At 39.1% G+C, this 72089-nt stretch overlaps 1 protein-coding gene and 3 long non-coding RNA genes across 5 annotated transcripts; 3 read left to right on the top strand and 1 right to left on the bottom strand.

Moving 5' to 3' along the window:
• Positions 1 to 22257: 22257 nt before the first annotated feature.
• Positions 22258 to 23336, top strand: LOC143211216 (uncharacterized). Its single transcript, XR_013009417.1, has 2 exons — positions 22258 to 22956; positions 23031 to 23336. It is a non-coding gene; the product is annotated as an uncharacterized LOC143211216 (long non-coding RNA).
• Positions 23337 to 38018: 14682 nt separating this feature from the next.
• On the top strand, positions 38019 to 41740 carry Ugalt (UDP-galactose transporter). Of its 2 annotated transcripts, none has more exons than XM_076428653.1 (5): positions 38019 to 38179; positions 38494 to 38568; positions 39312 to 39431; positions 39900 to 40099; positions 40167 to 41740. In XM_076428653.1, exons 2-5 carry the CDS (start codon positions 38544 to 38546, stop codon positions 40806 to 40808), a joined length of 987 nt encoding a protein of 328 aa, XP_076284768.1. In that variant the 5' UTR covers positions 38019 to 38179; positions 38494 to 38543; the 3' UTR covers positions 40809 to 41740. The 2 variants fall into 2 exon arrangements, with proteins under 2 accessions (XP_076284768.1, XP_076284767.1); XM_076428652.1 differs by having other exon boundaries at positions 39885 to 40099; positions 40167 to 41341.
• Positions 40655 to 47222, bottom strand: LOC143211187 (uncharacterized). Its single transcript, XR_013009408.1, has 2 exons — positions 45237 to 47222; positions 40655 to 43278 (listed from the first exon to the last, which is right to left on the bottom strand). It is a non-coding gene; the product is annotated as an uncharacterized LOC143211187 (long non-coding RNA).
• A 2730-nt stretch (positions 47223 to 49952) lies between these two features.
• On the top strand, positions 49953 to 54826 carry LOC143211241 (uncharacterized). Its single transcript, XR_013009419.1, has 3 exons — positions 49953 to 51327; positions 53119 to 53209; positions 53284 to 54826. It is a non-coding gene; the product is annotated as an uncharacterized LOC143211241 (long non-coding RNA).
• The last annotated feature ends 17263 nt before the right edge of the window (positions 54827 to 72089 follow it).

Here is a 72089-nt window from a genome sequence, read left to right as displayed (position 1 = left end):
TTATCCCAATGCAAGAGTGAGTTAATCATCTCTACTCGCGAGAATACATTTTCAAAGAATATCGATGAAAGTACAAAAAAAAATTTATATTACAATCTTTAAAAAAACAATCAGTTCAAAACGAATTATTAACTGAGATTAAATTGAAAATTAATATAAACTATATGATAATTATTAATAACATTGATGTTGAAAACGGATTGATTAATGGAGCACACATGCGGAATATTAAAATTTATTACTTTTCAAGAAAATACTAAAATTCCGTCTATATTGTGGTTAGATTTTCAATTGGCCAGAGTAGGAGTGAAAGTAAGAACTCGTTATCGTGATTATATGAAAAATGCACAAATATTGATCAAAATTTTACACCAATAATTAAAATATCGAATCAAGTAAATATGTCGAGTGAGGAAAAATATCAAATCACACGTAGTCAATTTCCAGTGGTTCCTGCTGAAGCGATTACGATTCATAAAAGTCAGGGACAAACATACGAGAAAGTATGTTTGGATTTTAAAAAATCAGAAAGGCGAACTTTACAAATATTGTATGTAGCACTGAGCAGAGTTTCAAAATTGAGCGCAGTTTATATATTTTGGGACAATTTAAATTAACAGTATCGAAGAAAACCAAGATCACTACTGCAAACCCGGATAATGAGGAGTTGTATCGTTTGCGAAAAACTAATTAAGACAATTTATTTTGCAACATTAGTATGCTATAACAAGGAACCAAGCGAGCAACGAGCATACAATGTTGGTTTAATGTGACGCCATATAGCAAACATTTTGATAAGTAGAAAACTATTGAATTTCCCTCAAAACGTATAATCTTCTTAAAACGTACACTTAATAATGATAATAATATACTGCAACTAACGAATCGGGAAGTTCTTTGTGTGGCTCGTGGAGAGTCACACACCAAATAAAAAAAAACATTAATAGCTATAGGTACTACTAGCCATGCGTACCACTAACCCTTTCGCAAGAGCAGTCCTATCCGCGAGCGAGCAAAGCGAGCGAGCAAAAACAACCCTACTCGCGAGCGAGCGAAGCGAGCGAGCAACAATAACCCTCTAGTTTTTTATTTTATATGATTTTATTTTAAGTTAATTTCTATTTTATTTTATATTGTATACTATATATTATCTTTTAAGAATTTGTGTAAGATTAATGATAGTTAAGTAGGTTACTTAACAGTTAATAAAAACATCACCCACTGAAAAGTTATCATAACTTATTACATACCACGTTGTAAATATTTTCTTATAATTTTTTCACGTGAAACGTGCATTATTTCAAATTTTAATACAAATAACGATCATGCACATGTCTGCCGAATATACCTAATGTACTTATATAAAAATCACATTATGGACAAGTTATGAAAGAAATACGTACCATTATTATTATTATCTATTTCATAAGAACGCACAGTTGATTCTCGGGTATCGCGATAACTCGTTCGCGCGATCTTGTTCTATTGTTTTAGAAGCCGCCCGACAAAGGTGAGTCATGAGTACACTGCGGATCTTTATGCAAAATAAAAAATGTTTGCATTGATTGCACGGCACATGAGCCAAATATAAATTGTATTCTTCTTTTAATTATCCTATTAAGCTGAAACTAATACGTTGATGTCCTTAAATATTTTTAACATGTCCACTGCTTTAAATTGAACGTGTACATTTTTGTCATACATGCATAAAATCCGCAGTCTAGTCATAAGCTTCCCGATGTGTCTGATGTATCGTGTACCCGACTCGAGCCCGATAGGCGAAAAACCAAAACAAGGTAATAAAAGTAGTGGTTTTTTCCCCCTCCCCAAGTTAGCACAGGGTCCTTGAGGTCGAAAACTGAGATTCGACACCCCAGAGTACCCCTAAATGACGTGTCAAAATTTCATTAAGTTCGGAATACTTTCCAGGTAGACGCCTTTTTTCGACCTGCCGACTGGACTATATGAAAAAACTTGACGACACTGAGGAAAATGAAAAATTGAATAACTCCAAGAAAAATGGAAAACTTAATGACTCCGAGAAAAATAAAGAACTTACTGACTCTGAGGAAAATGAAAACTTTAATAACTCTCAGTTAATAAGCTGTCTTCAATGCCTCTTAAAAATGCAATTAATCGCATGTAGGGATTGATCAGGTGTTTCTCTCTCTATATTAAAAAATATTTAAAAATCCTTTGACAAATCTGTTTTGTGGCGTCAGGATACTGCTGTCGATATTCCATCACAGTTTGTATAGTATATATTATTTCTCCACTTTGTTTCTATATAAAATTTTAATATGATCCTCCATTAGTTTAACGCCCCGTTCAGCGGTATCATTGACCACCTTCAGTCTATGTTTCAGTCAGTCTACTTATTATTCATAATAACTTCTTTTTCCGATATTTTAACTGTTTTTCTTTTGTAGATTGGAGCGTATTAATGAATTTAGTCAAGGTAGTAGAGAGACTTCCAGGATTGCAAGATATTCATTTACTCATTTCTCGATAATACAAACACGGGGTTTTTCACTAGTCAAAAACGCTAGATAAAACATCGATCTAGGGCGCTATCTGCCTCAAAAGTCCTATTTTTTCGATTACGAGGCGTAATTTTCATTATTCGGCAGCATGTAGCTATGAAAATAGCTACCGAATAGTGCAAATTACGCCCCTTAATATCTCTGTCAGTTATGTATATATAAAAAAACTCTTCAAACAAAAGTTGTAGTATATAAGGAGGTGGATATAGTGGATATAGTATCAGAGAAAAAATTTTTTTTCAAAGTAATTATTTCAAGTTTTCAAAGTCACGGATGTTTTTTCTATCAACAACTGTTTATGCTACATACGGATTCTTAAAGAGAAAAAAGACAAATTCAACGATATATCATAACGTCTATTTATGTAAAGATTTAAAAAATTCAAAATTTTCAAATTTGCTGCGCCTCATTTTCCCATGATCCAATCGGCCCCAAAATTTTTCCAGATCATTTTCTCAACATTTGTTACAATTCTGGTTTACGGGACAAAAAAATTTCATGGTCGAAAAATAAGGTCCACCCTAATGTCCATATACGTAAATTACGAGAAGCAGTAAAGGGTGCTTAACGTCGAAGAAGAAAATCCTGGTAATTAAAACTTAATATGTACTACATTCTACGTTATTAGAATAATTGTAGTTTAATTATGATACATTTTATATCAACATTTTTTATTTACACTTAGAAACGCACTGTCTCGGAAGGAAATGGACATTCGAGAGAAGCAATAAAATTAGAGCATCATCGCGAAAAAAGATGAGTTTGCAATAACCTCAATATTTTATGAAATTCTATTATAATTATAGTTATGACTGTGTTTTTTTATTTTAGGAAGACAGAACATCAAATAAACTTGTGTATGCTAGTATAAAATCAATTTATATATATTCTACAATTTATTTTATTATTTGTTTGACAACTAATAAATCTACAAATTGTTTCATAAACTAAAAAATACTTCCTGCATTTTCGTATTCTCCAATCAGTCCAAATAAATACCATCAAACTGTTCTCGATCATATACCAATTTTTATTAATGCAATTATGACAGTAACAAAACGTTTCTATTTAAAATGAATACATATTTTGAACATAGTTTTAACATTTTTAATTTTTTGGAAGGTTAAAAAATGTAATTAAAAAAGTAATGAAAAAAAAAATAAAAAAAAAATCCTCGCTGCACGGGGACCCGAAGTCTAGCTCCAGATTGCGATTCATACGCTCGACGGCTCGACAGTCGAATTTCAGTTTCGTTTCCGTAAGCCGTAAAGCATGGCAACATGGCAAGTTCTAAAAATAGATTGTGGCTGGCACAAGCGCACAAGCAGCGCACACGGATATAGTAAAGGTACGCTGGTGAGTGTAGCGCGCGGGCGCGTTGCTAACACGATACCAATACAGTGTCTTCTGCACCGACGAAATGCCGTCGTTGGCCTCCTGTTTCTCACTCCAGTCAGAATATATCCTAGAGGGCGTAAGAGAACACCGAAAAATTCGAGTCCCGCCAACTCCCGTAAGGCTGGCAGTCTTTAACAGTATCTCGTCGGTGGCCGCATTAATCAGTGCGACCGTGCTGTCATCTTGCGGGGAAGCGGAATCCAGGATAGAGTGGCGTTCCAGCTGGACTGCAGAAAGCTGCATTCCGCGTGGACTGGTTCCAGGTGGAGTCTACCTGTAATCGTTTTCGTCACTCCCCGTGGAGTCCGTTGTGCTATCAGGGTCCTTTGTCGGAGTGGATGACGTGGGGACTGGAACTGTCTTACTGAGTGTAATTGAGTGTTACTGAGCAAGAGAAGGTGAGAAGCAAAGAGGATTAGTCAGGATTAGTTGGGATTAGTCCTCTTCAGTCCTCTTTGGTGAGAAGCAGCAACAGCAACATGTATTTTTCGAGCCAGCGTCGCCCAGGTCTGTGCAGGTCTGTATAATAAGACAATCCTCTTTTCAACCATTTTCAACCAAGAAGAAATGCGGTGAGAGCAGCACTGTACTCGAGCGATTCACGGGAGGAGTTACGAAGAAAAGCTGATCATCCAGAACCTGTTTATCAGATTTGTCCTGCAAATCATCTTCTGTGTTCGCGCAAGTCAAGGTTTGTAAAAATTTGACTAATAGTTGACTAATAAAGAAAAATAATCAAACTAAATGAAAAAATATAATATTTATTATTTCCTACTTCATTCATTTATTATCCCTTCTGATATTGAGTAGTCTGAATTTAAAATTATTAATATTTAAACATTAAAATAAGTGTATAGTAGTCATAAAAAAAATATAAATTTTCTTTTCCGTCGAACGACACTTTTTTTGCATAAACACATTTCAATAAATTTCGAAATGTAATGAATTGAAATTGAACTGTAGAGAAAATGGTATGGCAATGCAATTTTTATAGTTTCCATCTCTTGCAATCTATGCAGACAATTTTTATTTCGCATAAAGATCCGCAGTCTAAGAAAAATAACATAAATATGAGAATAAGTAAAATTTGCATGTGCACAAAATGTGCATCTGTGCGTAGTGGGGAGCTGCCGCGCCTGCGCACGACCGTATGCGTTATTCCGAACGACACGCTGATCGTATCGATTGGTGTCGATCGATCTTCTTCCTCGTGCGCTCGATTACTTCGCTGCTGACATCTGCCACATCAGTGCGAACTACCCTCACCGACGATCGGCCCTGTAAAACGATATTAGCCAATCAGATCAGTAGACGCGACGGTACTGCCCTCTTAAACAAATTCAGCTTCGGCCGGCTGGCTGCCTTCAATTTGCCTTCTGCTATTGCCCTCCGCTATTAGACGGCAAAAATAGCTACTAATACGCGCGGAGAATCCCAGGCAAAAATCGAGAATTTGGTTATCAGGGTAAATAGTAACTAGTCGATAGTTGAATTTAGTCGATAGTGCCCATCACTACTTCCATCTGGAAGGAAGAAGCTGCCCTCTAGATGCTGTGACGGCGGACTTTGTACACCTGCCCTGATAGCACAGTTTGGAACTGCCAGGAATAGTCCAGAGCGTGGAGTGAATGTGGAGGGCAGTATCGTTCCAGACGCCGCTTATTGGCTGCTCGGAGCCATGGGTGGAGTACATCTGGAAAGAGTGTGGAGTTGCATGCCAGTGGGCTTCCAAAAACGATTACAGGTGTACCCTGATAGCACAGTTTGGAACTGCCAGGAATAGTCCAGAGCGTGGAGTGAATTTGGAGGGCAGTATGGTTCCAGACGCCGCTTATTGGCTGCTCGGAGCAACGGTTGGAGTACATCTAGAAAGAGTGTGGAGTTCATGCCACCTGGGCTTCCAGAAATGCGCATAGATGTAACAAAGTCCGCCGTCCACCGCCGTCACAGCATCTAGAGGGCAGCTTCTTCCGTCCAAATGGAAGGCAGCTCGTGGAGTCTGCGTGGAGCGGCGGATGCCGTTATACAGGGCAGCACCGTCGGTGAGGTTATGTCAGTAATGTTGGTAATGTCGGTGAAATGAATTTCTACATATTGTACAAATATGTAGCAGTCTTCCTTTTTACCGACAATTCCAAATACCGATTCTGAATGAAAACGAAATAATAAACCCGATATAAAAAAATATTAAATTTTATTTATTTCTATTATATCTATATTATTTTTCCTAGACTGCGGATCTTTGTGCAAAATAAAAATTGTCTGCATTGATCGCAAGAGAGATGGAAACTATATGTACAAATTGAATGTTACGTTCTTCCCCCCTCGCCGTAATTTTCTTTACAGTTACATTAAGAGTAAACCTACACATAAATCAATAAACTAATAATACATTAATTATCCCCTAATACGTACAGTTACACGAATTAATATTCGGACGATCTAAAGAAGATGATAACTTTTTAAATATTGTACTATACGATTTGAATTTTTTGGGGGAGCTGGAACAATTAGTTTACTGCAGGATGTGAAAAGAAATTTTTTCAAAAAATGCATTTGGTCGGAATTGCAGAGAAAATACTAAAAGTTACATTTTACAACTTTTTCGCGCGGGCCTATATTGAAAATTTAAAAAGTACGTTTTGTAGGCCTGCGTAAATAATGTGCACTGTGAAAGTTTCATCGAAATCGGTTGATGCGGGAAAAAACGACAGGCCTTGAAAGATGTAAGAATTCTTCGATGTAGGCTGAAAATCTGCGATTTTTACCATCTTCAAACGTTTGTAGCTCATTGCAACGTCAACCGATTTTGACGAAATTTTCAAAATATGTTTAGTCGACACAGATCTACAAAGCGTATTTTTCAATTTTTCAATATGGGCCCACATAAAAAAGTTGTAAAATGCAACTCTTAGTATTTTTTCATACAATTCCGATCAATTGCAATTTTTGAAAAAATTTCTTTTCACATCCTGTAGTAAACTAATTGCTCCAGCTCCCCAAAAAAGTTCAAATCGTTTAGTACAATATTAAAAAAGTTCTCGTCTTTTTTAGAACGTCCGAATATTAATTCGAGTAATTGCAGTTCCAGTATAGCCTTTTTCCAGGATTGCAAGGGTGCGGGATTCGTCTCTTCTCATCTCTCGATAATAATACAAACACGGGGTTTCTCACTAGTTAGAAACGCTAGATAAAAGATCGATCTAGGACACTATCTGCCTCAAAAGTCCTATTTTCCGTTTACGAGGCGAAATTTGCATTAGTCGTCACCGTAATTTGCATTATTCGGAAGCATACAAGCTATTTTCATAGCTACATGCTGCCGAATAATGCCAATTACGCCTCGTAAACGAAAAAATAGAACTTTTGAGGCAGATAGTGTCCTAGATCGATCTTTTATCTAGCGTTTTTGACTAGTGAAAAACCCCGTGTTTGTATTATTATCGAGAGATGAGAATAAGAGGCGAATCCCGCACCCTTGCAATCCTGAAAACGAGTCTACTTCCTTTTAATAAACTAAAGCAAGAATTTGAAACCAAGGAGTATGTTCGGTTGCAGGTAGCTACGGTATAAAGTTTAGTACTTTAACGGTATAAAAGGTCCAAATACATCTGGCTACATCGGCTGTGCTTCTTTCGGCTGGCTAAAAATCACTTTGTTGGGAGGTACATCTGGAAGGTCTTTAGCTGAATGTTTTATGACGGCCTCGCCTGTGAATTCGGACTCGCGCTTGTTCCTTCGCGCGGAGGGTTTTCCTTTTTCATTTGGAACAACCTAAGCATTGGAAAAACCGAAAGAATACCGGTATTATTTCGGTTTCGGTAGAAAATTGATTGTGCCGTTATTCGAAGACTTTGAATAAATCCACTATCCACAGTCCAAATTCTATCTTGAGATTAGTCTTTTTTTAATCGGAAGAACGCCACACGAAGCAGCTAGCGTCATTTACATGAAACAATTACGAAAAATAAACAAGGTCTGCAATTAACTTGTTAGTGGTTTCATGCCGATATGTCTGGCTGGCCGACGCGCGTCGGGTTACCTGGCCGTGTTTATTGCACCACTTGGCCACGGCGACCGAAGTCTTCGCCGCCCTGGCAGAAAATTATTCGAAGCTACACCGTTTCGATAGTTTCCAGATGGCTGGAAAACCCCAAGTTTGGTTGCCACATCTGCGGTCTTGCCGAATCCCAGGGTCCGCTTCAAGCACTAGCTTAAAAGTTCCGTTCACCCCCAAATGGGACTTTCACCAACATGTTCAGTCGCGTTTTTAACGCCTTTTTAATGGGTTGTTAACATTTTTTTTTCTTATTAGGAATTTATTTTAGTTAGTGATCATATTCATCGATAAAAAAAGATGAGTATACGGTACTATTTATATTGAGTCCTACAAAATATTGCAATTAGAATTACGATTTCAATTATGTCTACTTGTTCTTTGAATACAGTAAAGACTCCCGTATCCGTACCCCCATTATCCGAATACATACCCTAATATAAGGACGTCCTATTGTCCGTATGTTCTGTTATCGCCGCGTCGCTCGCTGTGCCGGGATTCATATGCGCGCCGTCTCCAGATTCCGACTTTCTGACTCATGCTTCCGAAACTTCGGCAACGTAAAAATCGAAGGAACGCGTCGGCGTCGATCAGTCGAGCAGGTAGTTCACACAGACAGAGTAGAGGTACGCTTGTGTGTAGCGCGCAAGCAATTGAACAGGCACTCAGACGGGCTGAGTTTTCACGTTACCGAAGTTTCGAAAGCATGAGGCGAAAAGTCAGAGTCTGGAGACGGCGCACAGTGTGACCTTTCGTCCAAATCGGAGACAAAATCGAAGAACTTTTGATAGAAATAAGGTAGAGCGATGAAATTTTTTAAAAATTAAAGCTGAAACATTACAGAATATGGGAAAATAGGGAGATTATGGTAAGAACGTTTTTTAACGTTGAGAAAATTCGTTAAACTTGCACAATTTCGAGGAAATTGTGGTTTTTCCAATACCACGCGCGGAAAATTTTTTTAAAATTTTTGCTATATATCATTTCCCGTAGATTTTTTCACGCCGATTTCAAATCTGGTCTCAAAATTTGTCTACGACCTCAGGATATTGCAAAATCGATTTCTTTAAATTCTACATGTTTAACGAATTTTCTCGGTTAAAAAACGTTCGTACCATAACTTCCCTATTTTTCCCATATTCTGCAAAGTTTCAGCTTTCATTTAAAAAAAATTTCATCGCTCTACCTCATTTCTATCGAAAGTTCTTTGATTTTGAATCGAGTCTGGGCCAAATTTTCCACTGTGCGCCGACGCGACGAAATCTCTCCGTATTTAATCATTGATTAAACATGTTTAATCAATCATAATGTATTAATATTGGATATCACTGTATTCGGGAAAGTCTACAGAATCTTTTGCCAGTGTAACGTCCTAACGTCCGTCACCGGACTCGCTCCTTATATTTGCGTCACAAACAAACGCATAATTAATTAATATTAAAGTCTGACAAGATTTCATCTGACGTCATCACTTTGGAATGCGATCTCGTCAAGCCTCAATGATTTTGGAAATAACAATTTCAAGGCCTGCTCACTCAGGCATAAGATCTTATTGTTTCCCCCACTGATCCACTGCCTGCTCTCTCAACCACGAAATTCTTCCTATTATCTCCCCACCACAAACCCACCTGGCAACAGTCCTATAAAAGCCAGGACCGGAGAGCAGAGGCCCCCCTTTTTTAGTCGCTCTTAGGCTCTTAGGCTCTTAGTCTCTTAGGCTCTTAGTCTCTTAGTCAGTCAGATACGAATTCATTAATTTATTTCGAGCACTTCAAAATCGTCAGTCAGTCGGTCGAGATTGTTTAATCTAGAGTCACGAACGTAGCACAGAATATCTATTCAATATTCGCGTAGCTTTTCTAATCTACGCTTACAACGTTCCGAATTCCATAAACCAGTTCTCATTGATGAACAAATCGGGACGCTATAAAGTATTTATAGTTAACACCCGTGATCTGAGAGAACGCCTCCGTTTACCAAATTCTCCTTACGATTCACGTACGGTTTTACAACAATCTACTCAAAAAGTGACGTGTGTGCGTGCGACAGGAACGAAGTGCGAGTGAAGTGAAAATCGCGTATCTACAAGAACCCGCTATCCTTTTCTCCCTCGAATTAGGCGGACTTGGTCCAGCCGTCCGAGCCAACGATCCAACCCGAATTAGGCGGACTTGGTCCAGCCGTTCGAGCCAACGATCCAACCCGAATTAGGCGGACTTGGTCCAGCCGTTCGGGCGCCCCCCTAAATCCCGAATCAAAACCTCTCTCGAGATCGAATATCAAAATACCGATAAAATTTCACTCGGACCGGGATCTGCGTGGTACTCTCCCACGTCACCGCGAGTCGCGAGCGAGAAATCGAAAGCGCGAATCCGAATCGTTCCCATTTTTCCTTCTAACGCCCGACCTCGGACGTTACATTGGTGACAGCAGCGGTGGGATTTCGAACTGCTCAACGGAGCACCCACAATTGCCACATCCTGCGTAATTTTCAACATACACGATGTCTCGAACGTCGAATCCAAGCAACCCTGCATCGGTACAGTCGGTTCTCAATGAGGCCACAGCGAGGGAGCTCGTTTTACTGGAACAACTCGAAACAATGGGGCGAAGACACCAAGAACTGCTCGACAAATACAACGCACATCAAGGACGTGAGCGAGTCCCTGTCGTAAAATCCGAACCCGCAGCAAACCTCACCGCGGTCGAAGGGTTGGCCGACAAATTAAAGAAACTGCAGGAAATGATCGAGAATCTGGGCAGCCCAGCAAACTCCCACACATCCGAGCGCAGTCCGACACCCGATCGTTCAAGGCCGCTGGACAGGATCGCGCACAGAATTGAGGCCCATTCATCCCGCGAATACGGACGAATTACGTTGAAGGACGCAGTGGAAACCGTCCCTCACTTCGATGGCGAGAATATCACCGTTTTTCAATTCGCACGAGCATGTAAGCGGGCTCGTGAAATGCTGCCTGCGAAAGCTGAGCCAAACCTGGCCAAACTGTTACGTAATCGGTTGAAAGGACACGCAGCTCTGGCCGTCGAAGACCAAATACATCAATCGGTATACGAATTGATCAACAGACTGAGATACGTCTTCTCACCTTCAAAAACTCCGAATCATTACCGAGGCGAATTGGCCAACATAATTAAAGAGCCCAAGGAACATATCCTCGACTACATTTCGAGAGTCAAGGATCTAAACTCCGCTATTATCGACGGCGAAAAGGAACGATACGGTACGCTGAGTAACAATCACGTCAACGACATCGACGACCTCACTCTGGAGTCCTTCCTGGACGGGCTACCCCCTACCATGAGGACTCGAATACGTCACGAGGGCTGTTACGGTTTAACCGAGACCTTCGACTCCGCCATCCAAATCACGAAAGAAATGGAGAGAGACAGCCGAAGATTTTCAACAGCCCCGCGATCGACGCCAACCACGTGCCAAATGTGCCTCCGACCGGGACATGAAGCCCGTGCCTGTCGCGACCACGGAATATCTCGCGGTCAAGGACCGTCCCGTGATTATGGATCGCCCCGCGACAGTGGACCGCCCCGCGGCCCCATGCACGACCTTCAAGGTCGACCAACTCGATGGCCAGATCCACCACGCCGCGTCGCCAACAACGACGCAACTAACACCCGACCATTCCAAGGCGCAGGAACGAAAATCTGTGCCTATTGCAAAGCGACGGGCCACTTAATTTCGGAGTGTAGGAAACGGGCCTACAATAATCAAAGGTTTCAGGGAAACGAGGATCGCCCACGAGAAACTACGAGCGCGTATCGTGGAGCACCAGCACAACAGACGCGCTCCGCCCTCCCGATAGTCACGAAACAAGAGAACCAGGACGAACACGAGCATGTGCAGTCCAATTGAAATCAGCTCTGGTCGTACCCGCAATAATGCTGCACTCCGCTGATCTCAAAGAAGCAACAGAAACCATGGTCGACACCGGATCAGAGATAAACATCATAAAGCGAGAAGCTTTGAGTAAACCCGAGCTGATTAACGCTCAAGAAAAAGTGAGCATCACGGGCATCACGAGCCATACCATCACCACTCTCGGCACGTTCGAAATTAATATATTCAATCACAAAGTGACGTTTCACGTCGTCGCCGACGACCTACCGATACCTCAAAAGGGCATCATTGGCTCCGAATTCTTCCGAAATCAATCCGTCGACATCGTCTACTCAGAAAATTGTCTCCGTTTCCATGGCACCACTATTCCATTTCTCAATCACAAACAAATTACGCTTCCGGCAAGATCCAAAACGGTCATTCCAGTACACATTCTAAATCCAAACCTTGACGAAGGCTACGTGCCGCGCCAAGATCTCGGCGAAGGGGTCCATTTGGGACACGCCATAATAAAATCGAAACAAGGGAAATCCTACCTCCCCGCAGTCAATACAACAAATCAAAATGTCATGCTGCGAGAACCTAACGTCGAACTCCAGGAGTTCGAGGAATTCAAGGAACCTCTACCGATTCCTTCTTCACAGATCTCTTCTATTCCTATTTCTTCTATTTCTATTTCGTCCACCACAGTACACCCACTCACTGAATCTTTACCAAATCCAGGTGTGCTGTGCGTGAAGTCTCAATCTTCTCCAGAGGCATGCGAACCAAATTCCAATTCTAATTCTACTAATTCTCGCATGTCGGAGCTCTATTCTAAAGAATCCAAGCCGATTCTATCTATCTGTGAAGAAAAATCCTCTGAGGATACGTCGAATCCCGTCTCATTATTCCCTGGCCATCTCACTCACCAAGATACTAAATCTCCAATATCATCCGATACAAACCCGTACGCCAATGACCGAACAACCGAGATCATGAAACATTTAAACACGGAACATTTAAATGCGGAGGAAGAAGCCAGCGTCAGAAACCTTGTGAAAGAATATAACGCCGTATTTCATCTACCCGAAAGTCAACTTGGATGCACCAACGCAATCACCCATCGGATAACAACGACGGACGACCGACCAATAAACGTAAAACAATATCGCTTTCCGCCGATTCACAAAGAAGAAGTGAATAAGCAAGTCAACGAACTCCTCGACAACAATATCATAAGGCCATCGATATCACCATACAATTCCCCCATCTGGATAGTCCCCAAGAAACCGGGGCCGGACGGTCAAAAGAAATGGCGAATGGTAATCGATTACCGACTATTGAACGCCAAAACCATACCCGACGCCTATCCGCTACCCAACATTACGGATATATTAGACCAATTAGGCGGCGCTAAATATTTCTCTGTCTTCGACTTGGCGTCAGGATTCCACCAGATCCCGATGGACGAATCCGACATGCAGAAGACAGCATTTTCCACTCCTCATGGGCACTATGAGTTTAAACGAATGCCATTCGGCCTGAGAAACGCACCCGCCACCTTCCAACGATTGATGGACCATATCCTCTCCGGACTCCAAGGAATAGAGATGTTCATATACTTGGATGACATAGTCATATACGCAAGCTCCATCAGAGAACACGAAATCAAATTCAGGAAATTAGCCGAAAAACTGCTCGAGGCCAATCTCAAACTCCAACCGGGAAAATGCGAGTTTCTACGAAAAGAAGTGGCATACTTGGGACACATCATCACTGAGAATGGAGTTCGACCCGACCCGAAGAAAATCGAGGCAGTAGCACAGTTTCCCGTACCAAACAATCCCAAGAAAATCAAAGGATTCCTTGGACTCGTCGGATACTACAGGAAGTTCATACCGAACTTTTCGAAAATCTCGAAACCTCTCACCAACCTCTTAAAGAAGAAGAACAAGTTCTCCTGGGGCCCTAAAGAACAAGAATCGTTCGAATACCTACGACAACAACTGACCACGGAACCGATCCTGCAATTCCCCGATTTCAGTAAACAATTCCACGTCACAACAGATGCATCCAGCAATGCCATCGGGGGAGTGCTCAGCCAGACCGTCGAAAAAAAGGAATTGCCAATTTCTTACGCCTCAAGAACGTTAAATAACGCGGAGGAAAATTACTCGACGATTGAGAAAGAGCTCTTGGCCATCGTATACTGCGTGGGACACTTCAGGCCCTACCTGTATGGTAAACTCTTCACACTGTTCACCGACCACAAACCACTGGTATGGCTACACAGTGTAAAAGATCCAACGTCTCGTTTAGTCAGATGGAGACTAAAACTAGCAGAATACGACTATGAAATCCGCTATCAACCGGGGAAAACCAACTACATCGCAGATGCGTTGTCACGTATCACCCACGCAAAAATATTACCCATAAGGGCCCGATCAACCAGCAACAGCGATTCCGACGAAGACGTGCCCAATCCAAAGAGGCATAAATACACGCCTCCACGAGAATCGACAACACCATCGAACGAATCAACCAGTACTACGCCAGACACACTGACACCTGAAAGAGTGGGAAATGACGACGATTATACACCAACCCAATCTCCATCTACCGAGGCATCGACGTCTGCAAACGATTCACTGCCAGAAGAAGAAATATCGGATGAACATATACGCAGTACTTATACCGACACGGATTCGGTAACCAGTATTTCATCAGAAGAAGACGAACCGCCGATCACCACAACACCCGATAACGAATCCGGCTTCCGAATTATCGAGTCCAACGATCCCCTAACCCTGATCCACGACAACCATGTATTCTTCGTCACAACGAGAGGAGAACCCTGCGACGCAGGAGCAAAAAACCTTGACCAGGGTAATATCTTGCCACAAATGACGCAATTGACCCTCGGAAGAGCCAGAGTATTCGACAACAGAAATAGATTGCTGATAGCCCTAGCGCTACAAGAGAGAGTTCTCATGCAACCCGATCCATCCATCCTGGAAGAGTGCATCGCCTCCCTACAAGACGTCGTACGCGAAATGAATCTCCAAACAATCTGCATCGCAAAACAACTCACGCTCGGAACAGAATCCTGGAACCTGATATTGGCACTGTTGAACACGTACCTCTCAGAATTCAACATCACATTAACAATAACCTCGCAAACAGTCAGAATCCCCGAAGAAACCGAACGAGAACGCATCATCAGAGAAAACCATTGCTCTGCCATCGCCGGACACAAAGGGGTCAATAAAACATACAGTCGAGTACGTCATCAATACTACTGGAAAACCATGAAGAAGGAGATACAAACATTCATACAAAACTGCCTCGAATGCCAGCGGAAGAAACTAGTACGCGTAAAAACTCGTCAACCACTGGTAATAACTGACACACCAGGGTCAGCATTCGATAAAGTGGGCATGGACATCGTAGGACCGTTACCACCTACCAGAAGAGGAAATTCGTACATCCTCACAATCCAAGACCTACTCACAAAATTCTCCTTGGCAATTCCATTACCAAACGTAAGGTCCGTTCAAGTCGCAGATGCGTTTATTAAAGAATTTATTTGTCGCTACGGAACCCCCCGAGCGATTCTCACCGACCAAGGCACCAACTTCGTAAGCACCTTCATAAAAACAATCACTAAAAGATTCAAAATCCGACACTTCAAATCCACGTCGTTCCACCCGCAAACCAATGGTTCCATAGAAAGGTCGCACCACGTGCTCGCAGAATATTTAAAAATGTACGTAACAGCCAACAAAGAATGGGACGAATGGACGAACCTCGCCTCCTTCTCTTACAATACAAGCGTACATGAAGGAACGCGATATACACCGCACCAACTAGTCTTCGGCAAAATTGCTAGAACTCCAACTACAGAAAGCAGAACCAACGACACAGGAGTAGTCACTTACAACAATTACCTTGAAAACCTCAACCGAATCATCTCCGAAACACAGAAGATAGCACGCTCCAATCTCCACAAAGCAAAAGAAAAATCGAAGAAACATTACGACAAACAAGTTCACCCACACGAATTTCAAGCTGGAGAGTCAATTTTTGTCCTCAACGAACCAAAAAGAGGAAAACTCGCAGATAATTACACAGGGCCACACACAATATTAGAAGTTCTACCGCAACAGAACCTGAAAATTTCCTGGAGAAGGGGTACCAAAATCATTCATTCCAACAAAGCAAAAAAATCGTACATTCAAGACACCAGTACGCTTTAGAAAGAAGAAGAGAGGGGATACCTCCCCCAACACCGAGGTACATATTCCACAGCATCCGACGAGGCAGTTCATTAACACAGCAACCATGTGCCTGAAAGCTCGAAGACGCGTTACTTCTGCAGAGAAGAAGAGCAACTACCTACTCCAATTTGACGGATTTAATTGCTACAATGGCATAATGTACACCGACGAAGGCGGCAACGAATTATGCAAGAAATGTGCAGACCAACAACCTGCAAACCAAATCGAGGAACGGGGCATGCCTCACCAAGCGCACATACACTTAAACAATAAGTGCTCAAACTGCGCCAATAACATATTAACGGTAACTCCATACATGGAGTGCATCATTTGCAGTATAAAATTGGCAATAGTTCGGACAAAATACATATTCCCCGATTCACCAGACCACGTAGCGAACCGGAACCAAGGGACACATACCCCCCACTCCTAATACCACTCATCGTACCTCAACAAGGCATACCCCCATTGATACGGAATTTACGTGAATGAGAACAGCCAGCCAAATCGATCAGTCATTCATCAACCACCGATCAACATGGATCACAACAACAACCGAGCATATAAGAAGACGCACCGAGCGGGCAGAAGAATCCAAATCAGGAAGATGCTACGAGCCTTCCACGCGAAGGATGAGACGGGGGATCCGAGGAACTTTAAATTTCCGGAGATCATCAAGCCGGAAACAAAAGAAGACACCATTGTGTACATTCCATTCCGGATACGAATTCCACCGGAACAACAGGGCCCTACCCGCCAACACCGACTGGAGGACCTGCGAATAGTGGACGTGCGACCGGACAACCCCGACAATTGGTTGCCAAAACCGCGAGGGAAACCCACCATAAGATCGGTGATCGATATTCCAGCAGGCCACTACTGGAATCCAAGGACAAGTACGGTGTGTCCAGGGTCGCCTCCACCACGGCCAGAAATAGAAGTGGTGACCATCGACTAGGCCGTCCCAACTCCAATCTTCTCATATAACTATTTTCTTTTCTTTTCACTTCACCCTCCATAGCTGCAGTTTGCGCTATGTGAGCCCACATTCTCTTTTCTTTTCATTTCATCCTCCATAGCTGCAGTTTGCGCTATGTGAGCCTACATTCTCTTTTCTTTTCATTTCATCCTCCATAGCTGCAGTTTGCGCTATGTGAGCCTACATTTTCATTTCCTTTCTTTCCCCACAACTGCAGTTAGCAGTGTGTGAGTGCCATTTTAGTTCTTACTCCTTGCAATTTCTTGGTATTTTCCACTCCCTTCGCGGGAGTCTATCGCGTTCAGCGAACAAAAAAAATCAAATTCGTTTGCTTTGCGAACGAATTCTCTTTTTTTCTCCGAGGGGTGACGTGTAACGTCCTAACGTCCGTCACCGGACTCGCTCCTTATATTTGCGTCACAAACAAACGCATAATTAATTAATATTAAAGTCTGACAAGATTTCATCTGACGTCATCACTTTGGAATGCGATCTCGTCAAGCCTCAATGATTTTGGAAATAACAATTTCAAGGCCTGCTCACTCAGGCATAAGATCTTATTGTTTCCCCCACTGATCCACTGCCTGCTCTCTCAACCACGAAATTCTTCCTATTATCTCCCCACCACAAACCCACCTGGCAACAGTCCTATAAAAGCCAGGACCGGAGAGCAGAGGCCCCCCTTTTTTAGTCGCTCTTAGGCTCTTAGGCTCTTAGTCTCTTAGGCTCTTAGTCTCTTAGTCAGTCAGATACGAATTCATTAATTTATTTCGAGCACTTCAAAATCGTCAGTCAGTCGGTCGAGATTGTTTAATCTAGAGTCACGAACGTAGCACAGAATATCTATTCAATATTCGCGTAGCTTTTCTAATCTACGCTTACAACGTTCCGAATTCCATAAACCAGTTCTCATTGATGAACAAATCGGGACGCTATAAAGTATTTATAGTTAACACCCGTGATCTGAGAGAACGCCTCCGTTTACCAAATTCTCCTTACGATTCACGTACGGTTTTACAACAATCTACTCAAAAAGTGACGTGTGTGCGTGCGACAGGAACGAAGTGCGAGTGAAGTGAAAATCGCGTATCTACAAGAACCCGCTATCCTTTTCTCCCTCGAATTAGGCGGACTTGGTCCAGCCGTCCGAGCCAACGATCCAACCCGAATTAGGCGGACTTGGTCCAGCCGTTCGAGCCAACGATCCAACCCGAATTAGGCGGACTTGGTCCAGCCGTTCGGGCGCCCCCCTAAATCCCGAATCAAAACCTCTCTCGAGATCGAATATCAAAATACCGATAAAATTTCACTCGGACCGGGATCTGCGTGGTACTCTCCCACGTCACCGCGAGTCGCGAGCGAGAAATCGAAAGCGCGAATCCGAATCGTTCCCATTTTTCCTTCTAACGCCCGACCTCGGACGTTACACCAGAAAGAACAATTCAATATCTTTTATAATAACATCACAATATTTGTTTGAAGTTGAAAAATATGTTTTTTTTTCAAAGCCTTGTTCCTGAAAAACTGTGCGTATAGGAAAAAAATTGAAAACAGATTCGGAATCAGCGCGAAAAACTCAGGCCAATAAGTCCTGGGTAGTTACCAAAACAACTCTGGATTTTCTGCACGAAATTACCTGAACCTTTTCCCAGAATGTTCATTTGACAAGCAAATTTTCACATAATCATCCATTTCATTTCCAAAGTACAGTACCAGGACCTCGACGAACCGGCTTGATCGAGAGACAAACAGCCCGGACAAATTAAGGCCCGATGGATAATTGAGACCCGAGGGAAACCACGTCTTACCCTGCCATAGTCCGGCCACTCTAAGCGACCGTGATTATCCTTACGGGCACCGTCGCGTCGGTTCTTCCACGCCATAATTAATCCTCCGGCAACCCTCCCTCTCTTCCCAGTTTTCCCCGAAATTCTATACTCTATACAATTGTACTTGCAGCTTGCAGCTATTCCTTCTGACGCGATAACGGTAACGTTAGCGTAGCTGCTTTATAATATTTGTCATTGTTGTAATATCCTGCAATTTCTACCATCTTTAACCCTTAGCACTCCAGTGGTGACTCGAAATCACCACTAAAAATTGCTGTCCCATTATGCAAAATATTGTTTACATTGTTAAACATGTTGGTAGCTAATCAATTACTAAACCTTTAATTATTGTATGAGGTATTACAATCAATTTCATATCCATCAAATGAAAAGAATCGTATAGAACGAAATTATTCTACCTAGAACGAGATGTTTCATTTTCGAGTTAAAACAGCTCCGAAATTAAAACAGCTGCAAATGGTTAATTATTATAACTATCTTTTAAATTTTCAATATAGGCCCCACATAAAAAAGTTGTGAAGTGCAACATTTAGTACCAATTTTCTCTACAATTCCGGCCAACTGCAATTTCTGGAAAAATATCTTTAGGGTGACGGGTAATTCAGTGTCTACGATGTTTCGCGTGGTTAACAGACAACGATATAGATATTTATTAAAACAATAACACGTAACAATAACAAAACAAAACAAGATGTAATAATAATAACAATAACGAGAAAACTAGATTATAAACGTCAATGACTATCGAGTACTAACAAAGTACAGAGATATAAATTAACGTAGCGCGGGCAACTCTAGAGCGATGCGTTCTCAACGAGTGCCACAAGCTTTTTTTCCACTGGTAAAAATCCTTTTTGGTGGGAGGATTAGCAACGTGAGAAAGACCGTTAAAATAAGGGGAGGAATTCTCCGTTTCTCAAGAGTAAGGAGAAAGTTTCCTTCCCCAAAACAATTCAAAGTCGTCGCTGCCAAGGACATTGCAACGGTTGAGTCAGGGTTCTGGTAATCGTCACTTTTACGACCGAACCCTCAACGCAACCGTCCACAGCGCGCACTTGAGAAGGATGAAATTTCCGCGTCCGGAAAGTCCCTCTTTCCAACGCGCCATGTCCACTACATATCTTTTCACATCGTGCAGTAAACTAATTTCTCCAACTTCTCACGAAAAGTCCAAATCCATATAGTCCAACATTAAAAAAGTTACAGTTACTCGAATTAATACAACCCCTGGCAGAAAGTTTCCGATCCGGAGGCATTGATACGGATTTTACAGAAAACTATTACTTTATGGAGTTGAAACTGATGGGAAATTAAAAGGGGCTTATTAAAGAATGAAGAACAACAAATTAACATAAGCTTCCATTTATTATAACAAAGAAACGAGAAAATAAACAAAATGTTACACGGAAATAAGTTAATAGACCCATTAATAGATCTGCTGGAAGAAAGTTTCCCATTTGATTTACAGTCTCCGCGACACCAAATTTCTTCAACAATTACTGTTGGATGATTCTTATAGAGTTTTTTGCGCTGATTCCGAATCTGCCCTTAATTTTTCTCCTAGATACAAATTTCGGATCACGAATAATAGATACAAAATTTGTAATTAGTTACTCGAAGATATAGATACACAGGGGACCACCTGTAGCGGTATTTTCGAATACCTCGAAACCATTCTGCACTTCGCAATCATAACTTAAATTGTGTTTCTTTTTTTTCAATTACAGAAAGTGGACAGCGAAAGTCGACAGCGCGAACTGCATCAATTCTTTAAGTTGAAAATAAATGTAGACAATTAAAAAATGTTTTTGGTTAAACTTTTCATTAAAACTCGAAGCAATAAGTATTTACCGAACAAAACGATTATAGATGCGGGATTCGATTCGGGGCCAGAAGATTCCCAGCCGTATATATGTACTTGTTTTGTTAACGGCTACCCAACCTCTAAAAAATTATAAAAAAATTAAGAACGGTTGCTTCAATAATATCCAAGTACTGAATTCTTATAAAACTGGAGTCTCTAACACTTCAATACAAAACATGCATTTTCTTGGAATTTTTGGAGATTTTCAATTTTTTAAAACATGTTTCCGTAATCCGAAAAATCTGAAAAAATACACATTAATAATCAGGATGAGACACAACTAACGTAATAATATAAATGTGGTCAACTGAAGACTTTGATGTATGTATATACATAAAATCGGCAATTTTATGTTTTCCGATTTGTTTAAAAATCGATTTTGCAACCAAAAATTTTGAAAAAAATCTCAGTAGTGTATGCTATTCGGTAGAATATTCATGAATTTTTTCATAATTTTCTGTTGAACATGACGTGACTAAAAACAAATTTGGTTGGATACTTCTGACCATCTTTTCCGGCTATACCTTAAGAATCAACGAAAACATTATTTAAAAAATACAAAATATATTTCTTTTTACATCGTTAAAACCGATTTTTCAAAAAAAATTAGGCCTAATTTCTCTTCGATATCTCTTTTAGATCAAAAGTTATAGCAAAATGTGCGTCGCGCCGCGTGCTGTGCCCGAGATTCAAATGCGCGCCGTCTCCAGATTCCGACTTTTCGCCTCATGCTTCCGAAACTTCGGCAACGTGAAAATCGAAGGAACGCGTCGGCGTCGATCAGTCGAGCAGGTAGTCACACGGACATGGTAGAGGTACGTTTGTGTGTAGCGCGCGTGCAATCGAACATGCACCAACACGGGCAAGCGCGGTCGACACCGCTCACGGATACGACGATACGTCAGGGAAGGGGAAACTGCCGTTCAGTTTTCAGCAGTTTTCAGTTATTCTCTCAACTCTCAACAGTTCGCAAGTTCTCGTTCGCTTAGCTCGGTCGTAATATCTGTGGTTGTCAGGAGGACGCCGCCGCATGTCACATTGTACTTTCACTTTCGAGATATTGTCGTTTAAAGTTTTGATCACTAATGCTTTGACAAGGACATTGGTTATAAATTGTATTATTTTTTCGAGCCTTTTGAATTGATTTTCGTGACGTTTTTTCTGGTAAATACCTAATTCTACACTATAAAGTTCAATAAATGCATGAACTGAAATTTTTTGAAATTGTGACATGCAGCGTTTTTCTTGACACAATCACAGATATATTTACATAACTTCGCTCTGTGGTTACACGTTACACTCGCGAGTGCGGTCTGCGTTGCGGCATTGGACTATTTGACTATTTATTAGATTGACTTGCTTGGATTATGTGATTACGTGGATTACTTGGATTACGTGCACTACGTGGAAGGCAGGAAGAACGGAAGGTATTTGTACATATTTATATTGGTTAATCGGTTTCATTTTGCTCAAATGTCTCCCAAAATCTTCGCGTGAAAAAGCGTGAGAACGCTTGTCGGCACACCACGCGACAGTGCCATTTGCCATCACGTATGAGGTGCTACGGGGCGAGTATGTTCACTTCAATGTAGAGTCCAAAATAGTAAATTTTTTGTTTCTTTATCACTTTATCACTCTCTTTTCATTATCATTATTATCATTTATCACTTTAAACAAATCCAACACAATTCAGCTTTGGCCCATTCAGATTAGAATTAGCTTAGCAATATTCTAAATCGGCAAAATGATGGCTTAAACCAATTCAGTAAGGCAAGTATTTAATCTTCTTCACTTGCTTCTCATCATCGAATTTTTTTATTTCTGGTAGTACATTCTTTTGTTTGTAGTTCAACTTTAATCGATTTTTTATAAATATCATTGCAATGTTTGAATCAGTTAGGTATATTAGTTGATGAAAAACGTCAGAAGACCTTTTGTAATTGTAGCACCAGAAATTAGAAAATTCGTTGAGATGAGCAATAAGCGAAGAAGATTAAATACTCACCTTTACTCACTGTGTAATTAAAAATCTAATTTACAGAACGGAGGATAAATATAATGTGCTATCCAGGGAAGGAGGAGAAGGAAGCTGCGGCAACCGGGGAAGAGGAAGACCTCTAATTTTTCACGTGGTACGTATATCTAATTATGCCATTCAACACACATGCATATATTGTACATTACTGATTTTCTTTGTATTTTTTAGGTATCCCACCTATGCCAGAACGTGCTACGGGCCACAAGTTTTGGGAAGCAGAGGCAACAACGTGTAATAATCACAATATACAGGGTGTTCCGTTTAAATACGAACACCTAAATATCTCTTCAGGTTATTGTGATGCAAAAAATATTTGTTACGTAATGTGCATGGTGTCAATGGACCAAATATCTGGCACACCGTGCACATTACGTAACAAATATTTTTTGCATCACAATAACCTGAAGAGATATTTAGGTGTTCGTCCAATAATAAAGCATAGTAATAATAAAAAATTATAATATTTATTATATATATATATATATTCCTTGTGTCATTGTCCATGTGTCTTTACCAACTCCCTGCGGTGTATTAAAAAATAAGAAAAAGTAAATTTTCTTTTCCCTTATATGACACTTTGTCTTTTTTTGCATGGGGACATTTTAATCTTAGCTTCCATCTCTTGCAATCGATGCAGAGAATTTTTATTTTGCACAGATTATTTTTTTTTCTCTCCTTGCATGTGGCTGAATATTCATTCAAAAATCAGTATTGTCGGTAAAAAGGAAAACTGCTACATATTTGTACAATAGAAATTTACTTTATCGACATCTGCCACATTAGTGCGATCTGCCCTTACCGACGGCGCTGCCCTGTATAACGGCATTCGCCGCATTAATCAGTGCGACCGTGCTGCCATCTTGCGGGGAAGCGGAATCCAGGATAGAGTGGCGTTCCAGCTGGACTGCAGAAAGCTGCATTCCGCGTGGACTGGTTCCAGGTGGAGTCTACCTGTAATCGTTTTCGTCACTCCCCGTGGAGTCCGTTGTGCTATCAGGGTGTAATCGTTTTCGGAAGCCCACTGGCATGCAACTCCACACTCTTTCTAGATGTACTCCAACCATTGCTCCGAGCAGCCAATAAGCGGCGTCTGGAACCATACTGCCCTCCAAATTCACTCCACGCTCTGGACTATTCCTGGCAGTTCCAAACTGTGCTATCAGGGTATTTTCCTTAGACCATATATACCTATAGACCCGGCATAGGTATAGTATGTGTATAGGAAAACCGAGAGTACAGCTCGGAAAAGATAAAGGACGGTGTGACGTCACAAGATAAGTTTTAAGCAGTCTTAAGATAATTTCAAAATGGCTGAAACGGCAGACCGACGCCGACACTACGCCATCATACACTTGCTCCGTGTAAATTTTGTGTAGCAATACATCGATGGCAAGAAATAGAAATTAAATTGAATGTTATTTCTTCCCTGAATGATTGTAATAGAGCAGAAATCATGTATTGACATTTTCAATTTTTCAACGAATTTGAATTTCATCTACTCAATTTTTTTGTAAATGCATAAAGATCCGTAGTCTAGCAATAACTAATCACAAGCGAGGTAAATGTAAATTATGTAAAACTAGCAGTACTACCTTAAAATGTTGTAAATGTGATCAATTTATATGTAAAAAACCATTTTGTAACCTGCATAATATGTCTTCAGAATCAAATATCGGGCGATTCCTAAAATAGTTAATATATATAATACTATTATTACTTTATATCTTAATAAAACATACAGAATAAACGTCTGTATCTCAAATACAGTTTATAATAGATAATTTCATGATACAATGTCAAATTCTTTGAAATTATCCTGTCCATTCTTCCCGTGTACTGGGTATGTACATGTACATGGCGCACCCGCTGATCCCCCTCACCCCCCATATAAGCCAAGCGTAGGCACTGTCGATGAGCATAGCTTATACATCTTTCGAGAACGTGACGTCACACCGTCTTCATCTTTTCCGAGGGCCAAATTATCTGCGCCGGGTCTATAGGTATATATGGTCTAAGGTATTTTCAGTCGACTGTTTACACGTCGCCATCTTGAAATTTCAAATGTCAGTGTCAGACGATGAAACGACTAGGTTAGAAATACATAATTATGACAGGACGTGCAAATATGCAAGTAATGAAATATGTAATAGATATTTCAATACTTTAATTCATATTGGATGTTAAAATCTTATTGCTATTTATGCAATATAAACTATATATGTGATATAAATAAATTGTGTACATTTATATTTATAACGTAGTGTATGAATTTATTATTAAATAAAGACAAAATCATTCAATCACGAAATTTAATATCTCTGTACTGTCCCATACTGTCCTACTATTCATTTAACTAGCGAACATCGAGAATAAGAGTAAATACGAGAATAACCTGTAAACGACTGAAAACTATCGACTAAATTCAGTTACTGAATCCAGTGATGCCAGAATCATGGGTCGTGGGTTTTTTCCCCTCCGCTCGCTCAGCCTACTCGACCCCCCACTCTAACGCACCGTCGTCGCCAGGTTGCTTCTACTGCGCACGCGCTACACGAACGTATCTCTACTCTGTCCGTGTGAGTGCCTGTTCGATTGCACGCGCGCTACACACACCAGCGTACCTCTACTCTGTCCGTGTGCGCTGCTTGTGCGCTTGCGCCAGCCACAATCTATTTTTAGCACTCTCCATCCACATCCACGCCTGCTTGACGGAAACGAAACTGAATCTGAAATTCGGCCGTCGAGCCGTCGAGCGTATCAATCGCAATCTGGAGCTAGCCTTCGAGTCCCCGCGTGCAGCGAGTTTTATTTTTATTTTTCATTACTTTTTTAATTACATTTTTTAACCTTCCAAAAAATTTAAATATATATTATATGTATATTCGTAAGTTTGAACCCTTTATCTCAACCAGGAGGGTAGTGAAAGGGTAAAAACTAATTATTGGTTTTTCCCACATTTTCCCTATTTAATGGTATACTTAAAAATTCTAGAAAAATTCTACAAAATTGTAGATATTATTCCCTATGATTGTGAATTTTTTCAGATTTTTTGCAAATAGTAAGTATGAAAAATCGTATAGCCGGATATAAGATGGTCAAAAGAGCTCATCCAAATTAATTTTTAATCACACGTTCAATAAAAATCACATGTTCAATAAAAAATTACGAAAAAATTCATGAACATTCTGCCTAATAGCATACACGCGATTGAGACCAATTTCAAACTTTTTGGTTGTAAATAGCCAATGGGTATAGCCGGATAAGATAGTCAAAAATGCCCTTGAACCGAATTTTATCGACGATGTGCCATTCGATAGAACACAAAGAAAAAACATACTGTGCAAAATTTCAACCCTGTATTTCGATCGGGAGGGTAGTTATGGGGTAAAATCGAAAAATCAGTTTTGGGCCTATTTTCCCTAGTTAATGACGTTTAGAAATTCTGAAAAAAATCTGACACATGTCAAGAGAACCCAAATACATACTTTGCAATTAGTTTCAGATTTTTAAAAGGGAAATCCTGCTTGTAAAAAATCAAAAACCTCATAAAAATCGAAAAAATGCAGATTTCACATGGAAGTTCTAGAGTGTCCACATTTATATTTTTACAGTAGCAGTATATTGTTATAAGTATTGTTCATGAATTTTTTCAGATTTTTCGGTTTGGTGCGCCGTTGTTAAAAAAAATAAAAACCGATTTTTTCGACGTTTTTTCCGCGAAGAACTAAGCTAACCTTAAAATTGTTACGTTCTATTTATTCTGTAAGTCTATCAGGCTCTGATAAACCTTGAGCATTCTACAGAAGTAATTAAAAAATGAAATCAACTTAATTAATATTTCTACAGTATAGACATTACATCTAGAAATATAAATCACGTTTCCAACAATTCAGTTGGCTCAGTGCGTTAGGCGTTCATACCTAGGAAAGATCATCAAGATTTTCATCGACTAGATAAAAAAAAAATGCTGGTGACTCTTACCAAATGACACTCACATGCGAGAGCTACTCGAGCGGAAAATTATAGTGCCCAACATCACACTAGGGCCACTTAAATGACTTGAGAGATCTACATGTAAAACTCAACATTATCATATTGTACCGTGGCACGATAGCTACCTAATATTATACATATGTATATACAATATGTATATATCGTTGTTAGTAATAAGTTAGTCCCTAAGTAGTACTTAAGCAAACATCCTATACCAAAGACTGTTAAGGGGTTTTTTTTAAATAAAACTTTTTCCCCATTCTCCCTTCCATTATCCGTTAAGGCGCCTCAGCTTACAAGTAATCCAACCGTTACACAGTTCCTATTTATTCTTCCACCGTCCAAAGATTTGTCAAGCACCGAGATTCGCACGCGAGCGAACAGTCAGCTTAACATAGCAATACTGTGTGGAGATTTTTATTATTTTTGTTGACTCCTGTTAACTCTGATTGTACTAATATATTCAAAAAACATGTTTAAAAAAAAAGCGCGTTAGGCGTTCGACTGTTGATCTGCTTATCCTAGGTTCGCTCCCGGCATAGGTATACATTTTTTTTACTTGATTAATTCTTTTTTTTTATGTCTGACTATATAATAACCAATGGTGTGTTTGTAGATTTCTTTTAGAAGCAATATCTACATATTCAACTAAAATATTTTAAGGTGGAATTCGCAAAAAAATTATAATACATACATAGCTTGTGCGGATCTTAAGTATCTCAGTTTCATTTTATCGTGTTTTCTGTAAAGCATATTTTATTTTATCGATGAATTGAAAGATTTATTTATGTTGAAAATTGGAGGAACGTCTGGCAGTACTCGACATTTTCAGCAGTAATTCCATTTATGTGTCTTCGAGTTTTAAATACTTTGTTATAGAGAAAAGAAAGAAATTCAAGTTGTAGAAATGGCTCTATTGTTGTTTACTTCTTTTGAGGCATTCAATTTGGTACCTCGTCTCTTATGCGGAACAGCAATTGTTGTGTATGTACCACTCAGGGTTGCTAATGAAATATTTCACAGTGAAAGCAGATGTTCCGATACTTGTCAATAAACTAACGGATCTATAAAAGCATATTTAGAATGACAAACTTTTGATGTTTCATTAACTTTTACCTTTGTTCATCTTTATACGTTTACCTTTTCTTTTCTTTACTCGCCTTACGACTCTGTTAGACACAACTACTATATTTGGTGTATTTTACCTTAAAATACTTTTTTAATATTTCAATATTGCTTGTAAAAGAATTCTACAAAAATATCCTTGACTAGTGTGAAGTCAGATATAAAAAAGAAGAGAATTGATGAAATAAAAAAAATAGACCTACGACGGGCGCGAACCTACCATAGGCCGGTCCACAATCGAACGCCTAACGCACTGAGCCAACTGAATTGTTGGAAACGTGATTTATATTTCTTGATGTAATGTCTATACTGTAGAAATATTAATTAAGTTGATTTCATTTTTTAATTACTTCTGTAGAATGCTCAAGGTTTATCAGAGCCTGATAGACTTACAGAATAAATAGAACGTAACAATTTTAAGGTTAACTTAGTTCTTCGCGGAAAAAACGTCGAAAAAATCGGTTTTTATTTTTTTTAACAACGGCGCACCAAACCGAAAAATCTGAAAAAATTCATGAACAATACTTATAACAATATACTGCTACTGTAAAAATATAAATGTGGACACTCTAGAACTTCCATGTGAAATCTGCATTTTTTCGATTTTTATGAGGTTTTTGATTTTTTACAAGCAGGATTTCCCTTTTAAAAATCTGAAACTAATTGCAAAGTATGTATTTGGGTTCTCTTGACATGTGTCAGATTTTTTTCAGAATTTCTAAACGTCATTAACTAGGGAAAATAGGCCCAAGACTGATTTTTCGATTTTACCCCATAACTACCCTCCCGATCGAAATACAGGGTTGAAATTTTGCACAGTATGTTTTTTCTTTGTGTTCTATCGAATGGCACATCGTCGATAAAATTCGGTTCAAGGGCATTTTTGACTATCTTATCCGGCTATACCAGGGGTCGGCAACCTTTTGAGTCGGAAGAGTCAAAAATTACAATTTACAAAATTTCAAAGTTTTTAAAGAGCCACAACATTTTTTCTTGCCAACAATAAATAGTACTCGCATAAATAAAGTTTTTTGAGAAAAAAAACTAATCTATTTATTCATAAGAAAAAATATCTGTTTATTCATATATAAGTAGTGTTTTTCACAACAAATTAGATAATATATATGTATGTATATTGTATTATATATATCTACATACATAACTCTTTTACTTGAAATAACAAACTATACGTCACAGCCAAAGCACTGGTGAAGACGGCAAAATGTCTTGCGTCGAAAGCGAATTAAAACCTACATAGAAATATCCGACGACGGCGTCATTCGAGAGCTTCCGACGGACTGACGACAGTGACGACTCGTGTCACGGGGGAGGGGTGCGGTGAAAAGCGAGTACAAGTGGCTGAGAGATAGAATCGGTGCCTAATCCTCGTTAATCAGTTCAGAACGATTTTTAAATGTTTTTTTTTATAAAATAAATAATATTTGCGTATGGAACTAAAGAGCCGCAGCTTCACATCCAAAGAGCCGCATGTGGCTCGCGAGCCGCAGGTTGCCGACCCCTGGGCTATACCCATTGGCTATTTACAACCAAAAAGTTTGAAATTGGTCTCAATCGCGTGTATGCTATTAGGCAGAATGTTCATGAATTTTTTCGTAATTTTTTATTGAACATGTGATTTTTATTGAACGTGTGATTAAAAATTAATTTGGATGAGCTCTTTTGACCATCTTATATCCGGCTATACGATTTTTCATACTTACTATTTGCAAAAAATCTGAAAAAATTCACAATCATAGGGAATAATATCTACAATTTTGTAGAATTTTTCTAGAATTTTTAAGTATACCATTAAATAGGGAAAATGTGGGAAAAACCAATAATTAGTTTTTACCCTTTCACTACCCTCCTGGTTGAGATAAAGGGTTCAAACTTACGAATATACATATAATATATATTTAAATTTTTTGGAAGGTTAAAAAATGTAATTAAAAAAGTAATGAAAAATAAAAATAAAACTCGCTGCACGCGGGGACTCGAAGGCTAGCTCCAGATTGCGATTGATACGCTCGACGGCTCGACGGCCGAATTTCAGATTCAGTTTCGTTTCCGTCAAGCAGGCGTGGATGTGGATGGAGAGTGCTAAAAATAGATTGTGGCTGGCGCAAGCGCACAAGCAGCGCACACGGACAGAGTAGAGGTACGCTGGTGTGTGTAGCGCGCGTGCAATCGAACAGGCACTCACACGGACAGAGTAGAGATATACGTTCGTGTAGCGCGTGCGCAGTAGAAGCAACCTGGCGACGACGGTGCGTTAGAGTGGGGGGTCGAGTCGGCTGAGCGAGCGGAGGGGAAAAAACCCACGACCCATGATTCTGGCATCACTGACTGAATCAGTCGCTTAAACTATCGAGCTATTGGTTGAATCAGAGAGTATATGAGAGTGCTCACGCCCGGGTTTTGGCCGTGCCGCTTTTGTCTCCACATCATGTTTAGCCTGGAACAGCTCCTACATCATCTTTAGCATGGAACAGAACCTACATCATCTTTAGCAAGAAACAGAACCCACTTTACTGTTAGCACATCTGACGACATCTGTGTCGCTCGAATATTTCTCTTACGCCCTCTAGGATATATTCTGACTGGAGTGAGGAACAGGAGGCCACCAGAGGCCACCACAGAAGACACTGTATCGTGTTAGCAACGCGCCCGCGCGCTACACTCACCAACGTACCTTTACTATATCCGTGTGCGCTGCTTGTGCGCTTATGCCAGCCACAATCTATTTTTAGCACTTGCCATGTTGCCATGTTCTATTGCTTTACGGCGGAAGCGAAACTGAAATTCGGCTGTCGAGCCGTCGAGCGTATGAATCGCAATCTGGAGCTAGCATTCGAGTCCCCGTGCAGCGGGGATTTTTTTTTAATTTTTATTTTTCATTACTTTTTTAATTACATTTTTTAACCTTCCAAAAAATTAAAAATGTAAAAACTATGTTCAAAATATGTATTCATTTTAAATAGAAACGTTTTGTTACTGTCATAATTGCATTAATAAAAATTGGTATATGATCGAGAACAGGTTGATGGTATTTATTTGGACTGATTGGAGAATACGAAAATGCAGGAAGTATTTTTTAGTTTATGAATCAATTTGTAGATTTATTAGTTGTCAAACAAATAATAAAATAAATTGTATAATATATATAAATTGATTTTATACTAGCATACACAAGTTTATTTATTAAAAAATACAATCATAACTATAATTATAATAGAATTTCATAAAATGTATATTGAGGTTATTGCAAACTCATCTTTTTTCGCAATGATGCTCTAATTTCATTGCTTCTCTCGAATGTCCATTTCCTTCCGAGACAGTGGCGTTTTTAGGTGTAAATAAAAAATGTTGATATAATTATATCAATTTTAAAATATATCATAATTAAACTACAATTATTCTAATAACGTGGAATGTAGTACATATTAAGTTTTAGTTACCCGGATTTTCTTCTTCGACGTTAAGCACTCTTTACTGCTTCTCGTAATTTACGTATATGCAACATTAAGGTGGACCTTATTTTTCGACCATGAAATTTTTTTGGTCCCGTAAACCAGAATTGTGACAAATGTTGAGAAAATGGTCTGGAAAAATTTTGGGGCCGTTTGGATCATGGGAAAATGAGTTTTTAATGGAAAATGAGAATTTTTTAAATCATGACATAAATAGACGTTATGATATATCGTTGAATTTGTCTTTTTTCTCTTTAAGAATCCATATATAGCATAAACAGTTGTTGATAGAAAAAACATCCGTGACCTTGAAAACTTTAAATAATGACTTTGAAAAAATTTTTTTTCTTTGATACTATATCCACCTCCTTATATACTACAACTTTTGTTTGAAGAGTTTTTTCATATATGTATACATAACTGACAGAGATATTATATATAAATAAATTCATTAATACGCTCCAATCTACAGAAGAACAAGAAAGCGAGCTAATAAAAACGTGGTAAAAATAGTTCTAATATCGGAAAAAGAAGTTGTTATGAGTAATAAGTAGTCTGACTGAAACATGGACTGAAGGTGGTCAATGATACCGCTGAACGGGGCGTTAAACTAATGGAGGATCATAATAAAATTTTATCTAGAAACAAAGAGGAGAAATAATATATGTATACTATACAAACTGTGATGGTATGTCGAAAGCAGTATCCTGACGCCACAAAGCAGAATTTGTCAAAGGATTTGTAAATATTTTTTAATATAGCGAGAAACACCTGATCAATCCCTACATGATTAATTGCATTTTTAAGAGGCATTGAAGACTGCTTGTTAACTGGGAGTTATTAAATTTTTCATTTTCTTCAGAGTCAGTAAGTTCTTTATTTTTTTCAAAGTCATTAAGTTTTCCATTTTTCTTGGAGTTATTAAATTTTTCATTTTCCTCAGTGCCGTCAAGTTTTTTCATAGAGTCATTGAAGTTTCCATTTTTCTTGGAGTTATTAAATTTTTCATTTTCCTCAGCGTCATTAAGTTCTTTATTTTTCTCGGAGTCATTAAGTTTATCATTTTTCTTGGAGTCATTGAAAAGTCCCTCTTTGTCGTTTACGCGCTGTCGTAAAAAAAGTTCTGATATGTTGCTAGTCTAAAAATATGATCAATGCTACTTTTCAGTTTCTCAAATAAATCTGCATTTGTCGAATTTTTGCGTGTTTTTCAGTTTGTGTAATTAACATTTTGAACCAAAAAATCGGGAAAAAATCTCAATTATCAATTTCAATTAAATGCAATTATATGATTAAGTTAATGCAAGTAAATGGGAAAAATTGACCGAAAATTGAATGGCGCAACGGCTGTTTAAATAACTCGGAGGACTACCTCGTCCGGCTAGACCCTTCATTCCAAATTGTAATATTCCAATATTTCAGTATCATTTTTAATATTGTTCAAGTACTATTTAAAACTATTGATGAGTTTTAACAACAAAATATTTTAAATGGAAAACTAAATTTTGACAAATAAGATACGATTATAGCAAGCTTGCTATAAATGTCGAAAACTCGAGTCTGGCTAGAGACATTCAATTTTCAGGAAACACTATTCTATGATGACGAACGGAGAAAAGGGAAGTGAAGCTCGAGGGTTTCGGTCGCCGTGGAGTGGAGTGAAACATTGTAACATGATACGGGTCGGGTCGGGTATATCGGTGTAAAATAACAGAATATTTTTTAAGAATTATTATTTTATATTAAAACGTTTGTAGCTCATTGCAACGTCGACCGATTTTGACGAAATTTTCAGAATATGTTTAATTGACACAGATTTACAAAACGTATTTTTTAAATTTTCAATGTCGGCCCATATAAAGATGTTGTAAAATGCAATTTTTTGTAAGTAAGTAAATACGTATTTATTTATTTATTTCAGCCTCGTGGCCCAGAAATTGGACATGGATTATAATTCTCGAAGCCATTCATCCCTCTATTTATCCATTCATCCGTTCCTCCACCCATCCATCCATATCCCATGCCACATCAAATACCTTATTGTCTATGTGATCTATCCCAATGTCTCCCCGCTAATCCTGCCTCTCTCTTGATTATCCCTTGTGATTAATTCTTTCCTTTTTTTCTCTATACTCCTAACCCATTCTACAATTTCTCCCACTCTTTTCTCCTGTACTATCTTTTCTATACCTATGTTAATTCTTTCTACCCCTTCACAGTCTTCTGCCAGGTGTTTTAGTTTCCCCAAGTGTCTCTCATTTTTTCTACAATTCCGATCAGTTACTATTTTTGAAAAAATTATTTTCACATCCTGTACTAAACTAATTGTTCTAGCTTCCCAAAAAGTTCAAATCGTATAGTATAATATTAAAAAAGTTATCATTTTTAGAGCGTCCGAAAATTTTTGCGAGTCACAGTATGTACATATATCGCGCACAGAACACAATTCTTCTTTCTATTAAATCGCATTTCTTAGGTCAAACAATTGCGTTTTGTAATGTATAATAACATGTAATAACGTTAAAAATTACTTAATATACACCCGCGGTAAAATCAATAAGTATAACTTTCCTCCTCACAGCAGAAACGTCGAAAAAATTTTTACAATGATGTCCCACAATAAAAAAATCTGAAAAAAATTGACGACACTGCCTGCTGTAGTACTTTATCGAGGAACCAAACAGTAAAAAGCATGTTTTCATATTTTCTAGAAATCTATATTTTTCCGATTTTTGGGGGGTTTTTCATTATTTACGACCACAGTTTGCAACCAAAAAATCTGAAAAAATTCTATAAAATGCGTCTTAGGATCCAAAATATGTAACATTTTTTTTAGAATTTTAGAACGTATTTGAGACCGGAAAATTGCGCTCGACTGTGCAACAGGCCTAACGGTTCTGGAGAACCGATTACACTGTCCAACACCAAATTTGTTTTCAATATACTGTTGGGTCCTTCTTATAGAGTTTTTTGCGCTGATTCCAAATCTGTCCTTAATTTTTCTCCTATACGCACAGTTTTTGAAAAACATGGCTTTGAAAAAAGAACATATTTTTCAACTTTAAACAAATATTGTGGTTATTATAAAAGATATTGAATTGTTCTTTACAGCAAAAGATTCTGTAGACTTTCCCGAATACAGTGATATCCAATATTAATACATTATGATTGTTTAAACATGTTTAAACAATGATTGAAGACGAAGAGACACTACTTTTGCACCAATTTTTGAGGATATTTTTCAATTTATCTCAAAAAATTAGGGTCCAGCGGAAAATCGAACTATACCACGCGATAGAGCAGACTTTTATCTTGAGAAACCAACCTTTCAAGTTTGTAACGTCGACGTTTTTTTCGAACCAGAAAACAAAATAACTTCGCCCGACATGAGCCACCAGTGGCGCGGCGAGGCGGCCTTCGTCGTCGATTTTCAATTGTTACTTTCAACAATTGCGTCCGTTGCCGGTTGCGGCCCGCGCGTATTCTTATGTTTTCACTTTTGGCCCACTGCAGTCCGCGGGGGTTGCTCATCTCACTGGTTTAAATAAATAAATTTATATATTTTTCTATTTGTGAATTATATTATTCTAATAATTTATTGTGAAAATAATTGTTTAAATAAATAAAAACAAATAACAAATTTGTATAGATTATAAAAATCTATTTATTTTAACAATAAATTATTGAAATAACAATTCAAATAATGAATATGGAAACAAATTATAAAAATTTATTTATTTAAATTATTTTAACAATAAATTATTATTGAGAAATAACAATTCAAATAATTAATATAGAAACAAATTATAAAAATTTATTTATTTAAACAATTATTTTAACAATAAATTATTATTGAAATAACAATTCAAATAATTACTATAGAAACAAATTATAAAAATTTATTTATTTAAACAATTGTTTTAAATTATTGAAATGGTATTTCAAACAATAAATATAGAAACAAATTATAAATATTTATTTATTTATAAATTGTTTAAATAATAAATATTAGGTCGAACACAATATAGAATACAGAATGACAGAGAACCGAAATCCGGAACCGAAATCCTGAACCGAAATACATAATATCGGTTCTCCAAAATCGTAACCGTAACCGATATAAGCCAGAACTGCCAGCCAGTACCGATATTCTCGTAACAGTTATAAGTGTTATAACATAACATCATTTCGGTTCTTAATAACTATTTCAATCAGAACCGAAAAATAACAGTTTAAACAGTTATTTTCATAACCGTTCCAATCCCTGTCTGTAGCGTAGATTTACCACTATTTTAATATACTATACGATTTGAACTTTTTTTGGAAACTAGAGCAATTAGTTTACTGCAGGATGTGAAAAGAAGTTTTTTAAAAAATTGCAATTGATCAGAATTGTAGAAAAAATACTAAAAGTTGCGTTTTACAACTTTTTAATGTGGGTCTATCTACAGGGTGATTCACGCAATTGTTACAAGTCATAACTCCGTTTTTATTGCATTTACAAAAAAATGCCAAAGGAGAAAGATAAATGGTTCGAAGAGAACTACATCTGTAGGCCTTTCGATTTTTTTAGATGCAGCAGTGCATGTGCAATTAACAATTGCATCATTTCTTTAAATAGAAATGCATATTGTTTTTTACACAGATCGATTCTTCTGTTCATCCTACGTAAAAAATGATTAGGGTACACACGGCAAAAAATTATTAGATCTCGAGATATTTTCAAAAAATGTCTTTATTGAAGAAGATGCTCAAACGCTTCTCCATTACATTCTAAACATTTCTTATAACGTATTTTTATTGTTTGCATAACTGCGTTTATACATCAATACGTTGGCCAGCCCGTGCACCTGATTTAAGTCCCCTTGACTTTTTCTGTGGGGTTATTTGAAAGATAGAATTTATTCAAACCCCATAGATTCTGTAGAGAATCTGAGAGAAAGAATCATAGTGGAATGTTCAGCAATAACTGCAGATAATTTAAACGCAGTTATGCAAACAATAAAAATACGTTATAAGAAATGTTTAGAATGTAATGGAGAAGCGTTTGAGCATCTTCTTCAATAAAGACATTTTTTGAAAATATCTCGATATCTAATAATTTTTTGCCATGTGTACCCTAATCATTTTTTACGTAGAATGAACAGAAGAATCGATCTGTGTAAAAAACAATATGCATTCCTATTTAAAGAAATGATGCAATTGTTAATTGCACATGCACTGCTGCATCTAAAAAAATTTAAAGACCTACAGATGTAGTTCTCTTCGAACCATTTATCTTTCTCCTTTGGCATTTTTTTGTAAATGCAATAATAACGGAGTTATGACTTGTAACAATTGCGTGAATCACCCTGTATAATTAAAATTTAAAAAATACGTTTTATAGATTTGTGTCAATTAAACATATTCTGAAAATTTCAGGGTAACCCTAAAGTTATTCTTCTAAATTTTCGTAGAAAGAATTGGTTTTCAATTTGGTTTAATTAATAATAACTGTGCCTAAAAATATGAAAAAAATTGGAGACAATATTGATGACAGTAAGTATTTCATCATTAAATTAATTTCCAAGATGGTGGCTTTTAAACATCGATATAAAATCTGTGTTTCTTCGAAATCTTCCGGCTTTTCTATTTTTTAAAACTAGAGTTTGCAACAAAGGCTCGGGAAAAATTAAAATACTTCTATGAATATAATTTATATTATTAGAGATTTGTATATTAGTTACATATTTGATATAAAACAATATAAACTGTATGTCCTAATCCTGGCCAATGATGATGTACGATCTGATCCAGTCTAAAGATGATGTAGGATCTGATCCAGGCTAAAGATGATGTAGGATCTGTTCTAGGCTAAAGATGATGTAGGATCTGATCCAGGCTAAAGATGATGTAGGATCTTGTCCATGCTAAAGATGATGTAGGATCTTGTCCATGCTAAAGATGATGTAGGATCTTGTCCATGCTAAAGATGATGTAGGATCTTGTCCATGCTAAAGATGATGTAGGATCTTGTCCATGCTAAAGATGATGTAGGAGCTGATCCAGGCTAAGTACTAGAGTAGGGGGCAGCACTATATGGGCACGGCCAAAACCCGGGCGTGAGCACTCTCATATACTCTCTGGTTGAATTTTAACGGCGGATGTTTTGAATAAATTTTATAAGATTACTATCAAATACATTCACTCATTAGCGATATCGAATTATTAAAAATTATAAAAAAATTATTTTTATTATTATTAATTATTTAATTATTGTCTGGTATATTTACCCCAATTTACTCTTACTGTGCCTATAATACTAAGTGAGCACTGCAGTACAATGCTGTAAGAGTGAGTGAGAAATGAGATCTATACGTAGGCATAGACTATAGCCCGCAATCTAGACGTATAACCACTAAAACGAAATTTCAGTCGACTAAAAACTATCGACTAAATATTCGATAGTATGTAGTAACTAAATAGTAATTATAGTCGATAGTTGAATTTAGTCGATAATGCCCATCACTACGCCAAAGAGCTGTGTCCAATTGAGCGTGCGCCATCTCGTTGTGCGCCATCTTCTTGTGCGCCATCGAAGGCCTCTCGCTCTTATGGGAGTGTCACCTCTATCTAATCCTCTTTGCTCTCTGGTATTTACCAGTGTTTACCAGGGACATGTCAACGTGTACACCTCAGTAAGTCTTCAGTGAATACATGGCATTTGTAAAAATGAAAATGCACAGAGAGGTAAAGTAAGAGTATCTTCTCAAATTTTACGGCATAATAAAGACTTTTCAGTTTATTTTTAAATGCAAAGATATACATTAAATACATAATCAAGATGTTGCGGATGTTTTAAATTAATTTGCATTTACAAGAATAAAATTAAATGAAATGCATAATTTATTTTTTCATAAAGTTAATGTACTTTGGAAGTATTATTAATATTTTTATCACATATTTTACACACTCTTAAATCGTTATTAATGCTGAAATATTCACAAATTTTTAAAATACCTTTTAAGATATGATTCCATTAATAACTATATATTATTTTACAGATGAGGTGATCTATTAAATTTGCTTTTAAACAAATATTTAAGAGATTATTATGACTATGATAAATCCATCGCAAAGTAAGTATGGAATTGTATACAGGGTGTCCCATGCAACTGGAACAGGCTGTACCTCCTAAACGGTCGGGAATAGAGGAAAATGTTATAAGAAAAAGTTGAATGGCATCTCAGATGGTGCATACTATGCAATTAATTTTATGCACTTTTGTGCATCGGTACATCAGAAAAATGCAACTGTACTTTTTTTAAAAATGGAAACCTACATTTTTGACTGCACCAACCGATGCAGTTTGTTGTGCTCTACATAAAAGTACTAACATACTTATGCCCTAAACTTATTCGTTAAGAAGTTATCGAAGCTAAAAGTTCACTGAATTATTTCAGTCTCTGCAAGTGTTCCAGAGTACCTACATTATGTTCCATTATAAATCAGAGAACTTTTAGCTTCGATAACTTCCTAACGAATAAGTTTAGGGCATAACTATGTTAGTACTTTTATGTAGAGCACAACAAACTGCATTGATTGGTGCAGTCAAAAATGTAGGTTTCCATTTTTAAAAAAAGTGCAGTTGCATTTTTCTGATGCACCGATGTACAAAAGTGCATAAAATTAGTTGCATAGTATGCACCATCTGAGATGCCATTCAACTTTTTCTTATAACATTTTCCTCTATTCCCAACCGTTTAGGAGGTACAGCCTGTTCCAGTTGCGTGGGACACCCTGTATATATTTTATTTTTATTATGCAGGTTGCAATATAAAACTAACATTTATTTACCTCTTATTTGAAATTTTATTTATAGGAAACAATCAGGTGCTAAAGTACGTTAGTTTAGTTACTCTTACATTACAAAATGCCCTTGTTGGGCTTAGTATGCGCTATGCGCGTACCAGATCAGGTGACATGTTCTTATCTTCTACAGGTGTGTATGTTACTTTTACTTTATTGTTACTTTATTGTTAAGTACAGCTTGTCAAATCTAGCTGTGCGGTTGACCAAAACTTAGGAATGTGCAGACAAAAACAAAAACTGCACTCGACGAGAGAAGGATGCAACATATGAACGGTAAGGTACACACCTCGTCAAAAGTGCGTACTGTCCATTATTTCTTACAGCAGCAAACATACAAAACAACTGTTTATATGTTTGTGTGAATACACTTGTGTCACTTTACTTTTTAACTAAATTGTTGCCACGTGCATCGTTTGACATGTGACGATCAGTTCTCTATCGTTCGAAGTTCCGCCTATTTACCATTGCGCAGCGGGTTCATTTGCCCTTGCGGGGGACATTCAGCCGCACAGCTAGATTTAACAAGCTGTATTTATGAAATTGCATGAAAGTATCTCTTCATGTACTTTGCATATTCTTTTAGCTGTTGTTATGGCAGAAATTGTTAAGCTTTTAACGTGTCTGATATTTGTCTTTTGGGAAGAAAAACATTTTTGGAAGTTCTGCGAATCTCTGAAAGTGACAATCATAAAACAACCTGCCGACACTTTAAAAGTGTGCGTTCCGTCTCTTTTGTATATCATACAAAATAATTTCCTATATGTATCAGCATCTAATTTAGATGCAGCGACTTATCAGGTATTTGAAAATTTTATCACAAACCTTTAACATTGCTTAAGATTACTCTATGCACATTATTTCGCAGGTGACTTACCAACTAAAAATTTTAACAACAGCATTTTTCGCAGTAGTGATACTGAGAAAGCCCTTAAGAAGTACTCAATGGGGAGCTGTAATATTATTAGTTATAGGAGTAATATTAGTACAGTTAGTTCAAACCTCTGAAGCTGCTCTACCATCAGGAATAGAGCAGAATCGTATGTTAGGGTTCTCTGCTGCGTTGAGCGCATGCTTTTTATCAGGTTTTGCTGGCATATATTTTGAAAAAATACTCAAAGACTCGGATGTATCGGTATGGATGAGAAACGTACAATTAAGCCTTCTATCGTTACCTTTTGGACTAATTACATGCTTTATAAGTGACGGCAATACAATACAAGAACAAGGTTTCTTTTTTGGCTATGATCTATTTGTTTGTTATTTAGTTGTTCTTCAAGCAGGTGGAGGTCTTATTGTTGCCATGGTAGTTAAATATGCTGACAATATACTCAAAGGTTTTGCTACATCTTTAGCTATTATTATTTCTTGTATAGCGTCTATATATCTGTTCAATTTCAATTTGACTTTCCAGTTTTCGTTAGGTGCCATTTTCGTTATTTGTTCCATTTTTATGTATGGACACCAACCAAAAGCAATTGACAGACATTCTACAACTCAGAAGGCTTAATGTAACACTATTGGAAATGTGTTCTTAACCACTGTCAGTATTCCAATGTATTCACATAAAATACATCTGAACGTATTATTTTAACACGAAATAGTATTTAAAGAGGCCTGCTTAACAATGGTTGTGACAAGTATTCAATGATGTAGAACATAATTGAATAATCAATTGCATAGTTTTCGTTTGAAAATGATTACAAATGATATGCAGTGTAAAAACTGCAATCTCTCCGAATAAAGGTTAAATTAGTTTGTAAATATTGTGAATGAAAGTAGCAGTCTTAAAGTACATAGCAATTAAACTATTCTGTCACGAACCAGAAATAAGCTGTAATTTCTCTGTAATTTCGTCTTCATTGAATCTTTTTCTTGTTATAATGATTCCTCTCCTACAACTATATATGAACGAGTTGCGATAGGTATGTATGTATGTGAAAATTATATCACTGACTCCACAGCCTTTTTTTATTTCTTTTATGTAATGGTTAACTTTGTCTCTTCAATGCTAATAATATAATCTACGATCCATAGGTTATTTCACAAGAAAGTTAGCATACGGCGGTAGATAATCTCAGATATTATGTAATCATTTTATAAATTGTTATACGTATTTCATGGAAAGGACGACAACAAAGTATGCAAGCACATTTTTATACTGAACTGCCGTGAGATGCTTATTTCATAAATGCCCACCTAAAATAGATTTATTACAAGCTTGTAACTTCCTTTGGATAATACTGGACAAAATACGTACATAGGTATAAGTAAACGGTTCTGTTTCCGTAGTCAATATATTTTTCTACATTGTCAATATTTTAAATTGTACACATACATATTGGAAAAAATTGAAGTCCTAAGTGGAATGTATCTTTACATTTGTACTGTACTTAATTAAATACAATGTTAATAAATATGTATCTCATTAATATACATAAAGCATACATTATATTGCTATTTTCCTAAACGTATACATGTACGATATTGTAAACACAAAATAGTACGCACATAGTCCAGTCAACGAGAAGTTGTAGAGGGAAATGGAAGGAACACAATTTTTAACTTTGGGACTTTGTTTGGACTAGTTAGGAGATAAACATACTAAAAGTCCCTACTCCTAGGAGATGAGCGGGGTGCAGGGGGGTACGTAGAAGGTCCCCTTTTTCGGTTTCCCGCTTATATCTCGGAAACTATGCGTCCTAGCGATAAGACCATTCGATACAAAATTGAAGCTGACAAAATGTGCCACAAGATTGATTGGATTCAGTTTTTCGCTATTTCGCATAGTTTCCGAGATACCGCGCTCAAAGTTCACTAATTATGAAAAAGAAAATATGTAGCCGGGTGAAATTCGCCCCCGGCGGGGGGCTAGTATACTTTCGATTTGTAACTAGAAAGGAACTAGAATCTTACTAGAAAAATGGGTCGAAAAGATGGGTTTGCGCCCAGACGTTGTTTGACGTTATTTAAACAAATTTTGGATAGGGTGAGGGCTCATTCTAAAGAGGAAGGTTAGATACAGCCCGCTCTTCTCATCATATAAGTCAAAAGTCTTTTAGAGACAGAAAAATGCATTGAAATCTGCGGGTTTTTTCCTAGATTTTTTCTCTACTTTAGGCCCTTATATTATTAGATATTAACATAATCTCGTTAAAATCATGAGAAGAGCGGGCTGCATCTAACCTTCCTCTTTAGAATGAGCCCTCACCCAGCCCACAATTTGCTCAAATAAGGTCAAACAACGTCTGGGCGCAAACCCATGTTTCGAGCCATTTTCTAGTAAGATTCTAGTTCCTTTCTAGTTACAAATCGAAGGTATACTAGCCCCTTAGCTTGAACCATTCAATAGCCTACCCAAAAAGACCGCTCTCTGACAAGTTTCAGCCCCATATCTCACCTGTAAGGGTAGTTATTAAGAAAAATCGAAATGCGAGTGTTTGGCCCATTTTCCCTATTTATTGACAATTAAAACTTCTGAAAAAAATCTAACACATTTCGGATACCAAGCCACATATTAGGTATCATTTCCAGATTTTTCCGTTGCAAACTATGGTTGTAAAAATTGAAAAACACGAAAAAAATGAAGATTTCATATAGAAATCTAAAAGGTGCTACTACGGATTTAATTTAGCAGTGAGATATTATCAAAAGTATTATGCTCAATTTTTTTCAGATTTTTATGAGTGGTGCGTCATAGTTAAAAAAAATAAAAAACACTTTTTTCGGCGTTTTTCCTAAGTTGCACTAATTTTTTCTGAATCGAAAAAATATATTATGTAATATTAAGCATTCTTATGTTCCAGACTTTAAAACTTGCGTAATACAAAAAATGAAATTAATACTATGTACATATATCCCAATATTACAAAGGTAATTTCAACGGTGCCGGTTGGTGCAGCGACTATGGTCTCTGACTAAGGAGTCCCCCTCGAACCTTCAAGGGAGACGGACATGCCGACCGCTGTCCTGCGAGCTACCTGTTAAGGTCAAAATCGCTCAACTAGAATCAGTGAAAAGTTTTTCTGTAATCTGGCATTTTTCTAAAAGAAAAAATTAGTGAAAATACAGATACTACACAGGGGGTTTACCCCCCGGACCCAGAAGTGATAGAAGAAGAAAATAAAAATAATAATAGAAACACGGAAAATGTGATAAACAATAAAGTGTTCCTCAACATAATAAAAACGATCAAGGATGAAGAGAGTCTCGTCAACAGTCCCTCCGTCCTTAAAACCAAGCTAAACAAAATACTTAAAACAAAGAAAACGATTGAAATATCACTACCAAAGCCTAACATAAATGGTAAAAAACGACTCCATTTAAATAGCAATCCTAAAGTATTCGACGAAAAAATGCCAAAGACACCTAGTACAAAGAAAAAACAGAAGGAGAAGTCTCCTACAGAAGGATAAGAAATAAACAAAGAACTATTACAAATGATCGATAGTCTAAAAAAAAAAATTGAAAATATAAGCAAGGAGCTGGAGGAGGAGAGAGCCAAGAACACATCGAGCTCTACGCAAAAGAACATAGCAGAAATCACCAAGTACCGTTAGCCGCACGACCCCCAACTACGAACAAGGGAAACAATGGCCAGAAGGTCATAGCACAAGCAAGAAAAGATGTAACGGAACGGGGGAAACTCAGGAGGACCTGAAAGAACAAAACAACACCGCACCGGCCGACGACAGTATGATGGACCTCGACGAGCCACAGGACCCCAACCCAAAGACAAAGACAACGAAACCAAACGTAGACAATAAAGAGGTACAAGAAATAGTAACGAAAGAACGACAGGTAAAACCGCCGATAATAAATATTTTCGAATCTTCTCAGCAAGTCACGTACAGAATTGTTAAAGAGTCCCTAAATATTAACAAATTTAGCATTAAATACATTAATAGTAATAATCATTATTTACAACTTGAGAACCTAGAAGACCATACAGCAGTTATTAACATACTAACAGCAAGAAAAATTAAATTCTTCACATATACACCGAAGTCGATCAAACCAAAATCCATACTTTTAAAGGGTATTAATAACAGCTTTGTCCCGGATGAAATATTAGAAGAAATTAATAACCTAAATCTACCTAAAGTTTCGATTATCAAAATAACCAAATTCAGCACGCAAAAATCTATCAAAAATAACAATCCATTACCATTCCTACTAATACAAATCACCCCCGACAGTGATATCGAAACCCTAACAAGCATAAAATACATTCTAAATCAATCGGTTAAATAGGAAAGACTATTAAAAAAAGAACCAATCATGTGCCTTAGATGTCAAAAAATAGGACACTCAGCGTCAAATTGTAAATTAGACTTTAGAAGCGTCAAATGTTCCGAAAACCACGATCCAGGTAACTGCGAGATCAAAAAAGATAGCTTGGTAGAAAAATCAAAACTCTTTTGTGTAAGATGCAAAGAATTTGGACACCCAGCATCGTACAAAGGTTGTCCAAAGTTCAAAGAAATAAAAGAAAGATACACACACAATTTAAAAAAAAGAACGAAAACAAAATTACTACTTTAGCAGAAATAAAAAATAGTATAATCCCGAAATACAAAGTTTCATATGCTGAAGCGGTTCAAACAAATAACCGATCTACCGACAATCAAATAAACAATAACACAAACTCAACAAACAGACACTACTCTTTTTCTCAAAGACCAATAGACAGCTCACAGCACACACAAACACAACAGGACAAAGTACATACACACGTAACAAACCTAACATACACAAACCAACAAAGCATACCCGACCCTATAATGGAGCTAAAAAATCTTTTTACGTCACAATTGTACAGAATCGAGTACTTAATATCACAAAACACTCAAAACATACAAAATCTATTTAAATTATATTGTGGTGGTACACCAGAACTAGTAGACACTATAGACTATGAAACAAACGAAGAACTAACCACCCAGACAACCAAGCGGGCCGAAGCCACATCTCGAGCACAGCGTGTCCACGCCACCAAACGGTCACGTACAGTGGTCGAACCCCACTCGAGCTGTCCAGGCCACACGATGACTAGATTGTGGCCACGCCACAAATGCGCGTGAGGGCTCGTAGTGTTCCCTGGACACGATCTTGGCACATGATGTCGTTGCCACAATCCGGGATATCGTGCCCAGTTTAACGATCGGGCCGTTGTAAGAGGGCAGCACATAGCCACACTAACTCTTTCTTTTTACTTATTTTGTACGCATTCAAGGCGGGAAAATTAAATGATAGATTTTATTTATTGTAGTATTTGTAGTAGTTTTCCTAGACTGCGGATCTTTATGCAAAATAAAAATCGTCTGCATCGATTGCAAGAGATAGAAACTAAATTCAATGTTACTTTTTATGCAAAAAAAATTCTCGTCATATAAAAGCTACATTTATTTTATAATGCTCATATAAATATTCATTAGAAACGAATCAAATTTTATTTCATTTAAAAAGGAAGGCGTGACAATCTTATTTGTTAGCACAGCACAGTCGCACTAATGTGCCGAATGCCGTGAGTTATACAGGGCACTCTCTTCCTTTTTGTTATCTCTTCCTTATGTTACTTCTTCCCCCCTTGCCGTTCCATTTTCTTTACAGTTACATTAAGAGTAAACCTACACATAAATCAATAAACTAGTAATACATTAATTATCCCCTAATACGTACAGTTACACGAATTAATATTCGGACGATCTAAAAAAGATGATAACTTTTTTAATATTGTACTATACGATTCGAACTTTTTTGGGGAGCTAGAGCAATTAGTTTACTACATCATGTGAAAAGAAATTTTTTCAAAAATTGCATTTGGTCGGAATTGCAGAGAAAATACTAAATCTTACATTTTACAACTTTTTCGTGCGGGCCTATATTGAAAATTTAAAAAGTACGTTTTCTAGGCCTGCGTAAATAATATGCACTGTGAAAGTTTCATCGAAATCGGTTGATGCGGGAAAAACACGACAGGCCTTGAAAGATGTAAGAATTCTTCGATATAGGCTGAAAATCTGCGATTTTTACCATTTTCAAACGTTTTAAACGTAGCTCATTGCAACGTTAACCGATTTTGACGAAATTTTCAAAATATGTTTAGTCGACACAGATCTACGAAGCGTATTTTTCAATTTTTCAATATGGGCCCACATAAAAAAGTTGTAAAATGCAACTCTTAGTATTTTTCCATACAATTCCGATCAATTGCAATTTTTGAAAAAATTTCTTTTCACATCCTGTAGTAAACTAATTGCTCTAGCTCCCCAAAAAGTTCAAATCGTTTAGTACAATATTAAAGAAGTTCTCGTCTGTTTTAGAACGTCCGAATATTAATTCGAGTAACTGCAGTTCCAGTATCTCCTTTTTCCAGGATTGCAAGGGTAAGATAACGTAAAAGAAAATATACTTTATTTAAGATCTAACGATACTAAGCTAACCTAAACTAACTATATCGAAAAGAAAAGTCCACTCGGTACTAAGCTGTTCTACGCTGTGCAGTTCGATCTGCTCGCATTGACTTCCAGAGCCACTATGCCTATTTTCCCTTCGTCAAGGGCTCTCGTCGCCAGTCGTTCTTTTACTTCTCCCCCACGATCTATACCTGAGTAATAAACGTAACGGTTTTTTCCGCGAAGGTTTGGGACCATTTGGGACTGTTTGGGACTTGGGACACGGTTCTGCAGGCCATCGCCGCTCGCCTGCAAACCATCTGTGTCCCAAATGGTCAGGATACAAAATACTAGACGCTCTTAGACCTAATGTTAATTTATTCGAACCCCACAATAATAATACAAACACGGGATTTCTCACTAGTCAAAAACGCTAGATAAAAGATCGTTCTAGGGCCCCATCTCCCTCAAAAGTCCTATTTTCCGTTTACGAGGCGAAAAATTAAAAATTATTCGGAAGCATACAAGCTATTTTCATATACATGCTGCCGAATAATGCCAATTACGCCTTCTAAACGAAAAAATAGGACTTTTGAGGCAGATACTGTCCTAGATCGATCTTTTTTCTAGCGTTTTTGACTAGTGAAAAACCCCGTGTTTGTATTATTATCGAGAGATGAGAAGAGACGAATCCCGCACCCTTACAATCCTGAAAACGAGTCTACTCCCTTTTAATAAACTAAAGCAAGGATTTGAAACCAAGGAGTATGTTCGGTTGCAGGTAGCTACGGTTATAAAGAATACATCTGGCTACATCGGCTGTGCTTCTTTCGGCTGGCTAAAAATCGCTTTGTTGGGAGGTACATCTGGAAGGTCTTTAGCTGAATGTTTTATGTAGTTCCTTTTTCATTTGGAGCAACCTAAGCATTGGAAAAAACCGAAAAAATACCGGTATTATTTCGGTTTCGGTAGAAAATTGATTGTGCCGTTATTCGAAGACTTTTAATAAATCCACTATCCACAGTCCAAATTCTATCTCGAGTTTAGTCTTTTTTTAATCGGAAGAACGCCACACGAAGCAGCTAGCGTCATTTACATGAAACAATTACGAAAAATAAACAAGGTCTGCAATTTACTTGTTAGTGGTTTCATGCCGATATGCCTGGCTGGCCGTGGCGCGTCGTGTTACCTGGCCGTATTTATTGCACCACTTGGCCATGGCGACCGAAGCCTTCGCCGCCCTGACAGAAAATTATTCGAAGCTACACCGTTTCTGGTTTCCAGATGGCTGGAAAACCACAAGCACTAGCTTAAATTTTGTTCCGTTCACCCCCAAATGAGACTTTCACCAACATGTTCAGTCGCGTTTTTAACACTTTTTAATGGGTTGAATGGGTTGTTAACATTTTTTTATCTTATTAGGAATTTGTTTTAGTTAGTGATCATATTCATCGATAAAAAAAAGATGAGTATACGGTACTATTTACATATATTGAGTGCTATAAAATTGCAATTAGAATTACGATTTCAATTATGTCTACTTGTTCTTTAAATACAGTAGAGACTCCCGTATCCGTACCACCATTATCCGAATATCCTAATATACGGACGTTGTATGTATTGTCCGTATGTTCTGTTATCGCCGCGCCGCTCGCTGTGCCGGGATTCAAATGCGCGCCGTCTCCAGATTCCGACTTTCCGACTCATGCTTCCGAAACTTCGGCAACGTAAAAATCGAAGGAACGCGTCGGCGTCGATCAGTCGAGCAGGTAGTTCACACAGACAGAGTAGCGGTACGCTTGTGTGTAGCGCGCAAACAATCGAACAGGCACTCAGGCGGGCAGAGTTTTCACGTTACCGAAGTTTCGAAAGCATGAGGCCAAGGCGAAAAGTCAGAATCTGGAGATGGCGCACAGTGGGACCTTTCGTCCAAATCGGAGACAAAATCGAAGAACTTTCGATAGAAATGAGGCAGAGCGATGAAATTTTTTTTAAATTAAAGCTGAAACATTACAGAATATGGGAAAAATAGGGAGATTATGGTAAGAACGTTTTTTAACCTTGGGAAAATTCGTTAAACATGTAGAATTTCAAGGAATCGATTTTGCAATATCCTGAGGTCGTAGACAAATTTTGAGACCAGATTTGAAATCAGCGTGAAAAAATCTACGGGAAATGATATATAGTAAAAATTAAAAAAATTTTTTTCCGCGCGTGGTATTGGAAAAACCATAATTTTCTCGAAATTGTGCAAGTTTAACGAATTTTCGCAACGTTAAAAAGCATTCTTATCATAATCTCCCTATTTTTCCCATATTCTGTAATGTTCCAGATTTAATTTTTAAAAAATTTCATCGCCCTACCTCATTTCTATAGAAAGTTCTTTGATTTTGTCTCCGATTTGGACGAAAGGTCACACTGTGCGGCGCTCATGTGAATCCCGGCACAGCGCGCGGCGCACTGTGCTATAACTTTTGATCTAAAAGAGATATCGAATAGAAATTAGGCCTAAATATTTTTTAGGCCTAATGATGTAAACGGAAATATATTTTGCATTTTTTAAATAATGTTTTCGTTGATTCTGAAGGTATAGCCGGAAAAGATGGTCAGAAGTATCCAACCAAATTTGTTTTTAGTCACGTCATGTTCAACAGAAAATTATGAAAAAATTCATGAATATGCTATCGAATAGCATACACGACTGAGATTTTTTCAAAAATTTTGGTTGCAAAATCGATTTTTAAACGAATTGGAAAACATAAAACTGCCGATTTTATATCGGTCTTCAGTTGTGACCACATTTATTTTATATTATTACGTTAGTTATGTCTAATCCTGATTATTAATGTGTATTTCTTCAGGTTTTTTTGATTATGGAAACATGTTTTATAAAAATTGAAAACCTCCAAACATTCGAAGAAAATGCATATTTTGTATTGAAGTGTTAGAGACTCCAGTTTTATAAAAATTCAGTACTTGGATATTATTGAAGGAACTGTTCTTAATTTTTTAGAGATTGCGTAGTCGTTAACAAAACAACTATGCGGCTGCAAATCTTCTGGCCCCGAATCGAATCCCGCTGCTTCTGTTTCTTTCAGTAAATACTTGTTGCTTCGGGTTTTAATGAAAAGTTTAATCAAAAACATTTTTTAATTGTCTACATTTATTTTCAACTTAAAGTACTGCATCAGTCCTTTAAGTTGAAAATAAATGTAGACTGAAGACAATTAAAAAATGTTTTTGATTAAACTTTTCATTAAAACCCGAACCAACAAGTATTTACTGAAAGAAACGATTAGCAGCGGGATTCGATTCGGGGCCCGAAGATTCAATCTCTAAAAAATTATGAAAAAATTAAGAACAATTGCTTCAATAATATCTAAGTACTGAATTGTATCTAATTGTAAGTACTGAAACTAAGTTTGTTAGGAGGTTTTCAATTTTTTAAAACATGTTTCCATAATCCGAAAAATCTGAAAAAATACACATTAATAATTAGGATGAGACACAACTAATGTGATAATATGTTTATATGGCAATAATAATATGTAATAATATGGCAATTTTATGTTTTCCGATTTGTTTAAAAATCGTTTTTGCAACCAAAAATTTTGAAAAAAATCTCAGTAGTGTATGCTATTCGGTAGAATATTCATGAATTTTTTCATAATTTTCTGTTGAACATGACGTGACTAAAAACAAATTTGGTTGGATACTTCTGAACATCTTTTCCGGCTATACCTTAAGAATCAACTAAAACATTATTTAAAAAATACAAAATATATTTTTTTCTGTTTACATCGTTAAAACCGATTTTTCAAAAAAAATTAGGCCTAATTTCTCGTCGATATCTCTTTTAGATCGAAAGTTATAGCAAAATGTGCGTGCCTCGTGCTGTGCCCGAGATTCAAATGCTTGCCGTCTCCAGATTCCGACTTTTCGCTTCATGCTTTCGAAATTTCGGTAACGTGAAAACCGGAGGAACGCGTCAGCGCGGCGTAGATCAGTCGAGCAGGTAGTTCACAGTTCACACGGACAGAGTAGAGGTACGCTTGTGTGTAGCGCGCGTGCAATCGAACAGGCACCAACACGGGCAAGCGCGGTCGACACAGACACAGGTCGACACCTCACCGGCCGCTCACGGATACGACGATACGTCAGGGAAGGGGAAACTGCCGTTCAGTTTTCAGCAGTTTTCAGTTGTTTTCCATTGTTCTCTCAACAGTTCTCAAGTCTCTCAAGTTCTCGTTCGCTTAGCTCGGTCGTAAATGTCGTAATCTCTGTGGTTGTCAGGAGGACGCCGCATGTCACACACTTTCACTTTCGAGATACATATTGTCGTTTAATGTTTTGATCACTAATGGTTTGACAAGGACATTGTTTAAATTGTATTATTTTTTCGAGCCTTTTGAATTTATTTTCATCACGTTTTTTCTGGTAAATACCTAATCCTACACTATAAATTCAATAAATGCATAAACTGAAATTTTTTGTGGTTACACGTTACACTCGCGAGTGCGGTCTGCGTTGCGGCATTTGACTATTTGACTATTAGATTGACTTGCTTGGATTATGTGATTACGTGGATTACTTGGATTACGTGCACTACGTGGAAGGAAGGAAGAAAGGAAGGTATGTGTACATATTTATATTGGTTAATCGGTTTCATTTTGCTCAAATGTCTCCCAAAATCTTCGCGTGAAAAAGCGTGAGAACGCTTGTCGGCACACCACGCGACAGTGCCATGTGCCATCACGTATGAGGTGCTACGGGGCGAGTATGTTCACTTCAATGCACATAGAGTCCAAAATAGTAAATTGTTTATTTCTTTATCACTTTTTTGGTAATTGTGCATAAAAGGTCCCACCTCACCGATTTCGATGATTTTTGAATGTGTTGTCAGGGTGAAGATTCTGAACAACTTTTTACTATACATGTAACCGCCGCTCAGCCTTAGTTTTTGAGAGATTTGCGAAAAACTGCAGCTACTACTACATTGAATTTTTCCTATACGTGCACGTCCGTGCTGTGCGTATGCTTCAGCATGATGCGACCGCTCGTCAACTGTTTCTACAGATATATCACTACGATCGTCGGACGATCCGATATACCGCGTGAACATTTTAAATCATATGATGATGAAGAATGAGTACATATTATATTACGACGACACCACACACACCCACCCAGTGCTTAACACGCACCCACTGTTTCTACATTATACTCTAGATTCTTACGTATTTTCACGTGCTGATTACGAATATGATATTGAAAATTTGCACAAATGTTAATTTCTTAACGGAAACCTTTTTAGAAACATTGGGTGCGTGTTAAGCACTGGGTGGGTGTGTGTGGTGTTGTCGCTTCTCATCTCCACAATGTCTTTACAAACACAAAATAAACAGATTGAACCCAAGAATCCAGGAGATGTCTTTGAAAATTGAAAGCTCAGTCTATGTATGTATGGTCACAGGGTAATTATATAGAAAAGTACACTTGCATCTGTTTATTTTGTGTTTGTAAAGACATAGTGGAGATGAGAAGCGACAACACCACACACACCCACCCAGTGCTTAACACGCACCCAATGTTTCTAAAAAGGAGATTTCCGTTAAGAAATTAACATTTGTGCAAATTTTCAATATCATATTCGTAATCAGCACGTGAAAATACGTAAGAATCTAGAGTATAATTTAGAAACAGTGGGTGCGTGTTAAGCACTGGGTGGGTGTGTGTGGTGTCGTCGTAATATAATATGTACTCATTCTTCATCATCATATGATTTAAAAAGATCACGCGGTATATAGATCGTTCGACGATCGTAGTGATATATCTGCAGAAACAGTTGACGAGCGGTCGCATCATGCTGAAGCATACGCACAGCACGGGCGTGCACGTATAGGCAAAATTCAATGTAGTAGTAGCTGCAGTTTTTCGCAAATCTCTCAAAAACTAAGGCTGAGCGGCGGTTACATGTATAGGAAAAAGTTGTTCAGAATGTTGAGTTTTACAACATATTTAAATTTTATCAAAATCGGTGAGGTGGGACCTTTTATGCACAATTACCCAATTCAGCTTTGAGCTATTCAGATTAGAATTAGCTTAACAATATTCTAAATCGGCAAAATGATGGCTAAAACCAATTCAGTAAGGCAAGTATTTAATCTTCTTCACTTGCTTCTCATCATGGAATTTTTTCATTTCTGGTAGTATATTCTTTTGTTTGTCGTTCAACTTTAATCGATTTTTTATTAATATCATTGCAATATTTGAATCAGTTAGATATATTAGTTGATGAAAAACATCAGAAGACCTTTTGTAATTGTAGCACCAGAAATTAGAAAATTCGTTGAGATGAGAAATAAGCGAAGAAGATTAAATACTCACATTTACTCACTGTGTAATTGAAAATCTAATTTACAGAACGGAGGAAAAATATAATGTGCTATCCAAGGAAGGAGGAGAAGGAAGCTGCGGCAACTGGGGAAGAGGAAGACCTCTAATTTTTCGCGTGGTACGTATATCTAATTATGCCATTCAACGCACATACATATATTGTACATTACTGATTTTCTTTGTATTTTTGAGGTATCCCGCCTATGCCAGAACGTACTACGGGCCACAAGTTTGGGGAAGCAGAGGCAACAACGTGTAATAATCACAATATATACAGGATGAGTCACCTAACGTTTGTACCTCAAATATCTTTGTTGTTTCTAAAGATACGTAAAATATGGTAAAGACAAAGTTGAATGGTACAATGGGGCTGACACGATGCCAAAAAAAATTTTGTTTTATGTCATTTTTTTTAGAGATATCAAGGTCATCTTGAGTTTTTTAAATGGTATGAGGTATTTTTTAATACATCAATCGATCCAGCTGGACATTTGTTGTAAAAAAAGGTACTAACCTATGTATGTCGAAAAGTTAGTAGTTCACGAGATATTTCAATTTAAATAACTCTAAAACACCATTACTGTCGTACTAAGACGTTAGCGTTTACATACTTGTGTAACGTTTACAAAATATTAAAAAATGATGTTTTGTCAACTTTTTTATCTGGGCATGTAACGACAATTTAAAAAATGCGTTTTATAGATTTCGGTAACTTATATGCATACTGAAAATTTCATCGAAATCGGTCAACATTGCAATGAGCTACAAACGTTTAAAGATGATCACGTAAGGGCGAAATGCCCTGGCAAGGCTGAAAATCTGCGACTTTCACCCTTAAGCTCTCATCTTTAAACGTATGTAGCTCATTGCAATGTTGACCGATTTCGATGAAATTTTCAGTATGCATATAAGTTACCGAAATCTATAAAACGCATTTTTTAAATTATCGTTACAGGCCCAGATAAAAAAGTTGTCAAAACATCATTTTTTAATATTTTGTATAATTACTACCAATTGCAATCGTAATAAATTTTTGTTTACTTATTCTCTAGCGAACTAACCGGTCTAACATCTTAAAAGAATTCAAGTCCTTTGGACCAATTTCTAAAAAGTTGTGCGATTTTTAAGGGTGTCCACTTATTATTGCCGCTGACTGTACATAGGTTAGTACTCTTTTATAACGAATGTCCAGCTGCATCGATTGATGTATTAAAAAATACCTCATTCCATTTAAAAAAGTCAAGATGACATTGATATCTCTAAAAAAATGACATAAAAACAAAATTTTTTTTGGCATCGTATCAGCCCCATTGTACCATTCAACTTTGTCTTTACCATATTTTACGTATCTTTCGAAACAACAAAGATATTTGAGGTGCAAACGTTAGGTGACTCACTCTGTAGATTTAGGTCCATGTAAAGATTGTAAATTTTTGTAATTTCCAATAATAAAGCATAGTAATAATAAAAAATTATAATATTTATTATTCCTTGTGTCATTGTCCCTATCACAGTCCCTATGTCTTCACCAACTCCCCCTGCGGCGTATTAAAAAATAAAAAAATATCAATTTTCTTTTCCCTTATACGACGAGAATTTTTTTGCATAAAGACCCGTTAAGAGGGAAGAAGTAACATTCAATTTAGTTTTTATCTCTTGCAATCGATGCAGACAATTTTTATTTTGCATAAAGATCCGCAGTCTAGGAAAACTACTACAAATATACTACAATAAATAAAATCTATCATTTAATTTTCCCGCCTTGAATGCGTACAAAATAAGTAAAAAGGAAGAGTTAGTGCGGCTATGTGCTGCCCTCTTACAACGGCCCGATCATTAAACTGGGCACGATATCCCGGATTGTGGCAACGACATCATGTGCCAAGATCGTGTCCAGGGAACACTACGAGCCCTCACGCGCATTTGTGGCCTGGACAGAATCAAGGATTTTGGCTGTCTGGGCAATGGCTAACAAAAGCGTAACACAGTTAAATATTATTTCCGCAAATGTAAACTCCATCGCATCAAACGAAAGGAGACATAATATAGTACAAATCATAAATAACCTCAATCCGGATATTATATTACTAAACGAGACAAAGCTTAAAAAATTTCACAACCCGAAATTTAAAAAATACAATCTAATTAGAAACGACAGGATCTCAGCAAACGGAGGAGGCGTAGCAACCCTCATTAAAAATAATTTTAATTACGAAAGGATAATACCAATAAAAGAACTGAACATAATAGAAATGATTATCTTAAAACTCAAACTAGAAAATGATAATAATCTGTTCATCATAGCAGTCTATGCCCCTAGTACGGAAGCAACCGATGTAATAGCTGATTTGGACTACATTTTTAACTTTTTAGAACTACATAAGACTAATAATTATTTTGTAATAGCGGGCGACCTGAACGCTAAACACCAAAAATGGAAAAATGCTTTGACTAACTGGATACAAAAACACGAAATAGACTATAAAATAGTCTTAAAACACACAAATATACCAACCTTTGTAAGGAGCAATTCATATTTAGATATAGGTCTGATAGAGACAGCAGGATAAAATTAGAAAACCTAAATCCGGATGGTACCATACAGACCACAGACATCGATAGTGACCACAGAGCTATCAACATACAATTCTCACTACCAAAAAAAGACGACATAATTGTTTTTAAAAACCATAAATATCCATTACTCTACAAAAAAACAGACTGGAATAAATTCAAAAAATACCTGGCGGTTAAATACACTACGCATATTCCGCAAAATAGAAATTTAACCAACCAAGAAATAAATACAGCCATAGTAGACACAATGAAAAAACATGTTCCTAGACAAGTAGACTACAATTCATCCGACATGTATGTAAACAGAACCATTAAAAACTTGCTCGCACAAAAAAGCAAACTAATAACCATACTAAATAATGAATACAGACACCCCTCTCCAGAAGCTATGGTGTTACGTCCCGGAGTCTGACTTTCGCGAAACTATCGTTCCGCGACCCATTCCCCTTACTGGACGCTCTCAAATGCGATACAACCTTTTGTCCACGCGGCACGTTACGTCCGACGTCTGACTGGGAACCACGACTTTCGCGAACATGCGTATTCTACTTAACGCTTACAGTAGATTCGCCCAAAGCGGCGGACGAGAGCAGAGATAACTGTGACGGCGCGAATCTTCGCAGGGAAATATTTAGCGACTTATCGGACAGTTGAGTATGGCGATCGATGAATACAGGCAGGCTTCGTTTATGCGAACTGCTTTCGTTGCTCGTTGACGGCTGCAGTCGAATCAGGCTGGATCGTCGTAGGGAGGACGATGATCCTCATTCGTCCTGGGAAGATCACGTCGTCGGTGATCCTCGGTTGACGGGAGATACCCCGCTGTTGTCCTCCGTCTCGCGTTTGTTGACGCGCACGAGCTTTCGTAATTGATAGCGACGAACGCGAATTGAATAGGAGAGTATTGCAAGCGCGAGGATGTAGGGAGAAGAACTAAGCGAGACTCACTTATTAAATTAATAACTGGGAATATATTTGTAACGTATGAAATGAAATTATAATGAACTAGAAGCGCGTGATATAGCAGGACCGCTCAAAGGCGGATGAGAGCGAGGACTCGTCGGAGTCCGGACCGGGACATCCAGGAGGCGACGAGCCTCGCTGGAGTCTTGAACGAACGTGACAGACTGGCTGTCCGAATTGAACTGAATTAACTGAACTCTTTTTAGGATCGTGAGGTCGAATACATAGGTGTCTTATCTTCTACCGTATGTCTCGTTAGACATAACGCTACGGATGTTATGAGAAGCGCGCGATTAATGATTACGGTGAATGCTACGTGATACTGCTACGGGGAATACATTAAGATATGATTATTATACAAGGGTTAAGATAAGAATGGGTATATGGTATGAGGTGAGAATCGGATCTGATAGACGGAGCGAAGTATGACTATTTATAACTAATGAATATTCTTAATAATTACGGTTACAATATCCTACTCTTATTAACTATGCTTATAACCTATGGCAAGACGTCAGTAGATGTGACAATGGTCATAATTAAAGAATCCAAAGAATTGATAAAAAAATGTAAAGCAGAAATAAAAAATGAATTCAAGAAATCGGTCAATACGTTCTGGGAAAACAAAATAAAAAACGTACCCATAAATTCGACCAAAATGTTCCCGAAACTAAACTCAATTTTTAGAAAAAAAACAAATGAGAATATCCCAAATCTAGAAACCGATAACAACTATGATATTTTAAAAGACGCGAAAATAGACATAAATTCAACACAAACAAACAGCACGGGAAAATATATAATAACTAATAATAGGGACAAACTAAATTTAATAGGGGCTAACTTCGCAAAAGTCTACACCCAAAACAAAAATCTGGGAAAAAATAGACTATCTGAAATTATCGATAAACACCACAATAATCTCATGCAGAACATAGAAGAGTATTTGGCCAATAACAAATACCTAATACAGTTCGACGATAACAATCAAGCGAGAAACCCAGAATGGGAAGAGGACCCAAGCTACTTCACAAACATAGCACTAACAGCCAGCCTCTTTAAAAAACTTAACAATAAATGCTCCTCAGGGTCAGACGAAATACCAAATATAATACTCAAAAATCTTCCACTCCACATCATATACGACTATAACACAATTTTCAATAACTGCTTAAACAACTGTTATTTCCCAACAAATTGGAAAACGGCAAAAGTAATCCCGATTGCCAAGAAAGGTGAAGACCCTTCTTCTCCTCTTAGCTACAGACCAATCAGCCTCTCTCTTCTCCCCAATATTTCTAAAGTATTCGAAATCCTAATAAAAAGAGCTCTAGAAAAATTTTACGATAATAACAACTTAATTCCGGACACACAATTCGGGTTCAAACATCAACTAAGTACAATACATGCAATACATAAACTAACATCCGATATCCACGCAGCTATTTTTAATAAAGAGAATGTGGCAGCCTGCCTTATAGATCTAGAAAAGGCCTTTGACACAGTGTGGGTCAAAGGTCTCTTATACAAAATGAAAAAAAAGGTTGCGAATCACACCTGTTAAAAATACTAACGAGCATGTTACTGAACAAAAAATTTTACACAAACACACACGAAGATATTTTATTCGAAATGGAAGATGGCCTGCAACAAGGAACAGTTACAGCTCCGATTCTTTTTAACTTTTTCAATGCAGAAATTCCGAACCTATTTGATATACCGGATTCAACAGACATAAAAGTCATATTTTTCGCAGATGACTTAATAATATACATTACAGGAAAAAACGTCAAAAATCTCCAAACTGTAAGGAATAAGCCGTATTTATTTGTAAAATATGACACGCGGATAACCATTCGTTGATATATGTGTTTCTCGCGAAAGCTCGTTTTGATCTGATCTTCTTTTTACAATTCGTTGACAATTACAATTTAGAATTCTTCTGTTCCGATTCTCTATTTTATAAATTTAACTATATATAGGGTTATTTGTTAATACACACATGTACATACATATAATACACACACATCATTCGTACTTTAACCCTATAGTTCGGCCATCCTGACAATTAATCGTCCCGATTAATCACACAACTAAATGAAATATAATACAGGTTTTAACATAAATAAGAGTTATAATTTATCCTTAAATTAACTGAGAAACACGAATTGAATTAAATTAAAACAAGATTTAAATATCTAAGGATACAAATACAACATAACGAAAACAATGATCGAATTTTAAATTTAACCCGGTGTCCATGGCCGCATATTAGATGCCTCCCATGTCCCTCTATACGGAGTTCTGGATAATTGAAATCCATCAATATCTTTCAATAAATATCGATCATTTCTGAATATACGTTTTAACGTTGCCCGTATTCGACCGGCTTGTTGACCGGCGGAAACGGTCTACCCCGAGAATTTACAGCCGCTGAGGACGGGCCGTGTGCGGCCGCGCGGACACGGTCCTCTCGGGACAAAGGTAATTGACGAGAAGAGTCGAATCGGACGCTAAGTATTGTTCGGGCGCCAGGTACTCGGAAGTTCGAGGACGTCGAACACGAGCTGCGACTCTTCTCGCGATCACGAACGAACTTCGACGACACGGACTGCCAGGAGTTCGGACACAGGGAATAACGGGGACAGTCCTCGCGGCAGGACGGATCTCGCAGGTCGGAAATGACTCGAAACAATTAGGGCTCGAATGAATTTATTCGTTGTCAGATGATAAATTACAGAAGGGCGGCCACGTGGGCGCAACCCGGGAGCCCGCGCCCCTTGTACACTTGTGCGATGGTTCGTCGATCGCGGAGCGCGTGATTCGAGACTTCGCGATTCTAGAAAGTACGGTACGACGGTACAATGCACGTCTCAACGGAGACGGGATTCGCGAAACGCAGATGTTCGGCGTAGTCTCGACGGACCGGCGCGCGATTGCCGAGCGCGATGGACGCTACTTTACCGAATTCGCTGTTCACCGAAATTATCCTTTCTCGACGCGGCTCCTAGAGGAAGACTTCCGACTACTCGAAGGGGGAAGACTGTTCACGAAGGCTCAAAGCGTCTCAGAGAGTACGCGAGCACCAAAGCACGAGGCCCAGGGCCTCGGCTATCACCAATGGTTCGAGGACGATACACACTCGCCTCGTCCTCGCACTAAATATCGAGCCAACCCGAAATGCGAACGAGGATCACTTAGTCGACTTACCGTGCTGTGTTCAGCTATTCGTATTTCTGCACGTGGCCGGAACTCTGGGCTTTCGCTCGGGAATCGTCCTCGGAATTAGTCGCGAAGAACCACCCGCGACGCGTACTACGTTCAGTTCGACGGAACACGGAAAATATGCGCAGCAGCGAAATTGCGGAAGCTCGACTGATCGGTTCAATTACCAGCGCGACAGTGATCCTGCGTCGCATCGACGGAGCGCTTCGATTCTCGATCTCCCCACTCCTTTCGTCTTGCCGAAATTCCCTAGGGGCGCACCCGCAACGCGACTACACTAGTCGCAGGATCGACCTATCTGAACGGGTCGTTGGACCCACGACCTGTCAAACACCAATGGCCGATCGTCGAAGACGATCGGCGAGGATTAGTCCTCTCAGGCGCTTCTCAGCACCACCCTTGCCGGGGCCGACTGTAGGAGGGTGAGACGCCGGCTGGACCACCAATATGCCGATGTTATGTCGTTGCAGCCCCATCGTCCTGGCACGTCGTCTCCGAGTTTACGGGCTCGTGTGCATCGGTGCCTTTTGCCACTTCTCCGGATCCGGAATGGTTTTTGTTGGCGGCCAATATTTCGTCGTCGGGTGATCCTCTGGTGCGGGGCGCCTTGTCGGTATTTGCTGCTTCCTAGGCACGCTCCCGAGAGTAGTTGCTCTCGGTGCGTGCAACAGATGGCATTAGAAGCGATCTTCGATTTTGATCTCTTCCTCAAGGAGTGTTCTAAGCTGCGGGTGGTTCTTGCATTCACTAACGGTCGGTCCGGTCCACTCCCGATACGGTTCTATGACCGTTTATCAAACGGAGAAGTGACGTCGCAGGCTTGCAACGTCACAACGTTCTATCTCATAAGGTCCTTTAAATTTTGGTATCATTTTTGCTGAAACACCCAATGAATTATCGAAATTCCTTATCATAACTTTGTCTCCAATTTTATATTTTTTGCAGGCTTGTGCTTTCGGTCAAATATACGCTTATTTAATTTCTGATTCTGTAAAATTTTATCTCTGGCTTGCTCGCGTAACTCCGATACTTCTCGGCGTGGTACATTAATTAGTTCGCTTAATTCTAACGCATCTCGCAACTCATCAATTATTCTTCCACGCTGTTGTACGCCAAACAGTCACACGCTAGGACACTCATTTGTTGTCTTTGATATCATATTATTACAGGCGAACTCGACGTCTTTTAAAACATTAGGCCAAGAAGAATTAATTTCGTCGGTTATTTTGGCAATCATCGGTAATATTGTCCGATTTACTCTTTCTGCTTGACCATTAGCTTGCGGAGAGGCAGTGGTTATCTTTATATGTTGTACATTATATTCTTTTACAAAATCTTCAAATTCTTTAGACGTAAAGCATGTTCCACGATCAGATACGATCCGTAGTGGTCGACTATATTGTTCAAAATATGTTTTCAAATATTTTATGGCTCCTGACGAATTAGTTGTTTTGGTCGCATACAATTTTACGAATTTAGAAAACGCATCTACAATTACATAAATGTGACGGTTTTTTCCCGTACTTGATCTAGAAACTGGGTTAAATGATCTATATGTAATGTATCAAACGGTACGTTGCCTTTCGGTATATTATACAACGATCCTTCCGATTTCCCCGTGTTTGGTGAGAATGCGATACATTTGAAACAATTCTTTATGTGTTTTTCTACTTTGCATTTCATTTCCGGAAACCAATAGCTGTTTAATATGTTTCGCATGTTCTTTTCTATTCCGACATGACTCATTTCATTATGATATTTGTGTATTATACTTGTTTCCAATGCCGAAGGAACATAAAACAATGCTTGATTTTTGTATTTTTTATAAACTAAACCATTCCTCATTTCGTAGAATTTATTCTCTGCCTGTTCTAACTCGGTATGAATTTTCATTATCATTGGATCGTCTTTTTGGCATAACGCGAGGTTACGATCGAAAGAATTGTCCTCTATTACGAGTACTTGCCTACTTAAAGCATCGACGTGTGGCATTCGGGCTCCTGATCTATGCTCCAACGTATAATCGTAATTTTCTAATTCTAAAACCCAACGCGCGATCCGTGGGTTTGTTTCTTTTTTATTCAATGTGAGGCTTAGAGCCTGACAATCAGTGATTATTTTAAATTTTACTCCAAGGGTAAATATGTACGAAAACGTCGTAACGCATAAGTTATTGCCAGAGTTTCTAATTCGAAGCTGTGGTATTTCGATTCGGTCTCTGTCGTTCTTTTCGAAAAATAAAATACTGGGTGTAACTTTTTATCTATCTTTTTCTGTAGCAAGATCGCACCAAACCCCGTTGTACTTGCATCGCAGTGTAATTGAGTTTCATCTCGTGGGGAATATATACTTAAAATCGGTGCTTGAAGTAAACGCTCTTTAAGTGATTCGAACGCCTGTTTTTCAATTTCTGTAAATCTAAATTTTATGTCTTTCTTTACTAAATCATAAAGAGCTTTCGCGATGATCGAAAATCCCTCGACAAATTTCCTAAAATAGGAACACAATCCCAGAAATCCTTGAACATCTCGAAGGTTACGAGGGTACGGAAAATTCGCTACCGCTTCGAGGCCTCGTTTGGTCGGACGAATTCCTTCGTCGTTAATTGTATATCCCAAATAATCTAATTTTGTTTGTAAAAAATTACACTTGTCAAGTCGTAATTTAAGTTTGTTAGCTACGAGTAGTTTGAAGACGTGTTCTAGTATTTGCAAGTGATGTTCGATCGTTTCTGTCATAATTAAAAAATCGTCTAGATACACCGATATTTCGCCTCTATCAATTTCTTTCCTAAAAATTTGTGTCACAAACCGTTGGAATTTCAGAGGGGCTCCCTTTAACCCAAAAGGCATCCTTGTATACTCGTATTGGCCTAACGGCGTGACGAATGAAGTATATTTTATCGATTCCTCGTGCATTTTCATGTGAAAGAAACCGTCTTTTAGATCTGAACTTGTAAAATATTTTTTCCGTCTCAGTAAATCAAGTTGATCTTCTATTAATGGAAGTGGAAAATTATCGCGCGTCGTAATTTTATTCAAGGTTCTAAAATCCACGCATAACCTTGTTTCACCGTTCTTTTTCTTACAAGGGGAGCCCAGGGTCGTCGGAATCCGGATTTTCGTGAAACTTGCAGTATTTGAAGATGACATATCCAAGTTTAATTTAGCAAAGCAGTAGCGCGCGCTTCTCAAGATTTCCCGAGAAAATGGCATTTGAAAATTCGGTTTACGCGTTCATAAGGAGTTCGCGTTAAGCTATGAACATGAAGCGCAGTGGCCGAGGGCGCTGCGAGAAAGACTGGTAATCAGTAGGTCGCTGGTTCGAGTCTTGCTGCCGACATTTTTTTTTTAAATCTTTTTTCAGTTTTAATCCTAAAATTTATGAAATCTGCCATTAAACAATTATTTTTTAAATAGAAAATGCATGTTTTTTATTTGTGGGTATTGAAAAAAATCGAACATAAAAATAATACAGTGTTATATTTACTTTATTATTGCTCATTCTTTATTAATAAAAAAAATTACGTGTTAGTATGACACGACCCAGAATGATACTCATCGTAAAAGCATGGGAAATAATAATTTTTTCGGCATCTAGCACACACTATAAACGGAGCGTTTGTACAGGAGCACGCCGTTTTCAAGAGTTCTATTGGAAAGCACACTTCATTAACATTCATAAAAATTTCTCTGGTATCGCAGAGATTGAATAATTATTTTTATTTTTCAAATAGAATATTATTTTCTATTTATACCTCTCTCGGCAGTGTTGGGTTTTCCGGTTTTCCTTTACCTGGATAAACCGAGTCTGCCTGGATAAATCTTCTTTCGTGTTTGCACAAAGCAATTAAGCAAGGGGTACCAGCATGAGGATGGTAGTAACTGTTGAAGGGACGGGGTAGACTCTTACCTAGGTGAGGCGCGAGGTCAACCCAGGTAAATCCCAAAAACAGACGTCGCGCTTGGTTTTATTACAGCCAATTATTGTTTCCCATGCTTTTACGATGAGTATCATTCTGGGTCGTGTCATACTAACACGTAATTTTTTTTATTAATAAAGAATGAGCAATAATAAAGTAAATATAACACTGTATTATTTTTATGTTCGATTTTTTTCAATACCCACAAATAAAAAACATGCATTTTCTATTTAAAAAATATTTGTTTAATGGCAGATTTCATAAATTTTAGGATTAAAACTGAAAAAAGATTTAAAAAAAAATGTCGGCAGCAAGACTCGAACCAGCGACCTACTGATTACCAGTCTTTCTCGCAGCGCCCTCGGCCACTGCGCTTCATGTTCATAGCTTAACGCGAACTCCTTATGAACGCGTAAACCGAATTTTCAAATGCCATTTTCTCGGGAAATCTTGAGAAGCGCGCGCTACTGCTTTGCTAAATTAAACTTGGATATGTCATCTTCAAATACTGCAAGTTTCACGAAAATCCGGATTCCGACTACCCTGGGCTCCCCTTGTTAGTTAATACTATCGGAGAAGCATATTCAGAAGTACTTTCCCTAATGATGCCTTTAGCAAGTAATTCGTCTAAAATATTTCGTAATTTATGTTTCTCGTCATAAGATAGTGTACGTGGAGTATACGAGAATGGTCTTTCGTCCACGAGTGTTAATTTCATAACGTTGTCTACCGCGGGTTGTGATGGTCTCTGAACGTTAACGTAATGTGTCTCAAATAATTCGCGCAGTCGCATTTGAATTTCAGTAGGAATACCTGGATTAATTTTCATGTCCTGCGAAGTCGTTTTACTGTCACTGTCGTGCTTTTCTATTTCTATATTCATGATCTCGTTCACTTCGTCTTTAACAGTCAACGACATTTTTGCTAGTTTTATGAAGTCACGACCTAAAATCATCGGACTTTGCATTGTTCGATCCGGTACTACCCGTAAGAGTACATCGTACTCTGTGTTATCTGAAATAACCGTCGCCACTGTGTAACCTAAAACATTTAGATTACTGCCATTAATACCGCAAAACCGATTGTCATGTAAATCAGTTGTCACGCAATCCCTAGGAATGTATCGTTCTTTAATAAAACATATTGGACTTACCGAATCAATCAACGCATTAACAGAAACACTAAAAATACTGTCCTTGTTTTTAATACGCATCTCCACCTGACGTTGGAAGTCGTCATCGTCGTCTCGTTGTTCTCCCACGTAATTGATGTTGGATGATGAACTGCACTGGTTTGCCTGATGATCAGATTTTCCACATTTGAAGCAGGAGCCTCTTTCCCTCTTCGGCTTCGGGCAATCGTACGCGATGTGTCCTCCCTCGTTACAGTTGTAACACCTTCGCGTACCGGGTTGCTCCATCGGTTTCTTTGTCTTCGGGCAGTTTCGAGCGATGTGTCCATTCTCGTTACAATTATAACATCACTGCGTACCGGGCTCCATCTGTTTCCGCGTCTGCTGGTCTATCTGCTGCTCCCTGCTTGGCTGCAACACTCTTTCCCGTTGTATAAATGGTCGACGTAACGTCTCCCTTGGTGCTGGTACGTTTGCGAATGCCTCTTGTAAAGCCTCGATGGATTCATAACGCTGTATCTTCGATTGTGTACTGTCACGCCGTTCACCGGTTCTCGACAGAATCGGTGACCGGACTCGGGAAATTATGGCCTGACGGCCGGGCCACGCTCGGTCGCGCGAAACGTAGTCCTCCCGGGACAAACAATCACTCGTGCTTTCGAAATTGTTCACCCTCGAGAGTTCGAAACGGAACCTACGGGCGCCAGACACGTGAACGTGCCACACGAAGACAATCGGGATTCAACCCCGAGGGATCACTCTTCCGAACGCACGAGGATTGCGCGACCTGGGATAGCGATAGAAAGGTCCAGGGTTTCACGTGGGATGAAGGACGGGGCATTCCCCGCGACGGGAACGTTTCTCACAGGGAAAGAATGAACCGAGACGTTTACGGCAGACAAAGATCGTTTATTATCTCGGAAACTAGCGTTGACAGGCCACCGGCGTAAGCCGGTGGCAAACAAGATGGCTGCCGGCGCGATCTCGATAGAATCCGACGGTTGTTCGGTCAATCGGGCGTAACGTTCCCGGTTCGCCTCGGACTCGGCGGTCACAGGATTCCGCGTGATTATTACAAGCCTGGAGAGGCACGATTTCCGCCGAGTCCCGATAGAATACGCGTCACAATACGAAGAGACTAGGCGAGGACGGCAAACACGTAGCGAGATCGAAGCGGGCGCGTCGCGTCGTGCCACCGTGGAACTTCCAAGGATCGTGAATCTAAAGGCCGTAACCGAAAGTCGTACGTCCCGCAAAACCACCGGGGATCGCTACGATACACTGCTTCGGCGCCCGGCTCGAGAACGCTCGTCTCGGACCCCGGCTACGCCGAAGCACTTAGCCCGCGCAAACAGGTTAAAGAACCTTCCAAACGACGTCCCGAGCCAACACGAGCAATCACAGAACTTTATTCGCAGTATTATGACCGGTACTTACCAAACGGCACGGCTCAAGCCCGATAATGGCGGTCGTAGCACAGTACTTTTGACGACAACGCGGTTAGAAAACACGTGCGGTTACAACTTAGTCCTTCGTCCTAGTGACACACTTCGCGTCGGCTCGGAACGCGGAAACGGGGCGTCCCCCACTACTTCCTCATCTATCCTCGCTGCTACGACGGCCGGACCTATCGCGTGGCTCCTCGCTACAGGGCCGAATTCAGGGAATTCGGACCCGGGCCTCCGACAATTGTTCATTTTCTCGGGGTCGCGTCTGATAACGCTGCGGGGCGATGGGGGTGGATCCGAGCTATTCCAGGTGAGCTCTCATGGCTCCTCCCGGACGAGAGTCGGCAAGGTTGGGCAGATGAACGTCCCTACGAAGTAATTTCCTCGTCGGCATCTCCGGGTTGGCGAATCCGAGCTCGGTCCAATCCCCGTTGTCTTCTTCGTCAGCGCCGTTGCGCGATAGGTCGGCCGGGCGTCTTCCGTAATGGCTCTCGCCAATTAGCAGCTGCGGATAGGTGTCGGCTCCCCTTGCAAGGGAGCAGGTCCTGAAACTCCGTGTCGCGCCCAGCGGCGCGACATTCAAATGCGATAAATTTTCCGCCGCTGGAGGCCGGTTGTCTCCAGGGAGATCGATCGCTACGCTCGCTTCGATTCGTATCGGCTCGCGAGTGACCCGGTCTCGGTTTAAAGGGTTCGGATAGACGTCAGCACCGCTGCCACGTCACAGTACGTAACGTCTCACTCTGTATTCCTTCGATGACATAGGAAATCATTTCGGCTTCTGTTACAGGGACGCGATTACCCAACATTACTTTGTCGTGAAGGTAATCTGAGAAGGTTTCACCGGTTCTCCATATCCTTTTCTCAAATTCTCTTCGTAGTACCAGTGGATCAGGCCGTAGACCATACATTTTCTTCATTTCTCGTAGCAGGTCATCAGAGTTTAAATCCACACAATCAATTCTAGAATGATACCACCTTAACACTTTCCCGGTGAGTCTGCTACATAGTAATGCCTTCTTCTCGCGTTGGTCAAGCTCGTACGAGGAGAACAATGACAGAACCTGTTTCTCCCACTTGTCATAATCTAAATTTTGACCATCATATTCGGCAGCCATACCTTTAAGTTCCTGCCATTTCCTCACCCTGATTCGGACAGGACGATCAGAATCTTGATGATCAGAACCTTGACAATAAGAACCTTGACGATCGGAACGATCTTGCTGCGTCGTCCTTAGCAAGTCAAGTTCTCGTCGTAGCAATTCTGCTTCACGCGCCGCTAAATTCCTTTCTCTTCTTAAAATCTCGATCTCTCGTACCTGATGTGACACGTCTGTTTCCTGGATATCACTCGTGGTAGCCTGCATCTCGGAAATAGGCGGTGTTTCGACTGGGGTTGGTATCGGAATCCCCGCATCCAACAGCCGCTTGATCAATTCGTTTTTCGTCCCCGTAGTAGACAAGCCATTTTCTTTTAGAATTTCTTTAAGCTCAGACACCATAACCATATTTGCAAGATAATTATATCACAACTTAAATCAAATCTCCGCACAAGAGACAGTAACATAAACCGAATGCACTACATAAACCGATACATTTCAAAATTTCCGATCGCGACACGTCACCATAAATACACGTTGTCGAACACGACGTTCGATCTTCTGTTCCGATTCTCTATTTTATAAATTTAACTATATATAGGGTTATTTGTTAATACACACATGTACATACATATAATACACACACATCATTCGTACTTTAACCCTATAAAACCAAAATGCAATCAATAGTTAACAAAATAAATGAATACTATAAAACCTGGAAGTTAAAAATAAACCCAACAAAATGCGAAACTATTTTATTCAGGCCAAAAATAGACAAACAGAACAAAACTTTTAGAAACTCCTGCAAATCATTCCAGATAAAAATTGACGATACAACAGTCCCGCACAAAAATCTAGTACGATACCTCGGCATTTACTTAGATAACCGAATAATACTAAACGAACACATAAAAATACAAATGGAAAAAGCTAGAAAAGCATTCATGGCTAACAGCAAAATATTCCATTCCGATTACCTAAATCCACAAATTAAAAAATTATGTTACATGCTCTTGATCAGACCTATAATCTCATATGGTTGCCCTATTTGGTTTAACACGAGCCCACATATAATAGAATCTATTAGAAAAGAACGTAAATGTCTAAGAGCGTGTACGCGTGTATACAGGGTGTCCCAGACCAAGTGTAAGTCCCGGAAATGGGAGGTTCCTTGGGTCATTTGAAGCGACATTTTCCTTTGCAAAAATGGCGTCCGCGGCTTTGTTTAGCAGTTATTAACGAAAAACACGGACCAATCAGAGCGCGCCCTGGGCCGCCGCGCGATGTCACAGCGTACCGCCAACGCTCTGATGCGAGCGCGGCGAACATTTCCGGGACTTACACTTGGTCTGGGACACCCTGTATAGGAGTAGAGAATCGAATTTCAAAAAATTCGTGTTTGGATCTTCGCTTGTTTCCGTTCCGCGGAAACTTGAGGTTACGATCCGGTGAAAAAATGAATAAAGAATAGCAATGAAGATTAATCGGATTTGTGGGAGAGCGTTGAATTTATTGTAGATTGATCCCCGTCACTCGCGATACAGAAATCAGAAGATAAAGAGTCGGCTTGCGACTGTGTATAATTACGGTTTACTTCGTTCGCGTTTCTTAGAAGAGAGAGCGAGGATCCGACCGATTGTTGTGTATATTGTCGCGGCTCGCTCCCCTCACCGCGCACCCCGAACTACTCGGTCCGCCCGAAGTGTGCGGGGAGAGAGAGAGACGAGCGACGACAACGGCCGAATCCTCGCTACCTTACATTCTGATAGTTGGCCCACACACGCGCTCGGTACGGTGCGTCGTGCGAATGTGTTCGTGCATTCGCACAGCGATACCGAGCAGCGATCTGTTTTACTCGAACAATTCGAAACATGTAAAAAACTATATGACACGGCAAATATACCAAGGATAGATAGCTTTATGATAAAATTAAATAGAGATTATTTCGCGAAAATTAGACATATAAGAAACAACAATTTAATTTCTAGTTCGCTATACCCAAATGACGAATATTACACAAGAACGTGCAATACTGGAAATATCCCTCCAGAAGCTTTCCTATTATTAGACAAAACGGGTAGAATCACAGATTCAAATAATACACCTATTATATACCATACTAGCTTTCCCCCGCCACGCGTTGCTGTGGCACAGTATTTGTTAAAAGCATATACGTATTGAACGTGTTAGTGATAATCTATTTCGTTCAATTCCGTTTCGCTTTTCGCGTTGCTTTGTAGTTCTCTCTCTCTCTCACTCGCTCTTCTTGATCTCCTCGCTCTCTCTGTCTCTCTCTCCCTGTCTCTCCCTTCCACTCTGTTTCAATTCCCTCTTTCTCTCTCTCTCTCTTTCTCTGGCTCTCTCTTGCTCGCTCTCTGGCTCTCTCTTGCTCGCTCTCTGGCTCTCTTTCTTGCTCTCTCTCTCGCTCTCTCTCTCCCTCGCTCTTGCTCTCATGCTCTCCTCACTCTCTTCCTCGCTCTATCTCTATCTGTCCGTCTCTGACACCCTCTCTCTCTATCTATCTGTCTGTCTCTGTCTCACTCTAGTTCTCTCTCTCTCGCACTCATCCGCTCGCTCTCTCTCTCATTTACTCTCTCTCGCTCTCTCTCATTCGCTCTCCTCGTTCTCTCTCGCGCTCTGTATCGCTCTCTTTCACTCTCTCTCTCTGTTTCTCTCTCTCCCCCCTTTCTCTCCCTCTATCTATCTGTCTGTCTCTGTCTCCCTCTCGCTCTCTATGTCTGTCTCTGTCTATCTCTCGCTCTCTCCCTCTCTATCTCGCACTCACCTACGTAGAAAGCTGCGGTTTGAACCGTTAGACGCGGCGTTTCTTCGGGAAGGTATTGGAGCAAACCGCACTCGAAAAAGTCCATTTGATCAAAAGTTATAAGCAGAAACGTGCCCAAAAGAGAGCGAAAATGTTGACTTTTTTTCACTAATGACGTCACAACTTTTGAACCAACAGACTTTTTTGAATGCGGTTTGTTCCTAAACCTTCCCGAAGAAACGCCGCGTCTAATAGGTTAGGCCCCAGCTTTATAAGTTGAGCCGTTCTCAAGTGATGCCGTTACAAACATACATACATACATACATACATACATACATACATACATACTGTCACGGCGTTTATTTCCCGGCGAACCGAGAGATAACCGCCTTCGAGAAATTATGGCCTTGCGACCGGGCCACGCTCGGTCGCGCGACACGTGGTCCTCTCGAGACAAAAGATCTTCGCAGATTCGAACGGAACGACAAATTTGGACACGAAGTGAACGGGCGCCAGGTACTATACCGTACCACGCGAAACTCTCGAACGATTCGATCGGTTCTCAAAACGACGTCGAATCTGCGAACATCGTTTAGGCCGGTGACGGCCGCGAACAGGTCCAGGGAACCACGTGAGGAAAGGAACGGGGCATTCCCCGCGACGAGAACGTTTCTCACGGTAAATGAAGCTACTCGGTAGATCTCGGGCAAAATGTAGTCGTTTATTAAAACGAGATGGTCATACAATCCGCCGGCCGTTGCCGGCGGTAGTCAATACCTTTGCCGGCGCGAACACGAAAGTAACGGCGGCTGTTCGGCCGATCGCGCGGAATAACTTCTATCGCGTCGAGCTCGGTCGTCACAGGACTTCGCGTGAATTTACAAGCCACGAGGGCACGAATTCGACCGAGCTCCGGTGACGTACGCGTTCCTAATTCGAGACTGGGCGAAACGTGCGAACGGTGAATGACACGAAACGAATACGGCGCATTATCCTCCCGAGGAACGATCCGAGGGTAACCCGAAGAATTACCGGGCGAATATCGTGGGTCCCGAATAGCTCGTGCACGAGGATTCGGCGACACACGATCCGCGGCCTCGCGAGCGTCTCAGGAGAGCGACTCCTGGTCAACGGTAAACGCGGGGAAACACGCGGTACACCGCGGTACGAACTTTCGCGAACTCAAATAACGTCCCCGAACCAACACGAACTGGTCACAAAATTATATCGAAATGAAGCCTGACCGGCACTTACCAATGACGCTGTAATGGCGGCTGTCGCAAAATACTTTCTTAACTCGCGGTCTAAGGGTTCGCACGTCTGGTCGGTAAACAGTCTTTCGACCCAGTGGCCCAGTTCGAGATGGTTCGGAACGCGGAAGCGAGTTTTCCCCCCACTCTCGTCTTCGGCGACGCTCGGGCCAATCACGTTGTTTCTGGGCGCAGGGACGACTCGATGACAGGTCGGCCCGGGCCTTCGGTATTTTCTATTTTCCGAAGCCCGGCCGATATAAGGCGGTTAGTCGGAATCCATGGATCCGAGCCGTTCCGGTGTAGCTCTCATGGCATTTTCCGGATGAGACGTCGACGAGGGTGGACTGCTGATCGTCCTTATGTTTAACAGCCTCGTCGCTTTCTCCGGGTTGACAGATCCGGGCTCGGTCCAATCCTCGCCGTCTTCCTCGCCGGCGGCGCCCTGTGATTGGTGTTCCGAGCGTCTCCGCTTGCGGCCTTCCGCCAATCGGCGGCCGGAGACAGGTATCGGGCTCCTCGCCGATTTCGGTGGTTTCTGAAAACTCTTGTCGCGCCCGGCGGCGCGACATTCAAATGCGATAATTCTATTCTTTTGGGCGTTCGGATGTCCC

Source organism: Lasioglossum baleicum, chromosome 8 (genome assembly GCF_051020765.1).
Source record: "Lasioglossum baleicum chromosome 8, iyLasBale1, whole genome shotgun sequence".
Lineage (NCBI taxonomy): Eukaryota > Metazoa > Arthropoda > Insecta > Hymenoptera > Halictidae > Lasioglossum > Lasioglossum baleicum.
The sequence above is the reverse complement of the archived record's forward strand: the minus strand, read 5'-3'. Positions and strand labels throughout refer to the sequence as shown.

Coding starts and splice junctions, on each gene's coding strand:
- Ugalt (XM_076428652.1), top strand. CDS start 38,544: ATGACTATGATAAATCCATCGCAAA. Junction 39,432..39,884: donor CATGTTCTTATCTTCTACAG/GTGTGTATGTTA, acceptor ATATTCTTTTAG/CTGTTGTTATGGCAGAAATT. Junction 40,100..40,166: donor TAGATGCAGCGACTTATCAG/GTATTTGAAAAT, acceptor ATTATTTCGCAG/GTGACTTACCAACTAAAAAT.